The 72,089-nt window shown below is 39.0% G+C and overlaps 1 protein-coding gene and 1 pseudogene across 2 annotated transcripts in view; one reads left to right on the top strand and one right to left on the bottom strand.

Moving 5' to 3' along the window:
* The first annotated feature begins 18,350 nt into the window (after positions 1-18,350).
* Positions 18,351-60,237, top strand: LOC308610236 (ferritin light chain-like; annotated as a pseudogene). The gene is made up of 2 exons: positions 18,351-18,371; positions 59,554-60,237. The product of its transcript is annotated as a ferritin light chain-like (transcript).
* Positions 60,238-70,844: 10,607 nt separating this feature from the next.
* Positions 70,845-72,089, bottom strand: part of LOC308610226 (UDP-N-acetylglucosamine--peptide N-acetylglucosaminyltransferase 110 kDa subunit-like) — a gene marked incomplete at its 5' end in the record, with an annotated part of 3,865 nt that continues 2,620 nt past the window's right edge. The window contains one exon of the mRNA XM_081259443.1: positions 70,845-72,089. This exon is cut by the window's right edge and continues 2,620 nt beyond it. Coding sequence (XP_081115569.1) covers positions 71,569-72,089 — 521 coding nt within the window. The 3' untranslated portion in view covers positions 70,845-71,568.

Raw genomic sequence — 72,089 nt, 5'->3', positions numbered from 1 at the left:
CACTCCAAGAATTCTTCCATCAAAAGTAAAAGCTCCAGGACATAAAGACATGAACCTCTATGTCCATTACCACATTTCTTGAAATCATAAAACTGTCTGGAACTTAATAAATGTTTATCAATGGGTTTTGACTGAATGAAATTATGGCTCACTCATAGTACACATTACTGGGCATCTACTAAAGGTAATATGGTAGTGATATATGCTAGATATCATTAATATAATAGAAACACAATGTACTAAAAGTGTTTTGCAACTAAAAATCACTATACATTGTATGGCTTTAAAAAGGAATGAAATGCTGCTACATGCTATAACATGGATAAACTTTGAAAACATTATGTTAAGTGAAAGAAGCCAGACACAAAAGGACAACTATTATATGATTCCACTTATATGAGGTAGTTAGAATAGGCAAATTATAAACCCAGAAAATAGAATAGAGTTAACCAGAGGCTAAGGGGAGGGGAGAAATAAGGGGTTATTGTTTAGTGCGTACAGTTTCTGTTTGGGATAACAAGAAAGGTCTTAAAATGGATAATGGTAATGGTTGCTCAACATTGTGAATGTACTTAATACCAATAAATGATACACTTAAAAATGGTTAAAATGGTAAATTTTACATTATGGGACATTTTACCAAAATAAAAAATAAAAATATACTCTAAAATAAAGTAAAAATTTACCTCATACTAGGCATACTATGAAGTTTGCATAAAATTGCACTTATTTTAGGAGCTTATATGGTTATTATCATATTTGGGGACGTGTAAAGAAAGCAACAGCTTAAGTAGTCCTCTTGAGTTCTTTCTCTCCATCTTTCCAACCTGGTGTTTTCTAGATTAATGGTTTTGTCACGCCTCTCTTTGAATACTAGCATCAGTAGGAATGCTAGCTAGTACTGGTTTCCTTAAGTATCAGCTAAAAAGTTTAATGTATTTTTATGCTGGTAATTGTTTTAGAACCTGGGAGGGATGTCATTGTTTTCTTAACTTGCCAAAAGCAAATATAGTACTGTAGACAGCATTACTAGAAAGAAATAGTAACTTTGAAGTAGACATATGTCCATCCTAAGCAAACTGAATATATTTCAAAGCAGACCACACCACTCAACTGCTGGCAATGTTCTTCCACATACTTGGCAGTATACTACTCGAAGTCTGAGAACTGTTTCTTTTTTGTAAAAATGATTTTGATTGGAAAACCCTGAATAAATCCTTTGGAATGTGTAACGTTTAGAGCTCCTTCTGGGATTCCTTTTCCATGAATCAAGGTTCTTTGATTCACTATCCTCCTTGGCACTTGCTTCCTAGTCATCTCAGCAGCCTTTGTGCCAGTGCTAATGAAGAGCTCCCACTTTAGGTCCTAAAGCAGGGAGAACAATAAAAGGAGAACCTCATTTCAAGTACCAGAAATGTCTGGGCTATAAAGGACACACATATTGTCAAAGTAAGCCCAGAGTGGGGTGACATCACCAAGGTCATTCCTGGCTCCACGTCCCCCACAGGAGGAACAACTAACAATTATTTGGAAACAGGACACTATTTGAGAGAATCCTAGAACATGGAGGTGAGGCTGAAGCACCCCCGTGCACCACAGAGACCAAGACAGACTGCATTAGAAGGGTGAGAAAAGGAGCTTGACCACACTGCCCCTCCCCCAAGCCAGTGGAGCACCATGGGTGAGGTGTCCCCTGAACCTCTGGTTCCTCCAGTAGGGGAAGAGAACTGGGGGACAGCAAGCACCACCACTAGCATTGGGGTTGCTTTGTGGGAGCCACTGCTCTAATCTGCTCCACTGGGATTGCAGGGGAATCTGCAGGGTTTGACCACTAAAAGTTGGACTGTGATGAAGGGGGAAGGGGCATGCAACAGCCAGCACATGGATTGTGACCGATGGAATTCATACCTGCAGTGCCCAAGTAGTGATCACAACTGGCACCTTTGCTTATCTACAGAGCCAGGTTGGTGGGACACTACAACCGGGGAACTCAGCAGGGTACAGATCCACCTGATACGCATCTGGCCCTTGAACCTGGTTTGCCCATACCCAGGGAAAGAGCAGAGTCACAGCCCACCCACTGTGGAGAGTGTTTTCTGGCCATCTGACCAAAAGGGCTGGCAATAAATCCTGGAAGCTATTTGGCCTAGTCGTGCTCCAGCCAAGAGGCAGGCAGCCAGAGCTCATCACTGGCTCTGGTACAAAGCAGAGCCAGTATCAGGTGTGGAGGGATCCTGTACCATGCACAGGCAGGGAGATTAATTCATATCCAAGGCTGAGAGGAGCTCCCAGCTCCTCCCAACTGGGGAGTCTGTTTGAGAAATTAAGAGTCGCCTGGAGTGGTCCCTCCTCATCCCACCCAGGCAAAGGAACTGGGACTAGCCCCATCCCATCTGCTGGGAGAGTGTCTTCCTGGCCCATCTGACTAGAAGGATTGGTGACAACTCCTAGAAACTGTGCGGCCCAGCAGTGCTCAAGCCTAGAGAAGGGTAGACAGAGCTGATAGTCGGCAAAGCAAAGCCAGTGGCCTTGTTCAGCCACAGAACGTGGAGTGTGGATCAGCTTGAGTTAAGACAACGAAGAGCTTTACTGGCTTTAGAGCTGCTTCTCCTGCTGCACCCAGGCAGGAAATCTAATTCATAGCCCTACTCATCACTGAATACAGCCTTCAGCACGTCCAACTGGGGAACCTAACCAGAGAACATGGGAAGCTGTACAGCCCATTAAACAGCCCTAGATACAGTGGCACTTGAACAGACAGCACAGCCTGTGGCCTCCCCCTTCTGCAGGGCAAAACCAGTGCCCTCACCTGACCAGGGAATTAAGTGCACACTCTGGCCTGATTTGGGTTCCCAAACAATGAACTATACAGGCTCTGGGTCCTGTCCAGAGCCAGGTCCTATACAAGCTCTGATTCTCTGCCAGGAAACTAATTCATAGCCCCATGTACTACTACTACTGAATATAATACCCAGTTAAGTCTGGAGGAAGAGCCCAATTATTCAGATATGCAGATACCAATGTAAGGAATCAAGGATCACAAAAATTAGGCAAATAGGACACCACCAAAGGAAAGTAATAAAACTCCAATAACTGACCTTAAAAAAATGAAGATCTGGGCTTCCCTGGTGGCGCAGGGGTTGAGAGTCCGCCTGCCGATGCAGGGGATGCGGGTTCGTGCCCCGGTCCGGGAGGATCCCACATGCCGCAGAGCGGGCTGGGCCCATGAGCCATGGCTGCTGAGCCTGCACGTCCGGAGCCTGTGCTTCGCAACGGGAGAGGACACAACAGTGAGAGGCCCACGCACCGCAAAAAAAAAAAAAGAATATCTATGAACTGTCAAAGAATTCAGAATAATCCTCCTAAGGAAGTTTAGTGAACTACAAGAAAGCACAGACAGCTAAGTGAAATTAGGAAAACAATGCATGAACAAGACAAGGAGTTTGACAAGGAAATAGCAACATCAAAGAAACAGGAACACTAGATTTTAAAAATACAATAACTGAACTGAAGAATTCAATAGAAAGTTTCAAAGGTAGATTCGACCATGCAGAAGAAAGAATCAGCAAACTGGAGGACAGGACTTTAGAAATTACCCAGTGAAAGGAACAAAAAGGAAAAGAATAAAAAGAGTGAAGAAAGCCTATGGAAATTATGGGACACAATAAAGTAAACAATGTTCATGTATGGGAATTCCAGAAGAAGAAAAGAGAGAGAGAAAGGGAAAAAAAGTATATTTAAAGCAATAATGGATGAAACTTTCCCAAACCTAGGATGAGAAATGGACATCCATATCCATGAAGTCCAAACAAGCCCAAATAGGTTGAACTCAAATAGGGCTACTCTGAGACACATTGCAATTAAATCATCAAAAGTCAAAAACAAAGAAAGAATTTTAAGACCAGCAAGAGAAAAGAGAGAAGTTACATACAAGGGAACCCTGGGATAATTGGATATTCACATGTAAAAGAATGAAATTGGACCAATATCTTATACCACTCACAAAACTAACTTGAATTGGATTAAAGACTCAAATGTAAGACCTGAAACTATGCAACTGCCAGAAGAAAACATAGGAATAAAGCTCATTACATGGGTTTGGTAATGACTTTTTGGATATGACACTGAAAACACAAACGACAAAATAAAAAATAAACAAATGGAACTACATCAAACTAAAAAGCTTCTGCACAGCAAACAAAAACAAAAACAAATCAACAAAGTGATTGAAAAGACAACCTATAGAATGCGAAAAACATATTTGTAAACCATATATCTGATAAGGGTTAATATCCAAAATAAATTAAAAATTCATACAAATCAATAGCAAAAAAAAAATTACCCAATTAAAAAAATGAGCAAAGGACCCAAATAGACATTCTTCCAATGAAGACACACGAAAAGCCAACAGGTACATGAAAAGATGCTCAATACCACTAGTCATTAGGGAAATGCACATTAAAACCACATTGAGATATTACCTCACACCTGTTAGAACAGTCATCCTCAAAAATGTCAAGAGATAACAAATGCTCGTGAGGATGTGGAGAAAAGGGAAGCCTTGTGCTGTTGGTGGGATTGTAGATTGGTAAAGCCAGTATGGAAAACAGTATGGAGGATCCTCAAAAATTAAGACTAGAACTACATATATCTAGCAACTCCACTTCTGGGAATATATCCAAAGAAAATGAAAACACTAACTCAAAAAGATATCTGCACCCCCATGTTCATAGCAGCATTATTTATAATAGCCAAGACATGGAAACAATCTAAGTGCCCATTGATGGACAAATGGGTAAAGAGGTTGTTTTATATATTTATAGATATATACGTATTATATGTATACACACACACACACACACTGAAATATTATTCATCTGTAAGAAAACAAAGAAATGCTACCATTTGAGACAACAGAAATGGACCTTGAAGGCTTTATGCTAAGTTAAATAAGTCAGAGAAAGAAAGGCAAACACTATATGATCTCACTTATATGTGGAACCTAAAAAAAAAGAAAACAGTCATAGAAAAGGAGATCAGACCTGTGGTTACAGGAGACAGAGGGTCAGGGGAGGGGAAATTGGAGGAAGATGGTCAAAGGTACAAGCTTCCAATTGTAAGATAAATACATACTATGGACATAATGTACAACATGATGACTACAGCTAACACTGAGGTGTGATATATAGAAAAATCGTTAAGAATAAATTCTAAGCATTCTCTTCACAGAAAAGTATTATTTGATCTCATTTATATAAATTTGTGTGTTTGTGTGAGAGAGAAGGACAGAATACAAAAATGCAAAAAGAAAAGTTGTAAAGTATGAAGCTGCTTAGGTTTATATCTCAATCTATAACAGATAACAATTTGTTTAATTTTAATAGGTACAAAAATAAATATTAAGCATAGAACAAGCAAAAAGAAAAACTGAGCCCAGCGTAGATGTCCTTAAAGCATTTGCAAAGGAGGGCTTTATTAGGTCCGTGAACACCTGCAATTACAGGCAAAATTCTATGTGTGTGTGTTGTGTATGTACTTGGGGAGTGGACGCATAGCCTTTAGTGAATTATTAAAGGGGATGTTAAGACCCAAAAGTTTAAAAAGCACTGGAAAGCCTGACCACAAAACCATTTTAAACTACTCTGATTATGTTTTTATAGTTTTCCTTCACTCGTTAACACTTCAAAGAACAGCATGTGAATGTGGAAAGAATCTCTGCCATTTAGGTAAGATCTCTGAGTCTCAGTGTAAAATTAGCATATAGTAGAAGGATGAAATTATACACCATAGATGAAAGTACCTAGCAGAGCGCTTTAAGACTAGTACTTATTTATGCAAGACATCTTCCCCTGCTTACTTGTTTTCAGTAGAATGAAAGCATACTGAAAGCTGGTACAATGTCTTCTTTAAAGTTTTCTTTTGTAATGCTTACTATGCTTTTTGATACGGATGAGCCAATATCCACTTAAGGGCATGTAAGCTCACAATAACTTTTGTTGAATATAACTGTTTGAATGTACTTTCACTATATTATTATATAGGGATTTTAAACTAAAATGTACCTGCACACACTATTTAGAGCCTAACTTGGATATTTGAGTAGGTGGATATACACCCCTGGAAAATAATAGCTAATTTCTTCACTAAAATCAAATTGCTGAACATCTACTTTGCATATACATAGCTAGGCACTGTATTATGAGTTTCAGGTAATAAAAAGTTGTTAGTCAAAGACTCTGCTCCCTAGGGTTATTTTACAACAGCAAATCATGTTCAAACTAAAGGATAGACCAAAATAGAAAGTGCCACAGGCATTTAGACAAGGGAGAAACACATCTGAAATGAGAAGGAAGGTGGGTATGGGGAAGGGTTCATGGAAGAGGCAGTGTATGCTGTGAGCAAGGTTTCAACGTGTAGCAGGGTGAGTGAAAGGAACAAATGAAGACATATAGTCGTGATATCATGAGGCACAAACTAGAAATAAACAGCACTTGTTCTAGGCTGGTCATGAGGTAATTTAAGGGGATTAGTGAGAAACTAGATAAAGAGATATCTCTTTATGTATTACTTATTAATAATACTTTTGAACACAAGTATTTAATTTTTTAAAAAAAGAACAATATTGGGATAGGAGACTAGGAGGTACAAACTATTATTATAAAATGAGCTATAAGGATATACTGCATAGCACAGAAAATATAGCCAATATTTTATAACTATAAATGGAGTATAACCTTTAAGAATTGTGAGTCACTATATTTTACACCTGTAACTTATATAATATTACACATCAACTATACTTCAATTAAAAATGCTATTTTAGTGAATAAAACACTAAGCAGTAAAATTTTTAAAAAAGAACTTAGAAGAGAACTTAAAAATAAAGACATAAAGAGCAGGTTGAAACAGCACAGAAATCTGGCAATTAAGAGGCCATTGATAACTTTCAAAATAGCACTTTTTCTACCCATTCTCAGTGGAGGCAAAGCCTTATGAATCCTACTATTTCTTTTTCTGTTTTTCAAAATCTCAGGATAAGTCTACTTCAATTGTAGCTAATGGCAGTAAAGCAGCACCAGAAAATGCCTTTTGTAAAGAGAGGGCAACTTTGTGAATCCTAAGTGGGTACTCAAGTCTTAAATTACTGATAACACTGACCACCCACCAGACTAAATGTTTTTTTTTACGTGATTGGAAAGCAACAGATTGATTTCAATTCTATCTTGTCATATCTACAAAAAAGTTCCTACAGTTCATTTAGCAACTAATAGAATACATCCTTCTATTTGGTATTAATCCTCCTTAACACGGGGCAATTAATTTTTCCTTTCTCTGGGAAACGTTTTTAACAAAGGAAATAGAGTCATAAATTAATTTCGGTTAGGAAATCATACAACTATTTCTACCTAGGGCTTTGAATTTAGAAACTTTCCTCAGAAATTGTTTAAATATAACGAAGTCCAAATTCAGAAATACCTTAAATTTAATTATCTTAGTTGCACTAAAATAACAAATTCTATTTTCTATCTTGTTTTCTTTCTTCCCCAGAAGGCTTCTCCAACCCTAATCCATAACTTAATGCATTCATCTCACCTATAAAATCACTGGCAGGTATGATGCCGGCTTTGGCGGCTCCAGTCGCCTAATCCTGACCCATTTCTTGCCAAAGAACTCAGTTTCTTCAGAAACCAAGTAACAGACATTTCAATTTCTAACCATCATTAGCATATTTTCATGTACTAATACTCAACATAAAAACACCTTTCAAAATTACAGAAATTTTTACTGTACTTAAGATCAATTGCACTAACCTGTATTTCATAAACCTTGGGCTACTTTCAAAAAAATGAATTATTATTTTAATATGTTTTTCACCTATTATTCAGAATAATTATTCATATAATTAAATATTTTACAATTAGGTAAGAAAGGTGGAAAATCCGATTTCGGAGGAAGATGGCGGAAGAGTAAGACGCGGAGATCACCTTCCTCCCCACAGATACATCAGAAATTCATCTACACGTGGAACAACTCCTACAGAACACCTACTGAACGCTGACAGAAGACCTCAGACCCCCAAAAGGCAAGAAACTCCCCACATACCTGGGTAGGGCAAAAGAAAAAAAGAATAAACAGAGACAATAGGATAGGGACGGGACCTGCACCAGTGGGAGGGAGCCGTGAAGGAGGGAAGGTTTCTACACACTGCAAGCCCCTTCGCGGGCGGAGACTGCAGGTGGCGGAGGGGGAAAGCTTCGGAGTAGCGGAGGAGAGCACAGCAACAGGGTTGTGGAGGGCAAAGCGGAGAGATTCCGGCACAGAGGATCGGTGCCCTCAGGCACACACCAGCCCGAGAGGCTTGTCTGCTTGGCCGCCGTGGCGGGCGGGGCTGGGAGCTGAGGCTCGGGTATCGGCTTTCAGTCGGAGCGCAGGGAGAGGACTGGGGCTGGCGAAAGGACGAGAGCCTGAAGGGGTTAGTGCACCACGGCTAGCCCAGAGGGAGTCCGGGGAAAGGGTCTGGAGCTGCCGAAGAGGCAAGAGACTTTTTTCCCTTTTGTTTCCTGGTGCACGAGGAGAGGGCATTAAGAAGGCTGCTTGGGGAAGCGCCGGAGACAGGTGCGAGCCGCGGGTAAGGCGCGGACCTCGGAGACGGGCGTGAGATGCTGGGGCTACTGCCGCCGCCGCCGCCGCCGCCGCGGCCCGCCGCCGCCGCCGCCGCCGCCGCCACCGCCGCCGGGCCTGTGTGCGAGCGCGGGTCACTGTCCGCTCCGCCTTCCGGGGGGCCTGTGCACCCCGCCACTGCCGGGGTCCCAGGATCCGGGGACGGCTTTCCCGGGAAAGCGCACGGAGCGCCACGGGCTGCTGCAACGTCACGGCGGCCTCTGCCGCCGCAGGCCCGCCCCACACTGCGCGCCCCTCCCTCCCCTCTGCCGGAGTGAGCCAGAGCCCCCGAATCAGTGGCTCCTTTAAACCCGTCCTGTCTGAGTGAAGAACGGACGCCCTCCGGCGACCTACGCGCAGAGGCGGGGCCAGGTGCAAGGCTGAGACCCGGGAGCTGTGAGAACAGAGCAGAGACAGGGAAATCTCTCTGTGCAGCCTCGGAGGCAGCGGATTAAAGCTCCACGGTCCATTTGATGTGCCCTGCGTCTGTGGAGTGCATGAATGGACAGCGAATCATCCCAAATTTAGGAAGTGGACTTTGAGGACAAGATTTAAGACTTTCCCCCCTTTTCCTCTTTTTACAACGAATTATCCCAAATTAAGGAGGTGGACTTAGAGAGCAAGATTTCAGACTTCTCGCCCTTTTCCTTTTTTTACAACGAATTATCCCAAATTGAGGAGGTGGACTTGGAGAGCAAGATTTTTGATTTTTCCCCCTGCTCTCTTTTTGTGAATGTGTATGTGTAATCTTCTGTGTAAGATTCTCTCTGTATAGCTTAGCTTCCACCATATGTCCCAGGGTTCTATCGGGCCGTTTTTTTTTCAATAATTACTTTTTAATTTTAATAACGCTACTATATTTCATATTTTATTCTATTTTACTTTACCTGCTCTTTTTTTCCTACCTTCCCTTCCTCCCTCCCTCCCTCGGCTCCTCCTTTCCTTCTTTCTTTTTCTTTCCTCCCTCCCACCCTTCTTCTTTCCACTTTCTTTTTCTTTCCTTCCTCCCTCTCTCCCTCCTGTCTTTCTTTCTTTCGTTCCTTCCTTCCTCCCTCCCTCCCTTCTTCCATTCACTCTTCCTTTTGCTTTCATTCCTCACTCACTCCCTCCCTCCTTTCTTTCTTTCCATCCTTCCTGCCTCCCTCCTTTCTCTCTTTCTTCCTTCCTTCCTTCCTTTCTTCCCTTCTTCCTTTCTTTCCCTCTCTCTTTCTTTCTTCTACTAATTCTTTCTTTCTACTTTTTCTCCCTGTTATTCTGAGCCGGGTGGATGAAAGGCTCTTGGTGCTGCAGCCAGGAGTCAGTGCTGTGCCTCTGAAGTGGGAGAGCCAACTTCAGGACACGGGTCCACAAGAGACCTCCCAGCTCCACATAATATCAAGCAGCAAAAATCTCCCAGAGATCTCCATCTCAACACCAGCACCCAGCTTCAGTCAACGACGAGCAAGCTACAGTGCTGGTCACCCTATGCCAAGCAACTAGCAAGGCAGGAACACAACCCCACCCATTAAAGGAGAGACTGCCTAAAAACATAATAAGGCCACAGGCACCCCAAAACACACCACCAGACGTGGACCTGTCCACCAGAAAGACAAGATCGAGCCTCAACCACCAGAACACAGGCATTAGTCCCCCCCACCAGGAAGCCTACACAACCTACTGAAACAACCTTAGCCACTGGGGACAGACACCAAAAACAACGGGAACTACGAATCTGCAGCCTGCAAAAAGGAGACCCCAAACACAGTAAGATAAGCAAAATGAGAAGACAGAAAAACACACAGCAGGTGAAGGAGCAAGATAAAAACCTACCAGACCTAACAAATGAAGAGGTAATAGGCAGTCTACCTGAAAAAGAATTCAGAATAATGATGGTAAAGCTGATCCAAGATTCTATTTCCAAGATCCATAATCTTGGAAATAGAATAGACAAAATGCAAGAAACAGTTAACAGGGACCTAGAAGAACTAAAGATGAATCAAGCATCGATTAACAACACAATAAATGAAATGAAAAATACTCTAGATGGGATCAATAGCAGAATAACTGAGGCAGAAGAACGGATAAGTGAGGTGGAAGATAAAATAGTGGAAATAACTGATGCAGAGCAAAATAAAGAAAAAAGAATGAAAAGAACAGAGGACAGTCTCAGAGACCTCTGGGACAACACTAAACGCACCAACATTCGAATTATAGGGGTTCCAGAAGAAGAAGAGAAAAAGAAAGGGACTGAGAAAAGATTTGAAGAGATTATAGTTGAAAACTTCCCTAATATGGGAAAGGAAATAGTGAATCAAGTCCAGGAGGCACAGAGAGTCCCATACAGAATAAATCCAAGGAGAAATACACCAAGACACATATTAATCAAACTGTCAAAAATTAAACACAAAGAAATCATATTAAAAGCAGCAAGGGAAAAGCAACAAATAACACACAAGGGAATCCCCATCAGGTTAACAGCTGATCTCTCAGCAGAAACTCTACAAGCCAGAAGGGAGTGGCAGGACATAATTAAAGTGATGAAGGAGAGAAACCTGCAACCAAGATTACTCTACCCAGCAAGGATCTCATTCAGATTTGATGGAGAAATTAAAAACTTTACAGACAAGCAAAAGCTGAGAGAGCTCAGCACCACCAAACCAGCTTTACAACAAATGCTAAAGGAACTTCTCTAGGCAAGAAACACAACAGAAGGAATATACCTACAATAACGAACCCAAAGCAATTTAGGAAATGGGATTAGGAACATACATATCAATAAATACCTTAAATGTAAATGGACTAAATGCTCCCACCAAAAGACACAGAGTGGCTGAATGGATACAAAAACAAGACCCATATATATGCTGTCTACAAGAGACCCACTTCAGACCTAGAGACACTTACAGATTGAAAGTAAGGGGATGGAAAAAGATATTCCATGCAAATGGAAATCAAAAGAAAGCTGGAGTAGCAATTCTTATATCAGACAAAATAGACTTTAAAATAAAGACTATTAGAAGAGACAAAGAAGGACACTACATAACGATAAAGGGATCGATCCAAGAAGAAGATATAACAATTGTAAATATTTATGCACCCAACATAGGAGCACCTCAATACATAAGGCAAATACTAACAGCCATAAAAGGGGAAATCGACAGTAACACAATCATAGTAGGGGACTTTAACACCCCACTTTCACCAATGGACAGATCATCCAAAATGAAAATAAATAAGGAAACACAAGCTTGAAATGATACATTAAACAAGATGGACTTAGTTGATATTTATAGGACATTCCATCCAAAAACAACAGAATACACATTTTTCTCAAGTGCTCATGGAACATTCTCCAGGATAGATCATATCTTGGGTCACAAATCAAGCCTCGGTAAATTTAAGAAAATTGAAATTGTATCAAGTATCTTTTCAGACCACAATGCTATGAGACTAGACATCAATTACAGGAAAAGATGTGTAAAAAATACAAACACATGGAGGCTAAACAATACACTACTCAATAACGAAGTGATCACTGAAGAAATCAAAGAGGAAATAAAAAAATACCTAGAAACAAATGACAATGGAGACATGACGACCCAAAACCAGTGGGACGCAGCAAAAGCAGTTCTAAGGGGGAAGTTTATAGCAATACAATCCCACCTTAAGAAACAGGAAACATTTCGAGTAAACAACCTGACCCTGCACCTAAAGCAATTAGAGAAAGAAGAACAAAAAACCCCCAAAGTTAGCAGAAGGAAAGAAATCATAAAGATCAGATCAGAAATAAATGAAAAAGAAATGAAGGAAACGATAGCAAAGATCAATAAAACTAAAAGCTGGTTCTTTGAGAAGATAAACAAAATTGACAAACCATTAGCCAGACTCATCAAGAAAAGAAGGGAGAAGACTCAAATCAATAGAATTAGAAATGAAGAAGGAGAAGTAACAACTGACACTGCAGAAATACAAAAGATCATGAGAGATTACTACAAGCAACTCTATGCCAATAAAATGGACAACCTGGAAGAAATGGACAAATTCTTAGAAATGCACAACCTGCCAAGACTGACTCAGGAAGAAATAGAAAATATGAATAGACCAATCACAAGCACTGAAATTGAAACTGTGATTAAAAATCTTCCATCAAACAAAAGCCCAGGACCAGATGGCTTCACAGGCGAATTCTATCAAACATTTAGAGAAGAGCTAACACCCATCCTTCTCAAACTCTTCCAAACAATATCAGAGGAAGGAACACTCCCAAACTCATTCTACGAGGCCACCATCACCTTGATACCAAAACCAGGCAAGGATGTCACAAAGAAAGAAAACTACAGGCCAATATCACTGATGAACATAGATGCAAAAATCCTCAACAAAATACTAGCAAACAGAATCCAACAGCACATCAAAATGATCATACACCATGATCAAGTGGGGTTTATTCCAGGAATGCAAGGATTCTTCAATATATGCAAATCAATCAATGTGATACACCATATTAACAAGTTGAAGGAGAAAAACCATATGATCATCTCAATAGATGCAGAGAAAGCTTTCGACAAAATTCAACACCCATTTATGATAAAAACCCTGCAGAAAGTAGGCATAGAGGGAACTTTCCTCAACATAATAAAGGCCATATATGACAAACCCACAGCCAACATTGTCCTCAATGGTGAAAAACTGAAACCATTTCCACTAAGATCAGGAACAAGACCAGGCTGCCCACTCTCACCACTCTTATTCAACTTAGTTTTGGAAGTTTTAGCCACAGCAATCAGAGAAGAAAAGGAATTAAAAGGAATCCAAATTGGAAAAGAAGAAGTAAAGCTGTCACTGTTTGCAGATGACATGATACTATACATAGAGAATCCTAAAGATGCTACCGAAAAACTACTAGAGCTAATCAATGAATTTGGTAAAGTAGCAGGATACAAAATTAATGTACAGAAATCTCTGGCATTCCTGTACACTAATGATGAAAAATCTGAAAATGAAATCAAGAAAACACTCCCATTTACCACTGCAACAAAAAGAATAAAATATCTAGGAATAAACCTACCTAAGGAGACAAAAGACCTGTATGCAGAAAATTATAAGACACTGATGAAAGAAATTAAAGATGATACAAATAGATGGAGAGATATACCATGCTCCTGGATTGGAAGAATCAATATTGTGAAAATGACTCTACTACCCAAAGCAATCTACAGATTCAATGCAATCCCTATCAAACTCCCACTGGCATTTTTCACAGAACTAGAACAAAAAATTTCACAATTTGTTTGGAAAAACAAAAGACCCCGAATAGCCAAAGCAATCTTGAGAACGAAAAACGGAGCTGGAGGAATCAGGCTCCCTGACTTCAGACTATACTACAAAGCTACAGTAATCAAGACAGTGTGGTACTGGCATAAAAACAGAAAGATAGATCAGTGGATCAGGATAGAAAGCCCAGAGATAAACCCACGCACATATGGCCAACTTATCTTTGATAAAGGAGTCAGGAATGTACAGTGGAGAAAGGACAGCCTCTTCAATAAGTGGTGCTGGGAAAACTGGACAGGGACATGTAAAAGTTTGAGATTAGATCATTCCCTAACACCATACACAAAAATAAGCTCAAAATGGATTAAAGACTTAAATGTAAGGCCAGAAACTATCAAACTCTTAGAGGAAAACATAGGTAGAACACTCTATGACATCAATCACAGCAAGGTCCTTTTGGACCCACCTCCTAGAGAAATGGAAATAAAAACAAAGATAAACAAATGGGACCTAATGGAACTTCAAAGCTTTTGCACAGCAAAGGAAACCATAAACAAGACCAAAAGACAACCCTCAGAATGGGAGAAAATATTTGCAAATGAAGCAACTGACAAAGGATTAATCTCCGAAATTTATAAAGAGCTCATGCAGCTCAATAGCAAAAAAACAAACAACCCAATCCAAAAATGGGCAGAAGACTTAAATAGGCTTTTCTCCAAAGAAGATATACAGACTGCCAACAAACACATGAAAGAATGCTCAAGATCATTAATCATTAGAGAAATGCAAATCAAAACTACAGTGAGATATCATCTCACACCAGTCAGAATGGCCATCATCAAGAAATCTAGAAACAATAAATGCTGGAGAGGGTGTGGAGAAAAGGGAACACTCTTGCACTGCTGGTGGGAATGTGAATTGGTACAGCCACTATGGAGAACAGTACGGAGGTTCCTTAAAAAACTAAAAATAGAAGTACCATATGAGCCAGCAATCCCACTACTAGGCATATACCCTGAGAAAACCATAATTCAAAAAGAGACATGTACCAAAATGTTCATTGCAGCTCTATTCACAATAGCCCGGAGCTGGAAACAACCTAAGTGTCCATCATCGGATGAATGGATAAAGAAGATGTGGCACATATATACAATGGAATATTACTCAGCCATAAAAAGAAACGAAACTGAGCTATTTGTAATGAGGTGGATAGACCTAGAGTCTGTCATACAGAGTGAAGTAAGTCAGAAAGAGAAAGACAAATACCGTATGCTAACACATATATACAGAATTAAAAAACAAATGTCATGAAGAACCTAGGGGTAAAACGGGAATAAAGACACAGACCTACTTGAGAATGGACTTGAGGATATGGGGAGGGGGAAGGCTAAGCTGTGACAAAGCGAAAGAGAGGCATGGACATATGTACACTACCAAACGTAAGGTAGATAGATAGAGGGAAGCAGCCGCAGAGCACAGGGATATCAGCTCGGTGCTTTGTGACCGCCTGGAGGGGTGGGAAGGGGAGGGTGGGAGGGAGGGAGATGCATGAGGGAAGGGATGTGGGAACAGATGTATATGTATGACTGATTCACTTTGTTATAAAGCAGAAACTAATAAAAATAAATAAATAAATAAATACATTGGGGGAAGAAAAAAAGAAAGGTGGAAAATAGTTTTGCTATTCTTGTTCTTTGTTCTCTCTTCTAGTTGGTGTGCCTGAGTCAAAATTTTAGAATATTGAAAATTTAATATTTCAAACCCAAACCACATTTAAAGATAATAATAACAACCAGCCAAAACAATATCGGTCCAGAGGTTTGCATGGTCCGGGGAACAGTTCTCTGAGTGGGCCACTTGGAGTGGGATTTGCCCACCCCCCTCCACTCCTTCTGCCTCATATACTGAAGATAGAGACAAAGAAACCAACTCAAATCTTTCCAAAGTGTATTTATAAATAGAGAATTTGTAATCAGAAAAACAATAACAATATATAATAGAAGTAACATGATTTTTCAGAACCAGTATCTTGTTCTAAAGCAATATATAAAAAAGAAGGTTAGCTATAAACCCTGGACCTCTTTTTCATTGATCTCCTATTTTAATTTGTTAAAATAAAATCCATGGCCTTTTGAGTCAAACTGTCTCTTTAATTTCAGATTTAAAGATAACAAATCTCTTTTTAAATGGAATATTGGCACACAGACACCACACAGTCTGGCTTATTGCAACTGTTCTCTGTTGGTGAAGTGGCACATTTGTAATCCCCACCATAGCAATCTTCACTATTTCACAGAACATCATTCAATTGTACATCCCTAGGTGGCAACAAGAATGGGCACTTGAGCTCAGCAGCAAAGCGTTTGTGGGGAAATCCTAGGTCAGAACCCCTAAAAGGGGAGACTAACTTGAGGATGCCCAAATAACCTGAGGTTTACCTTGGCCACCTCCCCTGGCTTTCTGACTGCCTGTGGGAAAAGCCTCTCTGGAAACTCTTTTGAGGTTATTGGGGGAATCCTAGGACAAACACACTGCTTGCTTTTGCAGGAGGACTTGCCCCATACCCTACCCAGCTAGGTGTCTCACAACCTAGCTGGACTAAAAAAGCTTCAAGAAAAACGGGACAGACTGACATTTGCATTTCTACTTCCACCTATTCTTATGCACGTGGAGCAAAATATGTAGGTATAGCCCTCTTTCTCACACCCCAACAGATCCTGCTGTCCTCGAAACCCATCTGGTAGCTGCAGTGACTACAATGAAGGGAGTTATCTGAAACCATGTTGGTACTGAGTTTAAAGGATTTTTCATGCCATGCATTTTGGGGAAGGACACAGATAATAGTCCAAACATGGTATAAGGCAATGCCCTTTCTGGGTCCTTGAAAAATCAGTCACGGAACAGAGGTGGTGGACAGGAGCTGACAAGAGCTGGCTTGTTAATGAGCACAGCATCCCCGGGGTGGGGGGTGGGGGAATCCATGAAATGATTGACAAGAGAAGATGGTAAATGAAGGGAGAAGTGGGGACAAGTGCTGCTCAACCCAAGCTGAACTCCAGGAGGTAAGTTTCTCCTCTAATTGGAGATTCTTTCTAAAGGTTCAGTATTGAAGTGGGTGTTTGACGTTGAAATGTGCAGACCCATTCTAATAACTGGAAGGGGAGAAGACTGAGGAAGGCAAAAGAAGAGGGAAGATTTCCGATTACTTCTCCAGGCTGCTGACAAGAACCTGCTGCTCGCAAACCAAAAATAACCAAGCGAAGGTTGAAGGTAGCAACGTAAAAGTGCAACTCAAATTATTTTACATTCTGAATCCTCTTCAATATCGAAGCGAGTGTGGCACAGCAATGGTTGATTATCTTAAGATTACAGAGGCTGACCGCCTTCTTTGTTTGCCCACTAACACCGCTCCTCCAATAATCTCAAGCACTTGGCTGATTGATAATTCAATTCCAGTTGCTGCTCCTTTTCCCATTGCAGAAGGCGGCAGGGATATTCCCCTTCTTCCCTCTGTATTACAAACCCCATTAGTGTGGCCGAGGCTAATAATAGCCGGGCTGCTTACCTTCTCCGGAGGGATCGAATCAGCGCATGTCCCCGCGCCGGCTGCCCCGGGGCCGCAGTGCCGCCGCGCCGGGTCTGTGCTTGGTCAGTTCGGCCGGCCCCCACCCCACCTGCCAGCTGCAGCAGCTGCTCCCGCCGCTCCCGCCGCCGAGCTCCGGCCGCAGGAAGTCATCCCCCGCGCCGGGCCGGATCGCCACATTCCGCGCCAGCCGCGGGGGGAGAGGGGCCTCTTCCTGCTGCGGGGACCGGCTCCTGGAAACTGCGCTCAAAGATCGCTACCCTTCCCGGTTGTAGGGTTATTTTCTAGGAATGCTTTTACAGAAGAAGCGTCGCCGGCTGGTGGACCGAGAGAGAAGAGCCAGAGTGACTTTCTCTGCAGAGCGCCTTACCTCTGAGCGCTCCCCTGTCACTCCCGCGGCATGTACAGCTCCATTCCGCTGTGTGGGTTTTCCACCCTCTTCATCTTCCTTATCTGTATTGTTCATTTCGCTGAATTTGAGAGTGGGATTAGCTTTGAAGATATCATTCAAACACTCCGAAAATATTTTAAATTGGCGACTAGTTTTTCCAAGCCCCTGTAGCAAGCTCCACTTTCCCTCAACACACACACACACACACATACACACACACACACACAGTTACTCGCACGTACACACCCAGCCAAACCACTCACAATTAGGAAAGCTGGGACCTCTCGCCCTCTTGCCTACGTAATGGAACAGGAAACTCCCAAAGGAGTGGGGAAGTAGGACCGGCTAGCGAAAGCACTCGAGGAAAGAGAGAGGGGTCGCCCCAAGATTTTGTTGCTGTTCAGTAGTGTCCTTAGTGGACAGATGTTCCCCCTCTAACCCCCTGGCCCCGCCCCAAGTGGAATGGCTGGTCTGGTGACCGCTGTAACATTTGGAAACAAAGAAGCTGAAGCCACATTAACAGGTGGCTGCATCTCTTTCTTTCCCGAAGGATTTATCAGAATTGGCTTTAGGAATAATATTAGCATATACGTATATAATAAACCCTTTCCTTCTCTCTTTAAATTGGCACCAGCTATTAACAGGTTTCTCTCTCTCTCTCATTTTCCTCCCTCCCTCCTTCCCTTCCTCCCTCTCCTAAGCTGACCAGATCATCAGTTTCCGGACTTAAGGGGGAAAAAAAGGCCAAGGATGTGCTCTCTTTACAGCTGAACCAGGGCTTATTTTCCCGGTGTTCAGCCATTCCCAAGTAGAGAGGCTTTTTGACCCTAGGGTTCTCTGTGAGTGAACTTCTCACATTCAGCTTGCTTTTGGAATTGCCCATCACTAGGTCCAGGCCAGTTTTATCCTTGGATTTGTCCAGCAACCTAAACAGTATAATTGCACAAGGCCAAGGCAGTACTTTTAATCTAGGAAGAGTTCCCAACTCTCTGTTTAGCAGTTCCAAAATTAGGAGGTAGTGTAGCAAACAGTTTCAACAAGGCTCAGTAAGAATTCTTGACCCTAGAATGCGGGCTTTTAAAAAGCTGGAACAACCTAATTCATCTCTCTGAGTTTCACTTTCATAAAATTAGACCTCACCAAAGAGCAGGGGATTCTTAATATGTATCAAAGTGTATGTGGAATCTGGATGGGAATATTACATCTTTAATTTCACTAACCTCTAGCTGCAATTTAGTATTTAGCATGTCCTTTAAATCTAAATGCAGACAACAAACCACAATAATATTAGGAGTACCTGTGACTATATCCCCAGCAGATACCACAGACAATTTCCTAAGGCAGTTTTTATAGATATCTCAAAGTATCACTACTCTGATGTTACAATCAAATCATCATTACCTTTTTTTGTTTTATCTAATAGACTATATCTATTTTAGAATGGTTTTAGATATACAGAAAAATTAAGGGGATAATACAGAGTTCTTATATATCTCATTCCCAATTTCCTCGATTATTGACACCGTACACCAGTGTGGTACCTTTTTTACAATTAATGAGCCAATATTAATACAATAATATTAACCAGAGTCTGTACTTTATTCAGATTTCCTTGGCTTTTGCCTAGTGTCCTTAATTCCATTTCAGGCTTCCATCCAGGACACCACATTACATTTAGTTATCAAGCCCCCTTAGGCTCCTCTGGGCTGTGGTAGTTTCTCAGGCTTTTCTTGTTTTTGATAACCTTGACAGTTTCTTTTTTAAATGTATTTATTTAATTTATTTATTTTTGGCTGTGTTGGGTGTTTGTTGCTACGCGCGGGCTTTCTCTAGTTGCGGAGAGCGGGGGTTACTCTTCGTTGCAGCGCGCCGGCCTCTCATTGCAGTGGCCTCTCTCATTGTGGAGCACGGGCTGTAGGCGCGTGGGCCTCCGTAGTTGCAGCATATGGACTCAGTATTTGTGGTTCACGGGCTTAGTTGCTCCCTGGCATGTGGGATCTTCCCAGGCCAGGGCTCGAACCCGTGTCCCCTGCATTGGCAGGCGGACTCTCAACCACTGCGCCACCAGGGAAGCCCCAACCTTGACGGTTTTGAGGAGCAGTGATCAAGTGTTTTGTAGCATACCTCACTAATGTAAACTGTCCAATGCTTTTCTCACGGTAAGACTGGGATTATGGTTTATTGGGAGGACAACCAGATAAAGTGCCTTTTTAATAACATCTTATCAAGGGTACATGCTATCAATGTGATTTGCCTGTTGATGTTGACCTTGATAACCTGGCTGAGGTCGTGTCTCAGATTTCTCCACTGTAAAGTTACTCCTCCACCCCTTCCACACTACACTTGTTGGAAGGAAGTCACTATGTGAAGCACAAACCCAAAAAGTGGAGAGTTATGATCCACCTCCTTGAGGACAGAGTATGTACATAAAGTATTTGGAATTCTTCCACACAGATTTGTCTATTTTCCCCTAAACATTAATTTATTCAATTATTGATATTTATTTATATCAGTATAGACTCATGGATATCTATTTTATCCTTTGGGTTATAATCCAATACTACTTTATTTTGTTGTTTGAATTGTTCCAGCTTTGGCCATTGGGAGCTTTTGCTTTTGGCACCTGTGCTCCTTTGACATACTCCCTTTGGGGTGTGTGAGTTTGTGTGTGTGTGTGTATCTGTGTGTATCTGTGTTTAGCATGCATGTTTGTGTGTGTGTTTAATACTTCCTGACTTTCTGGTACCACAAGATGCTCCAGGCTCATTTTGTGTATTTCCTGCCCCAGTCCTAGAATCAGTCATTTCTCTGAGGAGCCCTGATTCCTTTTATTGGAGAGTAGTAATAGAAACCAAGATCTGGGCTCTAGATGTGCTGTTGCTAATGGGCTATTATTTGATTAGGCTCTCTTAACTGAGAGAACAAAGAAATATATATGTATACTAACCCATGTATATACACATATCAGTAAATACTTCTATATATAACTATCTATATCTATATTGAGCTGAGTGTATACTGATGTCTGCAACTATAATGCATTAACGCTGAGATTAGTTTAGCCTTCTCCTCTTGTTTATCTGTAAATTCATACTTCAATATTGAGAAATGTGGCTACCACCATCCACCATCTATTTATTTAATTGTTCCAATTTCAGTACACATGTATCAGAGTTGTGAACCCATCTCCCCAACATCACTATTTTTAAGTATAGTAGTTAATAGAGTCTCTGTTATATCTTGTTATTTGATGAGTTTAAATACCCATTCGTTTCTATATCACAAATTTGGTTTTTAAAATATTCTAATGACTACATTTAAAACATAGTAACTAGTTTCTTTTGAGATTCTATGTATTATATTTTATGAATTTAAAAGTGTTATTTTAAGACTATTTAAATGGGCTACTCCATATTGTCAAAGGGATTCACAGTAAAAAGAAGGTTAGGACCCCAACCTCACAAAGATTATTGTCAGTTTATAATGAGATGATGTGAAATTGTCTGGTGCAAATGTTGGGAGCTCATGCTTGATAAGTGTTAGCTTTGTCCACTTGGGCAGGCTTCTTTCTCCTTTAAAGTTCTAAACACCTTGGAAGAGAGAACATGCTAAACCTTATGGTTAATAATTTATAATGTAGTGGAAGGATTTGCTAGGCATCAGTGTTGGAGGTAAAGGTCCATATAAGGTTGACGGAGGATGAGTGATTCCACTGCAGAAGTTTGTACTTGATATAAATTAATATAAGTGCAAGCAATGTATTTTAAGTTCATTCTAGAGGAGTAGTTCAGAATAGCTTCATAGAGGAGAAGACCTGAGCTATCTTGGGAGATGTTTAAACAGATGAGGAGTGGAGCCGGAGTTGAGAAGGCAAAGGCAGTGTAGCCTTAGAATGCAAATGTTCACAGACATGATCTTGTGGTTTATTCACCATCCTTACCAACCTAATAAGGACACCTGCTGGTAGCTGCATCATCATCATCATCACCATCAACATCATCACCATCATGTTAATAAAGAATGGATATATTTGCCAGGTAGTCAAACAAGCTCTTTGCATGTAGCACCTAGATGTTTTCTACGATCCACCTTATGAGTTCAATCATTGTAATTATTCTCATTTTTCACATACAAAAATGAAGACTTAGAGAGATTAAGTAATTTGTTCAAATCTTGGTGTGTGCCCTCTCAACTCCATGCTCTTTACCTCTGTGCTTAACAGGCTAGGATGATTTGCCCATATTAAGGGCTCAAATATTGGTTGATAAGTATAATAATCTCATAAAAGGAAAAGTGAAGTAATCTACTTTGATGTTTATGGTGCAGTTTGGTGAATGCACTGAAGTGCCAATAGATGAATAATAAAAGTTAGAAACACACAAAAATAGAGAAGAAAAATTCATATGTGTATGTCTGCTGGGAACAAAAAATCCTCCTGAATATCTAACTTCTTAGTAAATATCAGGATATCACATACGCATCATTAGGCAGCATCAATGGAGGATCCTCTGTACCCTGCAAGAGGGCACTGTTATAGATGCACAGAAAGAAAATTCATATTTCCTGTACATTATAAATAAGGACATACTATGATCACTCTTTAAGAATGAAGTAATTTGAGTTTTTAAATTTTCCTTATCAATTGGTGTATATGAATCATGTTAGGTGAAGAATTATTGGTTGATTGGACATTTTATGTTTTAATTCTTTACAGAAAACAGTAAACAAATCCTTTTAGGCTTAAAATATCACATTCAGCAAATGAGTTATTATACTGAAGAAAGTGATGAATTCAGTAAAGTGTCTGGAATCTAAAATAAGAAGTAATTGAAGGAACTGGGAATAGATGACATGAAGCAAGACCAGGAGAGAAGTAGGTGGTCGCTCTAAACTATTTTAGGAGTTGTCCTATGAAAAAGGGTTTAGACTGTCCCACACTGAAGATTTTAGACCAAGTAGACAGGTTTAGGTTGATAAAAGGATGAACATTTTGACAAGTAGAACCTTTCAACTATAAAATGGACCGACTGCATTTTAAACTCAAGAACTCCCTGTTACTGAAGTGCTTTAACAGAGGTTGAAGTTAAGCAGTTGGAAAAGTAAGAGCCTTTACAGTGAGAAAATTCTATGATTCTATGGTTTTCAACTCATAAATTTGTGTAGTTCATCCATTTTACTCATTGTATACACTTAAGTATATTGTTCCTTGAAATGGCCATTCAAAGTTGTTTCCTGTGCCACACACTATGAATGTTAGGGTTAGTCCTGTGTAAATCTTACCCCCATTGAATTAGTATTAACCCTAAGCAAGCAGCTTTCTTACATAAGGAAACAAAAAAAGAGGTTCAGAAATGTCCAAACTAAGTTTTTATAAAACTGTGTTATCAAATCTAATTTATCAAAAAACTTCAAACAGGGGCTTCCCTGGTGGCGCAGTGGTTGAGAGTCCACCTGCCGATGCAGGGGACACGGGTTCGTGACCTGGTCTGGGAAGATCCCACATGCCGTGGAGCGGCTGGGCCCGTGAGCCACGGCCGCTGAGCCTGCACCTCCAGAGCCTGTGCTCCACAACGGGAGAGGCCACAATGGTGAGAGGCCCATGTACCGCAAAAAAATAAAAATAAAAGGAAGATGCAGACCTGTATGCTTCAGGATTTTCTCACCAAAACCCCACACAATTTCTTTACTATTCCAGCCAAGTATGGCCTAGCCCTACCCTCATCCCTGTTTTTCTTGGTTTAGTAATAAAGAAAGAGATGGAAATAAAGAAGAGATATCAGGTAGAAAGATATAAAATAGTGGGGAAAATAATATAAGTGAAGTCAAGTACCACCATCATTTACTAGAAGTGAACTTTCAGCACCAGCATTAATATTTTTTCCTGTTATATCTGTAAATGATAATAACTAATATGTACATAACAATTTTCAATTTAAACAAATCTCATTTTTATAACTAACTACTTCGCAACAAGCAACATGCTAAGGCAACACCAATAGATGAAAAACGGTAGTCCCTGGCCCCAAGGAACGTTGTCCAGGAGAACACAGATATATGTAAACAACACAATCACAATACAGTGTAGCGAGTGCAACAATCAGGCATGCAGAAGTGCAAGGGTAGCAAAAAGGAGCATGTGATCACAACACTAAAAAGAAGACTGCACAAAAGACATAATATGTAAACTGAGGTTTGAAAAATGAAGTGGGTTTCCCAGGTGCCCCATAGGGAGAAAGGAATTCTTGGAGGAGGGAAAAGCATAAATGAAGACAGTGAATTGTTCATATAATCCAGAAGTGAAGTAGGCAATGGCAAGAGAAATGATTGGACACAGGCGTCATGAATACTTGCATGTCTGCATTTTAGCAAGTCCATTCTAAAGGAAACTTTGAGGATCAACTCGGGGGTGGGGGGCCGCAGGGGGCACAGAACTAGTCATTGCTGCCAGAAACACGGGAACCACTTTCTACCAACCCACCAAAATAACGACTTCAAAGGCAACATGGTATCACAGAAAAGGTTTGTTTTTTTGTTTGTTTGTTTTTAGTTCATTAGGTCTCACTTAAAATTCTGATTCCACAATGCACTTGCTTTGGGATCTTGAACAACACTCATAACCTCTGCAAGTTTCAGTGTAGTAAGTTTATGTGATTACCTTCATCTGTAATATCCCTGCGTTGCAATCTTAATGGAAACTCAAGTTCAGGTCAAAGACAAGTTTCTCTGTGACCTCTCCTCTGAATTGATTCAAAAGCTGTCTCTCCCGTCCTCATTTGGCTTCTCTTATGGAATCTCATAAAAACTTCTATGACCTCTTTTGTGTTTTTTTTTTGTTGTTGTTGTCTGTTTGTTTGTTTTTTAATTTAAGTATAGTTGATTTACAATGTTGTGTTACTTTCAGGTGTACAGCACAGTGATTCCTTTTTCACATTCTTTTCCCTTATAAGTTATTACAAAATATTGAGTAGAGTTCCCTGTGCCAATAAGGAGATCCTTGTTGTATCTATTCTATGCCTTATTTGAATGACCGTAGCACTCGTTGTCTGTATCATTTTTATGTCTCTGGTTGCTTTGTGACTGAAAATGAAAAATTTCTATTTGTTCATTTCCTGGCCCTTCCTTAAAAATGTGTTCATTTATGTATTTCATATTTATTGACTACATCTTAGACACCGTGTTAACTGCTGGTTCTAGATGTTAGTAAAATATAGACCTTCCTGCTCAAAAGGTCACAGTATTTGTGGGAAAACAAAAAAATGAACTACCTATATCTCAAAGAGCTTTGTACTTCCCAAAGAGAACACACCTAGTAGGTACAATAAATACATGTATCATACATAAATGTATAAATAGTTAATGGGATTAAAAACTAGAGATAATTGCTTTTCGATTCTGAGGAAATGATGATTATATTTCACCAGGAGCTCAATACCACTCTGAGAATGAGGGCTTAACCCCCGTCCTGACTCACTGCATTGCTTTTCTGTATAAAAAATACACAAGTCTGTATATACGCTCTAGAAAAAGGCTTATCTGGCATGAATTTCAGAGAGCAAGAAGAAAACTTCAAGAAGTTCAGAGAAGCATCCAGCAGCTCAGATGATTGGCACTAATACAACTTGCTTGACAGGAAAATTGAGCTGTAAATCTCACAAAATTAGATGATCTTTGAAGAATTTCAAAACCTCCTGCTATTAATTGGAAATCCTAGAAGAACCGCTTCTTTTAAAGCATACTGATAATATGCTTTACAGCTTAATATTCAGAAGCCTATGTTTTGGCTAAGTGAGCTTCAGGAAAGAAGGAAACTTGTGGTTCCGTTCCATCTACTCTGCAAACTCTGGTCAAGACATCTACTTCTGTGCTCAGCCATCTTATCATCTGTAAAATGGAGGCAACTCTAAGAAAACATAGTTACAGAGATGTTGCACAGTTTCATGTGTCATTGTCTTCATTTGTTTCAGAAAACCAATAACATCTAAGCTACTACTGCAAAGAGTGCAATGTTACTTGGGGTCATCTGGTGCAGCTCTGTCAAAGTAAAGAAAAGGAAAGCGGCCTAGAATAACGATAATTTTCCCAAGAGGACACTATTATTTTATGGTAAATCTGGGACAAGAACCCTGATCTCTTTGATGCCATTCCATTGTTCTTTCGTTGGGTTCTGAACAACCCAGAGAAAGAAAGAGAAATAAAACTCCTATGTGCTGTGTCACTGGTACAGGTCGTGGCAAGATTGGAATTGGAGCACTACATATTAACAGGTATTTGGGGAATTCTTCAAACTAATTAAGATATATACCAGGTCCATAAAAAACAGTATGTTTTCTGAAGATGATTCTGTGGCATGAACAGAACTGGTAACTGAAGGTGTCTGTGTGCTGCAGTTCCAAACAGCATGGATGAATGGTTGTTTTCTGGCACCTTGAAGACTCCATCCCAACATACACATTAAAATAAAATTAACATTTCAACTGGGTCATAGTTAATTCTGCATGCTCTTGTAAGTCAGCAAAATATTCCATATATCATTTAAGTTGTCACTCCCTTTCTTTTTTTTTTTTTTTTTTGCCGTACGCGGGCCTCTCACTGTTGTGTCCTCTCCCGTTGCGGAGCAGAGGCTCTGGACGCGCAGGCTCAGCGGCCATGGCTCACGGGCCCAGCCACTCTGCGGCATGTGGGATCTTCCCGGTCCGCAGCACGAACCTGTGTCCCCTGCATCGGCAGGCGGACTCTCAACCACTGCGCCACCAGGGAAGCCCCGTATCTGATTTTCGTATTAGGACTCTTCTAATTTTTTATATACATTGGAAAATAACTGATGTCTTTCTAAGGTGTATATCTTTGATTATGTTTTCTATTTTCATAAAGCTTCTTGTATTCTCTACTCAAAACAGGAGTAAATAATGGCTGCATATAACTAATCATAATCAGCCATTTTGTCCAGATTTTTAGATGTGTTGGTATAAAGCTACCATAGTATTCTTTTGTAATTAAAAAAAATTCTCTCTGTTTTATAGCTAGTCCCATCTCTATCATATTTGCCAAATATTGCTTATTTTATTGGTGTTTGTAAAGAGCAAGCTTTTGGTTTTCTTTGTCACGTTTACTGCTTTTCTTCTCTATTTTTGACTTTTCTCTTGATTAATTTTGTCCTTCCACTCTTTGGGATTTACCTTGTTCTTTTTCTATGTCTACGGTCCATTTCCTGTAGCTTCAAGAGCCATTTTCCACAACTCAATGAGCTCTGCTGGCTGTGTCATGGCCACTTCATCATATGCCATTAAAACTTAATCTCATACACTGTGTGAAGACTCGGCGGTCTTATTTTGCTTTCAAAATTGTTCTATAGCCTTGGATCCTTCTTCTTCTCCTAAATTAGCACTATCATCAGGGAAAATTCTAGTGGGCCTAGAATTCTAGGCTTGCCTTTCCTGCAGTTTCATAATCAAAGAAAAAACATTTCCACCCTTTTTTTGATGTTGATCGAAAATTTAGCAACACTTCTTTGCACTGTATTCAAATCCCAAAATATGAGCAAGCCTTCATGCACACAGGCTCACTGAAATGTCATAACTTTAAACTATGTATGACCTTGAACAATGACCTTTCCAAATACTCCACACTCTTTCTAGGTGTTCAGACTTTTTCATTCCTACAACATCTTTTACATAGGGTCGATTTGTGTCCTAAGTTCTTCCTCACGCCCACTTCTGAGTATATATCCAGAGGAAATATCATCATAATTTGAAGAGATATCTGTACTCCCATGTTTATTGTAGCATTATGCACAAGAGCCAAGGTATGGAAACCACCTAAGTGTCCATAGTAGATTAATGGATAAAGGAAATATGGTATATATATAGAATAGAATATTATTCAACCTTAAAAAAGAAGAAAATCCTATCATTTAAGTCAACATGGATAAAACTGGAGGCCACGATGCTAAGTGAAATAAGACAAAAACAAATAGTGCATGATGTCACTTATATGTGGACTCTAGAAAAATAATGAAATAAATCAACTCTTCCCTCCCTGGACATTTTCCTCAGCAGAATCTAGCAGCCTCTACTATGAGTATTATCTTTTTTCTTTTTATTGTTTGTACCAGATCACAACCCCAGGGAACCTATGTATTTACCGATGTATATCTACATTATAGTTTACCATTGTTCTTTTCCTTTGTAATTCATTCCTTCCACTTCTGGCCTCAGAACCTCATTTTTACTTTGGAGAAGTCCTTGTGATTCAGGTAGGCTGTGTGTCTCCTTCCTAGGCTGTGTGACTTGGGGCTGGCTAGACACAGTGTTTCACATATACTCTATATGTCTTAAGTACTTATTTCTCTGTTTTCCATCATTTTCCCTCCAAATTTTTGTGTAGTTATTTTTTAATTGACATTTGTATTCCTTTCTTTTGTTTGACTAAGGTACTGTTCAACCAATCTTCTGAGTGCTTAATTTCAACTTTTTTAATTCTAGAAGTTTCTTTTGGTTGCATTTCACAGATAATTTTTGCTTAAATTGTACATGTTGCCCTTCTTTTAATACATTAATCATAATTTTAAATAATAGTTTCATTGAGATATATTTTACTTTCCATATTATTTAAAGTGTACAATTTAATGTGTTATGCATCTACCACCACAATCAATTTTAGAACTTTCATCCACCCCCCAAAAGAAAAAGAATCTATTATAGGTCACTCACTCCCCCATTTCTCCAAACCCTAGGCAGCCACTAATATACTTTGTCTTTACAGATTTGTCTAGTCTGGACATTGCATACAAATGGAATCATACAATTACTTAGCATGTTTTCAAGGTTCATCCATGTTGTAGCATGCATCAGTACTTGATGTCTTTTTATGGCTGAATAATAGTCCATGGTGTGGATATTACTATGTTTCATTTATCCATTCACAATAAATGGTCATTTGGTTATTTCCACTTTGGGGCTCTTATGAATAATGCTGCTGTGGTTGGATTTACGTGCAAGTTATGTATGCAGGTCTAGATTTGTTTTTTAAATTAACAGACTATTTCGGAGCAGTTTCTGGTTTACAGAAAAATTAAACAGAAAGGACAGAGTTCTCATAACTCCTTAGCTCTCTACCCAGTTTCCCCTATTATTAACATCTTACATTAGCGTAAGATGTTTGTTATAGTTAATGAACCCATATTGATACATTATTACTAACTAATATCCATGGTTTACATTAGACCTCACTCTTTGTTTTGTACATTATATGATTTTTGACAAATGTGCAATAACCTGTATCCACCATTACAGAACCATACACAGGAAGTCTCTTTGCCTTTAAAATTCCGCACTTCACCCATCCTTTTCTCCCTCCCCGCAACCTCTGGCAACCACTGATCTTTTGACTGTCTCCACACTTTTGCCTTTTCCTAAATTTCATATAGCTGCAATCATATAATATGCATGTAGCCTTTGCAGATTGGCTTTTTTTCACATAGCAATATACATTTAAGCTTCTTCCATGTCTTTTCATGGCTTCATAGCATTTTCTCTTTATTGCTCAATGTTGTTCCTTTGTACCAACATATACCATAGTTTGTTTATCCATTCACCTATTGAAAAACATCTTGGTTGATTTCAAGTTTTGGCAATTATGAAAGAAACTGTTATAAACATCCATGTGCAGGTTTTTATGTGGACATAACTTTTCAGTTCCTATGGGTAAATACCAAAGAGCATGATTACTAGATCACTGTATGGTAAAAGTATGTTTAGTTTTGTAAGAAACTGCCAAGTACCCTGCTAGCAGCAAATGAGAATTTCAGTTGTTCTGCATCATCAACAACTTTGGTATTTCATTATTTGGATTTTAGCTATTTGAATAGGTGTGTAGTGGTATCTCGTTACTCTAATTTAAAATTCCCTGATGACATGGAATGTGTAGCATCTTTTCATATGCTTATTTGCCATGTGTCTATTTTCTTTGTTTAATCATAGTTGTTTTGTTTTGTTTTTTAGCCAATGCCTACTAACTCTTGTCCTCCTGTGTCTATTTATATTGTCTTTTTTCTTTCTTTTTTTTTTTTGAGCTTTTGATCATTGAGTCTTTTTCCTGGTATGTCCAATTATTTTTTATATTAAAATTGGGCTTAACTTATTTTAGGAAACTATAAAGATACCTCCATATTCTGGATGTTGTTATCGTTCTCTTGAAAAGATTTCCTTTTGCCCATGGCAGACAGTTACCATAGGGACTGGAAACCTTAGTCCATTCTCAGTTTGAGCTCATTCAAAGCCTTTTTTTCCGTCTGTGTGAAGGGTGCTCTATTTCTGTCTTGTCCTTCCTCTACGGGTGTTGCCGTTTGGGATTACCATGTGAACGTTTGGATTCTCCCTATTCCCAACTACCCTTGTATTTGTTAGGCTTTAAATGTAATGGTTCCCCCAGCCCTGTGAGACTAAGGATACGTGTAACTTGTCATTCCATTAGTTGTTGCTTTTAGCCTCAGCTCTTGCCGTTTGGCTTCTGTGGTTACAGTCTTTTGAACTCCTTGGCTTTTCAGCTCCTAGGCTATAACATTTGAATCAGCAAATGCCCCAAGGAGAAAAGCTGCACCAAATGTCAAGCTTGCATCTGTGTTTCCCTTCTCTCCAGAACTTGGCCCACATGTCTTGGTGTCTCTCTAACATTCGGATGCTGGCGAACACATGTTTTCTTACTGTATCCAGGTTTTCTAAAATTTCTTTAGACTTCACCTGATCTTATGTTATTATTGAAGTATCATCTCAATTAGCCCTAGGAAGAAAATTTACAATTTTATGTTTTTTTTAATTTTCTATATTACCTCAGTTTCTGTAGAGACCTTTTACCTGATTGTTCAGTCTAGTTCCTGTGTTACCAGTAAGATGGAGATAGGTGGAGTCTAAGAATATTGGGGGGAAAATCACTGATGAATGATATGGCTCGTTCTTTTTGTTTTTCCTCTCCTTATTTACTCTGGCAGCCTACATTTGCCCTTCTTGATTTGACCCAGTTGCCCAGATAACCAACCCACTCTGGCAAAGACATGACTTTACTCTCATAAATGTCTGCATGTTAGGATAAGTTAGATGATGAACACCATGCCAAAGTTCTTTCTGTGACCAGTCAGAATGGCCATCATCAAAAAATCTACAAACAATAAATGCTGGAGAGGGTGTGGAGAAAAGGGAACCCTCTTGCACTGTTGGTGGGAATGTACATTGATACAGCCACTATTGAGTACAGTATGGAGGTTCCCTAAAAAACTAAAAATAGAACTACCGTACGACCCAGCAATCCCACTACTGGGCATATACCCTAATAAAACCATAATTCGAAAAGAGACATGTACCACCATGTTCATTGTGGCAGTATTTACAATCGCCAGGACATGGAAACAACCTAAGTGTCCATCGACAGATGAATGATAAAGAAGATGTGGCACATATATACAGTAGAATATTACTCAGCCATAAAAATAAATGAAATTGAGTTATTTGCAGTGAGGTGGATGGACCTAGAGACTGTCATACAGAATGAAGTAAGTCAGAAAGAGCAAAACAAATACCATATGCTAACACAGATATATGGAATCTGAAAAAAAATTCTTCTGAAGAACCTAGGGGCAGGACAGGAATAAAGACGCAGACGTAGAGAATGGACTTGAGGACACGGGGAGGGGGAAGGGTAAGGTGGGATGAAGTGACAGAGTGGCTTGGACATATATACACTCCCAAATGTAAAACACAAACTAGTGGGAGGCAGCCACATAGCACAGGGAGATCAGCTTGGTGCTTTGTGACCACCTAGAGGGGTGGGGTAGGGTGGGAGGGAGACACAAGAGGGAGGAGATATGGGGATATATGTACATGTATAGCTGATTCACTTTGTTATAAAGCAGAAACTAACACAGCATTGTAAAGCAATTCTACTCCAATAAAGATGTTAAAAAAACAAAAAGTTAGAGAGTAAAAAAATTCAAAAGAATTGGCCACACTCCTCCAATAGATTCTCTAACATTTAGCAGAACAGAATTCACACTGAATCTGGTTTATGAGTAAAAGACAAGTCAACTTTAAAGTGGATCAGAGATGACAACATTTCTTTTTCATGTGGCTGCTTTGGAGCCATATTTCTGCTGACCACTCAAAACCTTCCTCTTGAGTATTCTGTGATATATTAGAACCAGGAATAAGGGGTGTTAGTGCTGGTAGGGTCAGACAGTGGTCTGCGATTTAATTCACATATCCTTTCTGCACCAGACTCTTTAAGATCATTGAGTTATCCTAAGAATTTTGAAGCTGTAGAATTCACGACAGTACATTACAATATGCCAATATTACTATTCTCCTGCTCTGACATTCTCCACTGATGGACAGATGAAGGAGAAGGAAGGGCAGTCAGCAGTAACTGAGAGTAAATGAAACTGGAATATTATAATTCAGTATCATTTGAGTGACTGAATTGGCTGGCCCAGTGTTCTCCAGTTAAGGGTGAGGGAAGATTAATCCTGCACATGACACCACTACTGTATTTATACAAGTCTACTGGGACAGTTGTTTGCCTTGATTTGTTTTCTTCATTCATTTCAGTCAGACAGTTGTGTTGACTGATTTTCCTTTTTGATGTATGAAATGACTGTTTGACTGAATTTACCATTTACTTTACACTAGTGCACTGGAAAAATGATACATTCGTCAAATTGGATTGGCAGGTATGAAAATGTTTACCCCAGAACTAGACAGAAATATAATATTGCCTTCTACAGAAATGTAAGTCATATGCCCTGGATTTTGGGGAAATGTTCCAACTTTAACTATTTTGCCAAATTTCAAAAATGTAGGGTAACTGATCCCATAGTAAAAATAAGAAGATCTGTGAAGTCCAGATAAAAATAGTTTTGTGTGACTCTGACAATCACATAACACAAAAGAAAAAAGTATTATGAGATAAATTTTAGTGATTTTCATACTTATTAAGAGGTGTTTCTATGTTAAACTTTTGAGTCTTATTCTAGAAGTTCTTTAGGAACAAACACTTCAAATATATTCATAGAAAACCCTCTTTATTTATAATTCCATTCTTCCAATATTTATAGTTACTATGACAGGCCATTTCTCCACATCCCATCCCATGATTCTCTGCTCCTATTGAACATTTGGAAATTGGTGGCATGAGCAGGAAAGTGAAGCAGTTTTTGAGATTACTGAATAATGCTGATTTTATAAAGACTGCTTTCTTCCATTGTTGACAAACTTATTATGGTACCGATGGTTGGATACTACTCTTAGAGATGAAAAAGGTCTTAAGGAATCTTCCATATTCCATTCACCAATCTGTGTTCTTGTTCAAAGCAAAATTAATTCCTTTCAAAATTAACATATTAGCTTAATAATAATTTTTAGTCTAAAATAATCTATCTGGGAGAATGGGAATTTTTGGTGGGAAAAAGCGACAGAAGATGGGACGAAAAGAGAATTCATAGAAAGACAAAACAGCATTTTTTAAATGGTGGGTATGAACTTCTGTTTCCAACTATATCAGTTTACCTTAGGAAAACACACTAGAAAGGCCAGATAAATCATAAGCAACATTGGACTGTGAGCGTTAGAAAGCTACTGAGGTAGCCATGACCTAGAAAAGTAAAATAGAGAAAGAAACTCACTGAACTGAGAACAATATTCTGCACATGCTTTTCTAGCCCAGTCATTTAGAAACTACTGATGAAGAGCAAAAGGCTGAGAAACCAAATGCGGCTCCTAAGAGGTAGAAAAGCCAGTAGATCTTAGGACAATGTCATAGGACTAAGGAAACCAGAATTGGAATTGAGAAATAACAAGGCAGCTAGAATTTTAAGGACCAAAATCACAGAGAGAGTAAAGATTCAGAGAACAGAGCTGGATTCAGCAACAGTGTTCCCTTGCAGTATTTTCCATGTATAATAGGTAGACAAGGCAAGATGCTAAGAAGTCAAACAAAAGCTAACTGAAGTCAAAACAAAGACTTAGTTGGTTCATAATGCTGAAGAGACAAAATTGGGGTTCAGAACCTATGAAAGATTTGTGGCCCAATGGTAAACTAATGATATGAATTAGGACATTGAAATCTCTACATATGTGTGTGTGTGTGTCTGTGTTTGTGTGTGTGTGTGTGTGTGTGTGTTAGGAAGGTTGAGGCAACATCTACATTGAACCTTATAAAGAAGGAAAATGAGTATGAAGTTGGTCCAGTGACTGAGGTGATCTTCCCCTCTGCTCCCTACCTAAGAATAGGAAATTCTCTCCTCAAGAAAATACAGTTGACCCTTGAACAATGTAGGGGTTAGAGACACTGACTCCCTGTGCAGTCAAAAATCCACATATAACTTTATGGTCGGCCCTTCTTATCTGTGGTTCTGAATCTGAGGATTCAACCAACCACACATCATGTAGTACTGTATTACTTATTGAAAAAAAATCCATGTATAAGTGCATCTGTGCAGTTCAAACCCAGGTTGTTCAAAGGGCAACTGTAATGTCATTCAGATTCTATACAACTTGTCATATCCCAAGTCTGGTATTCACTGAAGAGCCACCAAGACAACCAAGAAAAGGAGAATTAGAATAAAAAACAAAACAGAATCAGAATCATAGATGACCTAAACATTAAAGTTCATACATATTTCGGTAAATATTATCAAGTTCAAGAAAATAGATGACAAGGTGGAGAACTTAACTTGACGAGTAGAAACTACAAACTGATTGAAGTTGAACTGATAGAATTAAAAACTATACGAAATTTAAAACTCGGTACTGGATTGGACACAGGTAAAGAGAGGTAAGTGAACTGGAAGATAGAGTAGTAACAATATTAAGACTAAAGCATGGGAAACGAAAAGAATAAAAAGTAGACAAAAGCGCATTTGGGACATATGGGCCACAGTAAATATTTTTTATCATATGTGTAAACCAGAGTCCAAAGAAAAAAGGAGAGAGAGATTGGGATGAAAACAATATTTCAGAAATATTAACAGCTGAGAGTTCTCTAAAACTAAAAAGAATATATGGAGCCATAAATTCAATAAGCACTAAAAAATGCAACAAGAACAAATCCAAAGAAAACCACACATGAGATCACCACAGTACAATTCATGAATAGCAATGAAAAGCATAACATCTTAAAAGCTGCCCGACGAAAAAGAGAGAGATTACTTTCAAAGGAACAATAGGATTAAGATTACAGCTTTCTTCTCAACGAAACTGACTGGATACTAGAAAATAATGGAATAATATTTTTAAGTGCTAAAGAAAAGAACTGCCCATTGGGAATTCTAGAGGCAGAGAAAATGTTGTTTGGAAGGAAAGATGAAATAAGGAAATTTGCAGACAAACAAAATTTAGAAAATATGTTCTTATCAGAACTGCCTGAATTAAATTATAAAGGGAGACCCGCAGGCTGAAGGAAGATTATCATAGACGAAAATAAGGACTTTATAAAGAATTATGTATAACAGAAGGAATAAATAAGTGGATAAACCTAAATAAAATCTAACAGCACAAAAAAGTAATAATAAAATATATCAAAAATTAAAATGCATTAAAAAAATGGAAGAGAAAAAGTAGTAAAAGATATTTAAGATCTCAGCATTGCTTGAGAAGCAGTAAAAGAGCTAATAAGTCATGGTACATGTGTAACTGCTACTTATGTACAAATAACAAGCTAATACAAGGGAAAATGGAATTTGAAGAAATCTAAAAGGAAGAAAGAAGAGCAAAAGGAACATAACAAGGTGGGACAGATAGTAAACGAGGAGTAAACGGTCTACAAGAAAATACCTTAACTGTAAATACTCAAATTAAAGGACAAGGATTATTCAAACAAAAAACGTAATTCTATGCCACCTACAAGAGACAAGAGTCAGATTGAAAATTAAAGGATTCAAAAATTATGTCCTAACAACAATAAGTAAAATTGAAGAAGATTTTTTAATATTAACATAAATTTGAAAGCAAAAAGTATCACTGGCGATAAGGCAGGATAATAAAACCCACTGTTACTTTACAAGGAATATATTATAAATCTAAACTTCAATGCAATAGATGAAGGGAAATTCCAAAAAACTAAGTAGAAATAGAAAAATCTAAATTACCTAGATCAGTAACATAGAACCACAACAACAAATCAGCAGGTTAGAGAAGATCTGAATACCGTCATTAAAAACTTTGGCCTACATTTACATAAAACACTGCAACAACAATGATGGAATATATATATTATGCAGAAAATTTTAGGTGCACATGGCACATTTATAAAATTGACTATATTCCGGTTATAAAACAAGACTCCGAATAAGCAAGAATTTAAAAAATATATAACCAATATTTTGCCAAATAGTTGGATATTAAAAACATACTTCTGATCATTATGTAAGTCAAAGATAAAGTCGCAATGGGAATTAGAATTTTGTTAATTGAATGATAATGAAAATATGCCATAACAAAACCTGTGGGTTGCAAATAAAGCTGTGGCCACAGAGAAGTTTATGTATTCAAATTATATTTTCTAAATGTAAAAGGGAAAGGAATAAAGCAACTAGAAGATAACCTATCACCCTGAGGTAGGCAGCTCCTGAAGTGTACCTGGTGGGGAAGGCAGGGCAGAACTTCAGGAGGCCAGCTGAGAGCACGGTGAACGCCACGTCAGGAGCAGTCTCCAAGAAAGAGCATTTAATGTACAAAGGGATGACTAAAATATATTTAAGAGCTAGCACCCTGACTCCTCTTAAGGATGACTTAACTTTGCTGGGGAAAAAATAAGAAGTGCTCGATGTAGAAGGTGAATAGCTTTATAATTCCCAGGAGAATCTTGGTACCAGGACCACACAATGAAGAACTTGGAGTCCCCGTGGCTAATCCAGCAGAGAGAAAAGGAGAAACAGAGATGCGAGAGAAAATAAAGGGAACTCTTGGTGGAATTTGGTGCTGCTGCAGGCCCAAGTCCAGGTATGTGCTCTCTAGCTCCCCATCTTAAATAAAAGCCACCATGTTCCTCAGTCTTTCAGGTACTTAGAATTTCTCTTTAGAACCTGAAAATGGGGTCAGGTTTCCTGTCTGCATTGCTACAGTCCAAAATAGAGGCAGGATGGTTGAAATAGTTCTCTATCTGGCAGAGGAGGCCTTGAAGCTGTGAGCCACTCACTGCAAACCAGCAGGACATGAAGGATTCTTGAGCAGACCTGAAGCTACTGGGAGGCCTTTCAGGTGTTAAATCCCATAGTAAATACTGTACCTTCATTGGCCCCTTCTCCCTCTCTGTCCAGTCTTCCTCCACACCCATGGGGGCCCAAAGGGGTTAAATGAGCACTCTTTGACTTGTACTTGGTGGTCCCAGAACTTGACTTGGGCTTGGAGACTTCCATGAAAAGTCTGCCTTCCACCTACTGGCTTGGGTTTCTTGGTCTCTCTGCTCCAGGCTAATCCCTTCAACCTGCTTTTTCCATTTCTGCCAATAAGCCCCCTCTCCAGACCTTCCTAATGCTCTTCTGGGGTGGGAGGAGACTTACTGAGGGCAATGTTTATTTCTAGAGGGAGAGGTGACCACATGACCTCACAGTGGTCATCCCCTTGATTACTCAGTTTCTGTCTAGATTAGTCGTGGGTGTCTGTGCACCCCAGCCTCACCCCCAGGAGTCTTTAGATCACTGTCCTTATCTCAGCCCTGAGCCTCTCTCTATCCTCCTTCCCTCTCTCTCCTTACCCATCTTTACCCACAGACTCGCAGACTTTCTGGACCTCTGAGGACGACAAGCACTTCACAGAACCTCTGCTACAGAACCAAACATACTGAAATGACTCTTTACAAAGCTATTGAAACAACAGAAAAAGAATACATGAGGATTGTTTCTCCTGAGGGTTCAATTACCTAGGGGGCCTTTAGCAAACTTTGATTGATAAATCTAACCTTTCCTTCCTTGGCAATAGTTGATCACACTGTGAGGAAAACAAGTTAGAGAAAGGAAAAATAATATTTGGATTTCAATGAAATAATAAAGATGCAGGGACTATCTTTGACTTTTGCAAGCTGAGAAGAGGTTTACATTTTGATTATTTGATGGCAGGAATCCCTTTTAAAACAGGGCCAGTATGCATGATGCATTTAAAAATCAACGTTTTCAAATAGAGCCATAACCCCCACAAGATTTCCTGATTTCTCTGGGGTCAGATAAACCATCACATTTCACAGTGGTGCCCTGTATAAGAAAGTGATAAACATAATCTGGAAGCACGGCAGTGGCTAAAAATATGGAGCTGGAAGGCATTCGTTGAAATGATTTTTTGCTTTTAATTCATTGCATAAAATGCTAATGTCCAAATTCAGGCAGGTAGATCTTACCAACCATCAAGAGCTTCAACCCTGCTAACAGCTAAGTGTGCACTTTTAAACCCTACTTTGACTGCTCCAGAAACTTACTAGGTTTCTTTAATGCCTCTGTTACTATTTCCTTTGTGTCATTTTGCTTTTCTTTAAAAACATAGCTGTGTGACCTTGGGGAAGTTATATTATTTCCTTGAGACTTGGTTGCCTTCTCTGTGAATATCTGGGTATAATTTTAGTATTGCTCAATAGAATTTTTGGTGATAATGAAAATATTCTATATCTGTACTATGCAAAGCAGTATTCAATAGCTACATGGAGCTAATAAACATCTATGAAATATGGCAAATGCAACTGAGGAACTGAATTTTTAACCTTATTTTAAAATTTGTTTCCACATAAATAATGCCACGTGGCTAGCATCTGTTGACAGATGCTAGACAGATCTACATAATATTTTAAGAACACTCTCCACTCAAAAACTCTACTATTCATTAAGTCAACCTAAATAATTTTGCCCTCTGACAAACAGAAAATAATTTATGCTTCCCTTGAAATTATCTGTCAAGACCTTTAGCAGTTAGGGGACATTATATTCTTAAAATTGACTTTGCTTTATGAAACTTTAATAATGTTGGAGTTCTCTGCCCTTGGTACCACTTTTGTGATGATGGGAAATACTGTGGATGATCAAGGACTATTTCAAGAGAACATGGAGAGAAACCGTCTGGATTTAATTTCATTATGAGGATGTCAAAATGTTAAATTACTTAAAATAAAACCCATATTGTTTTTATGCTAAGTTATAGTCTACATGTAGCTGGAAAAATGTTAAAAATATTTTTAAAGAACTACACATCTGGGCTTCCCTGGTGATGCAGTGGTTGAGAGTCTGCCTGCCGATGCAGGGGACACTGGTTCGTGCCCCGGTCCGGGAAGATCCCACATGCCGTGGAGTGGCTGGGCCCATGAGCCATGGATGCTGGGCCTGCGTGTCCGAGCCTGTGCTCCGCAACGGGAGAGACCACAACGGTGAGAGGCCTGCGTACCGCAAACAAACAAACAAAAAAATTAGAAGTATCTGAAATAAGCCTAAATTCAGAGTTAATCAGATTGGCCTGCTTTCTCAGGGGGACTGGAATTCACTGCTCTTTCCCCTCAACTCCCTGATGTCAGTGGCACTTTCCACAGATGAGGTGGCCTTCTCTGCCTACTGCAGAAGCTCAGTTCCCCCAGGCCCACTCCCTGTTTGAATCCCACCCTTGAGGCCAGGTGCCACCCTTCCCAGAACATTCGTGGTCTCATTTCAGTTTTTGACCTGCTCAGATTGAGTCCCTGTAGACTCTTTCTCAGCTTGAAACCTGATCTTCAACCCCTTTCCCTGACCTCGATGGTTACCTTCCTACTTTAGGTCTCAGGTGCTTTAGCTATAAAATGATATAGTTGCTCTTAATTCTAAAGTCTTCTTTCTAAAGCTCTACAATGTGGTGGCTCCTTGAAAATGTTTCTCTTTGCTGGTTTTAATTTTGTAGAGAATTAAAACCACAGCTACTCTAAAAGACAGTATGTTACATTGGATAAGGAAAGTGTGTTTTTGTAGTTAGATTAACAGGGATGGAAGACGACTTAGTATGTTTTAAGATACTCATGATCCATTCTAGTGAGAGTCAGGGGAAGAAGGGGAAGAGAGTTAATAAAATACCAAACCATTGTGACAAATTAAGTTAACCAAGATGTAGCTGATTAGTTACTACTTGAATAAGCCACACATATCCAATTCAAGTTTTCCTTTATTTTTCTAAGAAGGGATCCCAGTGAACTGAGTCCCACGTTCAGGAACTCCACGTTCAATGGCTTAGTCTTTAAAAACTGTTATGTTGCTGGAAGAAGAAATATTTCCCATCAAGTCCTACCCCCTTGATGTTTAGCTATCACGCACATTTGAAATAAATTTATTACTTTGCCTGATCTCAGTGTAATACATTCCAAAGGGGCAAAGAGCACACGAAAATTTATGGAGTCTCCATCTTCTACACTAAAGTGTGCAATAAATTACATAATATTGGGCCGTGAAATTCACAAGCCATAGAAACCACACCATTAGCAATGTATACAGTGGTAAACAGCAGGTAATGATAATCATATAAAACAAAATAGACTGTGTGTGTTGGCACTGCTGCCAATAAAGCAATCATTAAATGCATTCATAGGCATCTACGCTAGGTAAGCTCTTTGAGGGTAATTGCTATGAATTCTACATACCTGTCAGGATATTATATATAGTCCAGTTTCTACGGCCTTTATTCAGAGACGCTGAGAAACGGTTACTGTGGGTAAATTCAGACCTTTTCTCAATATAGAATTTGGTCAACATGCATTCTGAACAGCAAAATTTCACACTGCTTTCAATTTCCTACAGTAATTGCCACCTCAACAAATGCAGGATTAAGTAGAATGGATTATAAGAAGTTAGAAAGGAAAGATGGAAGAAAAGAAGGAAGGTAGAAAAAAGTTGCGTATGGAGTACATCAACATTTACATAAAGAGTGGACCTAAAACTAACCTGAGGTTACCCTAAACTATTAGCGTATGATATAGAAGCATAAATGAAAAAAAAAAAACCAGCAAGGAAAACTCAAAGATTCTTTTTTTGTTTACTTTACTGCATATACACGTCCGTCTTAAACAATCTATATGCTTATATCCAATAAGAGCATTGTTTTGCAAGGCTATTTGGGTTCTATCAGCAGGTAAAGGTCGGACAACTCAACTTTAGCAGAGTTAGCCTTCAGGTGAATAATTGCTTCTTTCAGGTTGTGAGCATTTCAATTTTCCAGAAATGTTTCCCCAAAAATGAAAACTAAAAGAGTCCTAGGACAGCGTCCTTTAGAAGTTTTATAGTATCAAGGTTTTTGGAGGAAGAGTATCCTTGTCGATTATCAACACAATGATTCCAAGCAGGTCAATTTATGCTGAGAATATTATATAACAGACCCCACTTCACCTCCATTATACTGACAATGATCTTCCTTACTTCAACCTTGTGCTTCTTAGTAAAGTTGAAAATACTGAGCCAAGAACAGACAGTGACAATGCCAGAGACTCAGATGTACCTATAGGTGCCTTCAGACAACATCAGTCACCCAGGCTAAAGTCCTGGTTTAAAACAGCCCAACATGAATGAATCTCAAAAACCATATGCTGAGCAAGTGAAGCCAGATCAAAAGGGCACCTACCATATTATTCAACTTACATGAAATTCTAAACTGGGCAAAATTCATCTCTAAAGATAAAAATCAGATCCGTGGTTGCCTTGGGGTGGGAGATGGGGATACTTTTGCAAAAGCCTAGGAGGAAATTTTCTAGGGTTTTAGAATTGTTATCGATCTTATGGGGGTGGTAGTTATACAAATGTGTACATTAATTAAAAGTCATTGAACCGTTGACTAAACATGTCTGCATTTTATTGTGTGTAAATGATACCTTAATAAAGTTGATTACAAAATGAACCAAAAACAAAACAAAGAAGAAGAAAAACCTCTCAAGACCTCAAAGGAAATACACTGTTTTCTTCCAGGGTACCAGATTGGAAATGAGGCACTGGTCTGTTCTACCCTCAGATTATCCCGAGGATTATCTAGTCTATTTGAAAGCACTAGAGTCCCCTATCAGAAAAACTCACCCCATGTTTAATTACTTTGATTTCTTCTCTGCCTCTTCTCCCACACGGTGAAGTCATTTACGGAAGAAAAACCAGCTTTTTCCAACTTTGCATCATCACATATTCTTTCCAAAGCTACTATTTATGGAACAAAATTTGGCTACACTTTGTAAAAATCTAGTTTTTTGAGCCTTACAAATCTTAAAAGTTAACCTATTGCCTCCTTTGGAATTTGGAAAAAAAATTATTTTGAAAATGAATAGCTGAGATTTGACATTTTTGTGTTTTGTGATTTTCTCTTCCCCTAAGAGAGAAGTGAGTAGGAATGAGAAACACATACATAAAGAAAAAACAAATTATCTTGCTGCCTTTGCATGGTTATAATTTATAGGAGGCCCTTTTCAACAATAATCTATTATCAGAATCAATAAAAATAATCTCCATGAAGGCCAGGCCAGGATATTTGTCTCTTTTTCAGCAGATTGCAATACAAACCACATTCATGGATATGCTTCTTCATGATCTTTGTAATACTGTAACAGCTGACCATTTCCTCATGCCTCTTCACCTTAACTTAAACCTGGTTTTTCATTAATGACCTCACATTTCCTTCTCTATCACTTGGTTGTCGGCCTCTTTTCCAACTCCAACTCCAACTCGCATTTCACTCTGGAACCAAAGGAAGACACACACCTTCCTGCTTTTTAGTGGTACCTCAAGGTCATTAACATATTGTGATCAACCTGAAGAACAGCCAGTCAATTGTTATTGCAGAGCCATCTGAGAGTTTGTAGCTCTAAAAATTAACTAAGGACCACATTTGTCAAAAATACCCTAGTTTAAGATTTTGGTAATATAGCAACAATAATTCCAAAGTCATCAGTGTGGGAAGCACCCTCCTTCGGGAAGATCCTTTGCCATACAATACACTTTCCCTGTCAGGTAATAAGGAAGCACGGCCGTGGAAATTAAACTTTTGCGGAAAGAAATACTTGGCTTCGAGAAGGCTTGAAGTTCATACATTTTTCTTGAATTAGATTCCCCATTAATTACATTATCCACAGAGAGGTAATTATCAGAATTATGTAAGCAATTAAGGAGATGCTACTCCACATTCTTTCAGCTTGTTGACCTTTCTCACTTTATTTCATGTGGCTATCTGAAACATCAGTGATTTACATGTCTTTCTTTTTTTTTTAACAGATTTCTGTGTGTGTGTGTGTGTGTGTGTGTCCCCATGATGAAAACATCATTAAAATAAAATATCATGAATAGACTCTTAAGAAGCAGAGTCTACTTAAAGTCCTGGAAAATGTGAAAGCACTAATATTCATGGACAACTCTACACTCTGAACGCTACTCCAAATTTTATTGATCTCTATTTTGTCTAGGAGTTTTTCAAATTTTCTACCATGATCATTTGTTAGTTTTATAATTACATAATAAAGGCATTACATCATACAATCTTTTGTTATCCATTGCAGTTTTAAAACTATTCCTTTCCTTGTCCTCAGCAGATATGTCATAGATTATTAGTACACAAGCAAAGACTTTCAACGTAACAGTACTTTATAGTGAGAAGAACTATACTGAGCTATCTCTATCCTAAGACAATGCACTAGGAAAGCACTAGGAATTCTTAAGCACTAGGAATACAGAGACAATCAAGGGGCAAGTCCCTTGCCTTCGAGTATACATAATCATTATAGCAAATGCTTAAATAGCACTTAGTATATAATTCACCACAGCAGTCTTATTATACTCCTTTTAAATAGATGAGCAGAGGAAGCCACAGGGAAGTCATAGGGTCAAGCCAGAATTTGAACCTAGGTAGACTAGTACACTGTCCACGGCTTTAACTACTATGATAATATATATATAAATATAAATATATATATATATATATATATGTCATATATATATCTATATAACTCCAAGTATTCCGAAGTTACAAAGCACTTATCTACCAAAACTCAAAAAGGAGCACACAAAATTGCATAGAAAATAAACATGTAAAAGGTCATAAATAAACCACAATATAACCTGCTCCACATAATATACTGACTGCAGTGTCCTGGGCCTCTCCCATCCTTAGGTAGCTGGAAATTACAATAAAATAATACTTTTCACTTTTGGAAGCCACACTATCTCTCATATCAACCAACCAATTACTTCCTTATAGAGAATAGGAAATTAACCTGAATATCAGAAAAAATATATATATATAGCATTACTGATGTAGAATCTTTATTTAAAGACAATAACTTCAATAGCAGAGGGAACTTTACCATTGCAGGCTTCAGATAACCTCTATATTTCTCAGATTTTATGCTAAATCATAAAATGCCATATTGTGTCTGAAGCTATTTTTTCAATAGTCCATTTTCTTAAATGGACTAGCAAAGCAGTAAATACTGAGGAACATTTTGGCTCCCAAATCCTAAAGCCATTCTGATTATGCCTGGGTCATCATGGGGACATCATCGGAACTACCAGAGGACTGGCAGAAATACCAGTGGTCTAGCCAGCTTATAAATTAGAAATTATACAGAATCCAATTTTATTTTTTTGTTAAGTAATTCCTATGAGGTTTTTGGGATGTGAATGTAAAGTCCTTTGATGTGTAATCTTTATCCATTAGATAGGGAACAATGCCAATCCCCATCATAAATACGTTCACAATCTGACACTGAAAATCCACTGTAGGGCATAGGACCTGCAAATAGGATATGAATCACACACATTCATCCACTCATTCAGACAATCCACAAATATTCATTTTTAAGTCTACTATATGCCAATAATGTACCGGGCTCTAAGATGCTACACCATGCTAAATGCTGAAACAGACATACTCAGTTCTGGCCCTCCTGGAACTTATGACCTACAGAAGTGCCTTCATTGTAAATGGTCAGGACTCAGCCAATGCTATTATCATCAGCAGGTGACCAAATGATAGAGCTTGCTTTCTAAACAAGCTCCACACTCTTTGCTTTCAACATTTTTGCTTTCCTTCAAGCCACATAATCCAGTGGTCAGTTTCTCCCAGTTAGTGAGGTTTGGGGAAAATGTACCCAGTGAACAATTCCTTGTGGCCTCACTCTTTCCTCACACTCTCCTCTGTGCTCTTGAGCTAAAGAGACCTGGATTCAAGTCACTTGCTCTAACCTTATTATTTTAAAATAGGGCTGCTCCTGCTTTGAGGATTTCCACGGGATCAACACAGTAGCAAAGCAGCACTGAATCAGAAGCAGGTAAATTTCAAAATGACAGCTCTAAAAATATCCACTCTCCTTTTGTTCTCCTCCTATCCCTTTGCTCTGAACACCTCTGCTCTGAGGCTTTGCCTTTACCCTTCTCTGATTACTGCTCCAAAAGGGTTTCCAAGAACCGGGAGTATTTATGGTTTCACTTGCTCCCAAGTCCTTGGTGGGAAAGGATGCTTGCTTTCTGATTCTTACTAATTCCACACTCACATTGTTAACACAAAAATCATCATTTAAAAAAAAATTTCCTCAGCTTCATATTTCATCTGGGCCAACACTGAAAGAATATTTTCAAAGAAACAATATCCTCTCTCCTTTGCTCTTCTGAGTTTCACGTTTTTACCTCCAGTCTCATTTTCAACCCTTATTACGGGATGCATCACCAAAATAGAAGAAAGTTCTTTCTGCTTTCCCTGTACCAGCCAATTATTCTACTTTGTTCTGTCTCTAACGAACAGAATGCGAAATCAACACAAAGCCTGATTATGCGACCTCTTCCAAGGGAAAGGTCTGAGAGTTGTCTATTTACTAATGAAGCTCAGTGTGTATTAAGGGTTGACTGAAGCAATCATCAGGAATTTTCATCCCTTAAATTAGTGTTTTCCACCAGATGCACATCGTTCATTTCAGATAATATAACTTTTAAGTTCAGGATACAACTGGACAAAAGAAAAGAAAAAGAAGTAACCAACACAACACTTGCAGTAATAACACAGTAACAGCTATCATCCTTCCCTGAGGAATTCAGCCTACTTTATGGACACAATTTAGTACAAACTCATAAGAAAGCTAACAAAGCCCAAAACCACTTCACAATAGCGTAGATAGGTAAAGGTCAAAACTTATAACTGCCAGGCCTAGCAGACAATGGCACCTACCGAAAAGAGCACAGGACAGGAAAACCTGGAAGCCTGTGTTCCAGCTTCGGTTATTCCTGTAAGCATTGGTATGATCTGAGTGAACTCAGCCTGCCCTGCTTTTTCCGTTTATAAAAACCTACATCATCCTCTCATTAGAATGAAATGCCGCATCTGAAAAGTTGCAGATCTCTTTAGGAAAGAAACAAAACTCATGTTTCTAACCAAAATGGAATAATTCAGTCAATGGAGACATAATAAAAAGCTGCCATAAAGCAACTGTTTACTTGAAATCTATCTTTTGTGGTGTATTTATATGGGTAAGGAGTGTAAGGATATCATAAGTAGAGTTACCAATTCTTCCAGAAATCAAGGTCATTGAGTTCAGATTCCAACTTTGACCTTGACCCAGGCTTACAGAGATGTAACATGTGCCAATACCTCATATCCACCATACATGGGAGAAACAAGGTATGCAGACAGATCTTCTTCTAAGTATCCCATATGTAGTGGTTTTAATACAGGGTCTCAGATTCGTTGCCATTCTTCACATCCAGATGTGGGCATTTTCCCTTGAATTTGGGCAGGCTTTCCATGGCTTCAAACAATAGAGCAGGGGTCAGTAAATTATGGCTGGTGGGCCAAATCTAGGCCTCTACCGGCTTTTATAAATGAAGCTTTATTGGAACACAGCCATGTTCCTTAGTATATGTATTGTTTGTGTCTGTTTTCACATCACAGCAGCGGAGCTAAGTAGTTGCAAAAGAGACTGTATGGCGTGTAAAGCCTAAAATATTGACCGTCTGACACTTTATGGAAAAAGGTCTCCAACGCCTGTATAAAGTGATACTATGTAACATCTAAGACTAGGTCATAAAAGGTCATGCAGCTTTTGCATGATTCTCCTGGAATGCTTCAACCCTGAACGCTCATTCTTGGGATACACTATCTTGAATCCTAACTACCACGTTATGAGAAGTCCAAGCCACATGGGCAGCCATCTATAGGCACTCCAGGCAACAGTCTTTGTTGGGCACAGTGTTCAAGTCATCCCATCTCAAGGGCCAGACATGTGAATTAAAATTATCTAGATGATTGCAGCCCCAGCCATTTGAATCCTCATGAGCTGAGGTTTCAGACATCAGTCACAGAGTAGAGACAAGCCATCTCCTCTGCGTACTGTTTGAATCGCTGACCCACAGAATCTGGGCACATATTACAATTTTTGTTTATTTCACCACTAAGTTTGGACTTCTTTATTATGTAGCAATAGATAACTACAGCACTGTGTCTGTACACAGGAGATCTACATTTCACAGAGCACATACTTTTAGATGTGAATGTTGACTGCTCAATTTCTAAGAAGAACGTATACACACATATAGGTACAAAATAGTTATGTATATGTAAATATTAGACCTATATAAACTAATCTATATTATCCATAAAATGAGGGGCCCTTGATAATGGCTAACATTTCTTTTCAGTATTTATTGTGTTCCAAGAACTGATAAATTCTTGCATTGTATGAATTTTTTTAACCCTCATAGCAACTCGCTGAGAGAAGTAATGTTATCTCTATATTATAGATGAGAAAACTGAGGCAAAAACAGATAACATGCTCAAGAGTACTCAACAAGTAAATTTTAGAGTCAAGATTGGAACCCAAGTTCTCAAGGTTTAGATCCCTTACTCTTAGTCACCAAGCTATATACTGAGTAAGGAGATGAAAGCTGAAGCCATTACCTCATGCTCAAGAAGGTAGACAGAAACTTAGCAGGCATGGTTGAAAGAAAACAGGACTTGGAGTCGTAAGTCCAGAGCCTGAGTTATGAAATGAATTCTCCTCTCATCTAGATATAGGTTTGTTTTTAGAAAATGAAAAAGATCACTGCATATTTTGATGGTTAATTTCTGTACTTAATGATTACAAAAGAATGGAATTTTACCAGGGAGCTATTTTGCAATGACATAACTTATTGATTCAAATTCAAACCTTTATTATAAATTCTTGATTCAAAAGCAAATCTTTATTAAGTCTCCGTTGCATCAGAAGTCTTTCCCATTCTTCATTTCTTTTAAAACCCTTTCCTGTCTACTCTTGGCCAAAGCTTGAAGCCTAATTTAACATTGGAAATAAAATAATGAAATAGTCATAACACAGCAATTCCAATGCCTACTGAAATGGAAGCTCTAAATAATTTTCCAGATAATTTAGGAAATCAAAAATATTTACATCATAGATGCAAAGAGAGAAGTTACTTGTGTAATAAAATAAATGGTGAGACAAAAAGTTTCTGGTCAAGTAGATTTGTTTAAATATGAACACTAATTTCAGCTCTATCCCGGTGCTAAAACCCAGTGACAGGTTGCATACAGTTTCTAAAGGGATAGTTCAGTGCATTGGGTCAAATTCATGCCATAAAATGTGGTATTATTAGTAGTACTAGAAGACAGAGTGTGACTGTCTTCTTTGGGACATAGATAAAGACCCCAAGTTAGACAATATCAAGCACAAGTTATGTAGAATAAGATATTATCTCAGTCTTTGGAACATGTCATCCAGGATTGAACAAGAGGCAGATTTATTATGAAGTACATGAAGCCAGAGACAGTAAGCAATGAGTGGTAGGTGGTTAAAATAGACAGGTTTTAGAAGTAGAGGCAGGGATGTAGAAAACAAACTTAGGGTTACCAGGGGATTGTGGTGGGGAGGCTAAATTGGGAGATTGGGGCTGAAATATACACACTGCTATACATAAAATAGATAACTAATAAGAACCTGCTCTTCTTATTAGCACAGGGAACTCCACTCAATACTCTGTAATGGGCTATTTGGAAATGACTCTAAAAAAACCTAAAAGTGGATATATGTATATGTATAACGGATTCACTTTGCTGTACACGTGAAATTAACACAACACTGTAAATCAACTATATTCCAATAAAAATTTTTTTAAAAATAGGTTTTAAGAACCATAGTCAGGGAGCAGTGTGGATTGGAAAGACCTGGCAAGAAATGTTTCTGCATCCTCAGACAATGCTCCCCAAGCTGGCTATTGCAAGGGTGAGCATTTAAGAGATCTTTGACCTAAGGAGGACAGGAGATTAACAATCAACCCCAATGTGCATGAATTATTCTCCTCTGTGTTATCAGAAATCAGATGGCATCCTAGAGCAAGGGTCAGCAGATCTTTTCTGTAAAGGGTCAGATACTAAATATTTTGGATTTTGTGTACCATACCTCTCCGTTGCAACTGCCTATCTGCTGCTGTAGCACAGAAACAGCCATGCACCATACATTAATGAATGGGTGTGGCTGTGTTCAAGCAAAATGTTATGTACAAAACCAGGAGTCAAGCGAGATCTGATCAGTGGGCCAGAGTTTGAGGACCCCAGTTCTGGGTCAGTGTTCACAGCTGAATGAGTCATGAGGCCTTAAGTTCCAGTTCTCATTGTACTAATTTCTACCTGGGTGAACTTGGGTTCATCCTTTTATTTATATGGGCCACTATATTAGTCAAGCTTCTCCAGAAAAACAGAACCAACAGCATGTGTATACAATGTGCCCATATATATTGATAGATATAGATCTAGATATCAATAATGATACCTAGATCTATATCCATATCTATATAAAGATAGAGAAAGAGAGAGAGAGATTTTAAACAATTGGTTCACACAATAATAGAGGCTTGGTCAATTCAAAATCTGCAGGTTAGGCTGTCTAGAGACTCTAGGAAGAGTTGCAGTTCAATTTCTGTAAGTCTTCTGGCAGAATTCCTTTTTGCGACAGGGAGGTCAGTCTTTGTTTTATTAAGAGCTTCAACTGATTGGATGAGGCGCACCCATACTATGGAGGATAATCTGCTTTACTCAAAGTCCAACACCAATTTAAATATGAATTTCATCCAAAACACCATCACGGAGACTACCCTGGTGGCGCAGTGGTTAAGAATCCGCTTGCAAATGCAGGGGACACAGGTTTGAGCCCTGGTCTGGGAAGATCCCATGTGCCGTGGAGCAAATAAGCCCGTGCACCACAGCTACTGAGCCCGTGTACCTAGAGCCCATGCTCTGCAACAAGAGAAGCCACCACAATGAGAAGCCTGCACACCACAACAAAGAGTAGCCCTTGCTTGCTGCAAATAGAGAAAGCCCACGTGTGACAACGAAGACCCAACGCAGCCAAAAATATAAATAAATAAATAAATAAAAATTGTAAAAAACACGAAAACACCATCACAGAAATATCCAGAATAATATCTGACCAAATAACTGGGCATGGTGGCCCAGACAAATTGACATAGAAAATTAACCACCTAAGCCATAGTTTTGTCATCTTTTACTGAGAAATTTGAATTATCTGAACTATTTTGATAACTAGAAGATACCGTCTAGAGGTAACACCCTCAGGTTTTTACATGGTAGGCAGCAGAGGGAAAGAGCCCATTTGTCCAGTCAGATGACACCTAAAGATAAAATTCTGTCTTCTCTTTCCAACCCACAAGGATGAATGCCAAAAATACATCACTTATATCTGCTTTAGCTAACATAGGATAGGTCTGAAACAGACCTATGCTCCCAGTAAGCCTCATGAAATGCTATTTCATTAAGGGGAGACTTTACTTGCTAAGATTAGAAGCAAAAGAGGGTGGTGGATGAAACACTGCCCAAGGATATAAGTTCATGCAAGGAAGCAGGAGAGAGAATGGGTATCCGAAGATGTGCGCTCTAAGCCAACACTAATTCCACAGCATCAGGTTATAATTCAGGGAGCACAACTGCTGGGGGGTTTTTCCCCCTCTTTTTTTCCCCCAAAGAGGGACAAATCAAGCATACTGACAAAGGAAGAGCATTAGTCACCACAGATAAATTCCTTTTTAGAGGTGATCTCACAAATAATTTGGCTCAGTGTAGACTATGATTTGGTTCCAAAAACCATAAGCTAGAGCATTTCATTCCAGGTCCCTCCTCAAATATCCATGATAGGTAGAAATTTGGCATCGGTAGTTCTTGAAATCTCCCCAGGTGATTATAATATGCAACCAGGGCTGAGAATCTGGAGATGTAGAGAGAATTTAAATTGAACTTTAGTTAAACAGTAAAACAAGCTCTGACTCTACTGGCTGGAGCTAGAAAAGGGATATGCATTTACTGGGATGAGAAGATAAAGAAAACCAGGGAGTAAATCAAATGCTTTACACCTGTGCTTAGCTAATTGTTACTCAGATAATTCAGACAATCTTACAGCACCTGAACCCTGAAATTCCTTAGTTCTGTTTAAAAAAAAAGTAACTCTTCAAGTAACCGAACTCTGAGAATCATGTAAATCATAAAGAAAAAGAAGAAATCTTATTTTTTGAATTAGTTGATTTCATATATACTGTTTCACTTTCATGATATTAACTAGTTAGCTTTCTTTCCATTTTATGTTTGAGGAAAGTAAGGCTTTAAAAATCTTAGTAATTTTCTCAAGGTCACTTGTTAAGGGTGTGGTAGGCAGCATAATGGCTCCTAAAAATGCCCTCACCCTAATCCCTAGAACCTATTAATATGTTACCTTACATGGTGAAGAGGACTTTGCAGATATGACTGAAGTTACAGACCTTGAGATAGAAAGATTATCCTGGATTACCTCATGGAACAAATCTAATTGCATGAGTCCTTAAAAGTAGAAAACCATTCCCAACTGTAGAAAGAGAAAGAGAGAGATGTCCTAATAGAAGCAGAATCAGAGAGATTCAACATTTTGGGTTTTGTAGGTGGAGAAAGGGGACTCTGAGTCAAGGACTACAAGTGACCGCTGGAAGCGGATAAAGTCCAGGGAACAGAAACACCCCTAAGAGCCTCCAGAAAAGAATGTAGCTCTGCCAACACTTTTTTTTCTTTTTTAACCATCTATATTGGAGTATAACTGATTTACAATGGTGTGTTAGTTTCTGCTTCATAACAAAGTGAATCAGCTATACGTATACATATATCCCCATATCTCCTCCCTCTTGCATCTCCCTACCACCCTCCATTCCCGATCGCACCCTTGTAGGTGGACACAAAGCACAGAGCTGATCTCCCTGTGCTTTGCGGCTGCTTCCCACTAGCTATCTATTTTACATTTGGTAGTGTATATAAGTCCATGCCACTCTCTCACTTCATCCCAGATTACCCTTCCCCCTTCCTGTATCCACAAGTCCACTCTCTACGGCTGCGTCTTTATTCCTGCCCTGCCCCCTAGGTTCTTCATAACCATTTTTTCTTTTTTTTAGATTCCATATATATGTGTTAGCATACGGTATTTGTTTTTCTCTTTCTGACTTACTTCACTCTGTAGGACAGTCTCTAGGTCAATCCACCTCACTACAAATAACTCAATTTCATTTCTTTTTATGGCTAAGTAATATTCCATTGTATATATGTGCCACATCTTTATCCATTCATCTGTCGATCCTGCCAACACTTTTACTTTACTCAATTGAGACCAATGTCAGACTTGTAAGGTAATAAATTTAAATTGTTTTGAGTCACTATATTTGTGGTAATTTGTATGAAAGCAATAAAAAACTATTACAGGGGTCCTACAGGAGCCAGGCTATATATTTATACTTAAGTATTTCTGAAATGAATTTAACCTTGTGATTGACAGCAGCAGCAGCTTCCAAGGGATCCCACCACACACCTGAGGCAAAAGCAGCCTAATACAAAGCAGTGACAGCAGCAGGTCACTGCCCCACACTTGGGGTAGAGGGGGACTTGATCTACTGTAGCAGCAGCATAGCCTGAATGGGAACCCATCCTCCTGTGGCACTAGTCCCATCAACATTAGTCTAATCTGCTAGCACCTGCTGCGCCAACAGGCCCAACATATACAAACCCTCCAACTCAGCAGCATTAAGTGAGCCAGACTCAGTGTTTCCTGAAACTCATATCCAATGGCACTGGAAAGCCCAGATATCACCTAATGTTATGAAAACATAAAAAAAAACAATAACAGAAGACTGGGAACTTCAGAAAGAAAAGGGGAACAATGGAATGGGTGAAAACAAATGGGGTAAATATAAGAGACTATCATTAGCCTCATGAGTTTCTTAAATACTATCTGATGGTCAAAGCAAATATTATGACACAATCTGATGTGGTTCTCAATGTAGAGAAAGGAAATACTACAGAAAATCATACTTTAAAACTGGGGAATATTAAGAGACTAAATGGAAGTAAAATTTTGGAACTTCACTTGAAGTAATAAAACACTGATTCCAGTAGGCTATGGTAAGTTACATATGTATACTGTGATGCCAAAAGTAACCACTAAGAAAACTATACAAACAGTATACACAAATGATTATAAATAAATTAAATTAAAATGGACTTATTAAAAAATGTTTAAGTAACCCACCAGGCAAAATAAGAGAAACACAGGATTGAGAAACTAAGGTAAAAGACAAAACAAAAAATAAAATGGTAGACCTAATCTTTAACATAGCAATAATTACATTAACTGTAAATGATCTAAATAACCAAGTCAAAGACAGAGATTGGAAGAGTAGATTAAAAATTCACAAGCATGATCCAACTATATACTGTCTATAAGAAGTTTACTTTAAACATCATGATATAGGGAGTTCAAAGTAAAAGGAAGATAATGATATATCATGTGAACGTTAATCAGAAAAAGTAGGAATGGCTATATTAATATCAGATAAAGTAGACTTCAGAGCAAAGGAAATTATTAGGGGCAAACAGGGTCATTACATAAAGATAACAGGAATAATCCACCTAGATGACCTAATGATACTAAATGTGTGTGCACCAAACAACAGAACTTCAAAATACATGAAGCAAACACTGAAAAAAGTAGTAAAAGGAGAAAATTTTAAATCCACAATTATTATTTGAGACTTCAGCACAGCAATTTATAGAACTACCAGAGAGAAAAATCAGCAAGAATATGGAAGAAATGAAAACATCATCAATCAATAGGATATAACTGACATTTAAAGAACACACTCAGTAACAGCAGAATACATATTCAAGTGTCCATGGAATATTCACTCATATACTATATACTGGGCAATAAAGAGAACCTTAGCAGATTTAAATTGTAATGTGACTAAGTGTTGGATGCTAAGACTCAGAGGTTTTCTTATTTCTTTCATTTATATATTCATAAAAAAGTTAGCAGATTTAAAAGAATTAAAATCATAGAGTATGTTCTCTAGCCATAATGGAATCAGACTAGAAATCAATAACAGAAAGACAACAGGAAAATCTTCAATCACGTGAAAACTAAACATCACAATTCCAAATAACTCATGGGTAAAAAAGACAGCATCAAGGAAATATTTTTTAATGCATAGAATAAAAGGAAATGGAGATATAACAGATCAAAGTTTGCAGAATGAAGTGAAAGCAATGCTGAAAGAGAAGTCTATAGCACTAAATTGGGAAAGAAAGTGTTTCAAAGCAATAATCTAATTTTCTATATTACAACAGTAAAAAAGGAAGAGGAAAAAACACTAAACAAGCAGAAAGAAGGAAATAGTAAAGATGAAATAGAAATCCATGAAACTGAAAACAGGAAAATAGGGGGGAAAATCAATGAAACAAAAGGCTGGTCCTTGGAAATAAACAATCTAATCAATAAAGATCTAGCAAGACTGATAAAGATAAAAAGATGGATGGCACAAATCACAGATATCAGAAATGCAACCAGGGATACCATGGCATATCCTGCAGGTTAATGAGGAACAAGTTGTTATGAGCAAGTCTACACTATAAATTCAAAAATGTAGATGAAATGGGCCAATGCTTCTACACTCAAAACTACCAAAACTCAGCCAAGATGAAATAGATAATCTCAGTTTTCCTGTAACCATTAGAAACACTGTTTTTTCATTTAAAAACTCCCAAAAGGAATATTCAGGCTTAGATGTTTCACTTTTACCCAAGACATAAAGAATTAACACCAATTTTACATGATTTGATAAGAAATAGAAGTAGAAGGAACAGTTCCTAATTAAATTTATGAAGCCAGTATTACCTTGATACCAAAACCGGACAGGGATATGATAGAAAGAAGAAAACTACAGACCAATATTTTTTATGAAATTGGCTGTAAAAATCCTCTGCCAAATATTAGCAAATTAAATCCAGAAATATATAAAAAGAATAATATACCATGACCAAGTGGCATTTATTCTAGTTATGCAAAGTTGGTTAAATATTTTAAAATCAAACAATGTTATCCACCATATCCAATAGATTAAAGGGAAAAGTCATGTGATCCTATCCAATAAGGCAGAGAAAGCACTTGACAAAATCCAATCCCATTCATGATTTTAAAAAAAGAAGAAAAAAGAACTCCAAGCAAACTAGGAATAGAAAAGGAACATACTGAAACTCATAAAGATGATCTACAAACAACCTATACCGAGATTATATTTAACCGTGAAAGACTGAATGCTTTCTCTGTAAGATCAGAAACAAGGCACAGATATCTGCTCTCACCACTTTTATTAAATGTATTACTGGAGGTTCTAGTAAGAAAATAAAGCAAAAATAAATAAATACATACATTTAAAAGTTAAATTTTTAAAAAGTTCATTTAAAAGATAAAAGGACTATTCCTACTATGTTGAATAGGAAGGAATATATCCTACTGAATGTTGAAGAGTAATATATCCTATTATATTGCCTAAGGAAAAGTAAAACTGTCTGTGTCTGAAGAGGACATGATAATCTAAATGGAGAAAATACCAAGGAATCCACAAAAAGCTTGAGAAATAATATTAGTTTGTAAATGTTTTAGAGTACAAGATCAACACAATTTTATCACATTATATATTAATAACAAATGTGTAGAAGCTTAAATTAAAATATGTGATGCCATTTACAACTGACCTAAGTAAATACTTAAATACAAGCCCAATAGGACATTTATAGGACCTCTATACTGAAAATTACAAAATGCTGATGAAGAAAAATTTTAAAGTCCCAAACAAATAGGGAGACATACCTTGTTCATGGATTAGAAAACACAACATAATAAAGATGTCAATTCTCCCCAAGTTAAGAGGCTTAACACAATTACTCTTAAAATGCCCTCAAGGTTTTTGCGGATATAGACAAGCTTTTTCTAAGATTTGTATGGTAAGAAGAGGCTGAAGAATAGCTAAAACAATTTGTAAAGGAAGATTAAAATGGGAGGAATTAATCCACCCAATTTCAAGACTTTGCAGTAATTTTGGAGGGTAGATACATAGATCAATGGAATGGAATAGAGAACCCAGAAATAGACTGACATAAATACATTTAACCTGTTTTTGACAGCAGTGCAAAAGCTATCAAGGAAGAATAGACATTTCAAAAAATGGTACTGAAACAGTTGGACATCCCTTGACAAAAACAAACAAAAAATGAACCTTAACCTAAACCTCCACACCTTACACAAAAATTAAATCAAAGTGGATCATAATCTTAAATGTAAAAGCAGGACATTTTTAGGAAAAAAAATAGAAAATCTTTGGCATCTAGAACTAGGTGAATAATTCTTAGACTTGACACCGAAAGTATGATCAATAAAAGCAAAAACTGATAAATTGTATCTCATCAAAATGAGTTAAAAATGCTTCATAGAAGATCCTTTTAAGTGGATGAAAACTCAGATTACACAGTGGGAAAACATATTTGAAAATCCCATATGAGACAGATGACTTGTATCTATAATATACAAAGAACTCTCCAAACAACTTAAAAAAATCCAACTAGAAAATAGGCAGAGGACAGGAACAGACATTTCATGGAAGAGAATATACACATGGCAAAGAAGCACATGAAAAGATGCTCAACATCATTAGCATTAGGGAAATGCAAATTAAGACCATAATGAGATATCAGAGAATAACTAAAATTATAGTGACAACATCAAATGCTGGCAAGTACGTAGAAAAGTTATATCACGTCACTGGTGGGAAAATAAAATGGTTTAGCCACTCTGAGAAACAGCTTGACAGTCTCTTTTAATCCTAAAAGTAGATTCACCCTACAACGCAGTACTTGTACTCTTGAGCATTTATCCAAAAGAAACAAAAACTTAATTAAGTTCCCACAGAAACTTACACATAAATGTTCATAGCAGTTTTATTTATCATAGCCAATAACTGGCAACTACCCAAATGTCTTTCAATGGATGAATGTTGAAACAAATTGTGATAAAATCTTATGATAGAATACTACGGAGCAACGAAAAGGAACAAATTATTAATATATGCAAAAATTAAAATGAACTTCAAGGGAATGATGCTGAAGAAAAAATTTTTAAAAGCCAATCTCCGAAGATTAAGTAATTCATGATTATGTTTACATATTATTCTTAAAATAACAAAACTGTGGAGATAGAGAACAGATTAGAAGTTGCCAAGGGTTAGAGATGGGGGTAGAAGGTACAGTGGGGAAACTTCGTGAGGTTTTTGTGGTCCCAGTACAAATAATACAGCACTCTTGGTTTTAATCCCTAAAGATTTTTAAAAACAATTCCTAATAAGAGTTGTCCAGATATTTAGCAATGGCAGCAGATTACAGGTATAGCTCCCCAACATGACAACTTCAAAAGAGATTGTACTAATTCAATGCATATGTTAATTTTAAAAAGGCCAGTCACAGTACTTAAATGGTATATATCTTAACGATATTATTCTAAGTATCTAGCTGTACCAGATGGACTAGCAGGATTTTCTGTACATTCAATCTTATTTAAGACAGTAAATCTTATAATAAGAGAGTTAAAAAAAGAAAAAGAAAAACAAACAAACCTCAACTACAGTTGGATATTCTCATAGGAAGATGAGGTGAAAATATGTAGCAGTGGTTCAAAAGCTTAAGCAGTGGCACCTAAATTTGGCTGCATATTAGAATCATCTGAAGCACTTTTTAAAAACCCTCACACTGACTGTTGGTCATCCTAGACCAATAAAATAACTTTAAATCTCCTCAGACGATGCCAGTGTCTAGCCAGAACTGAGAACCAGCAGACTAAGCAGAAGGGGATGTTTCTACAAAGATTTCTTAACAATAAGTCCTTTCACCCAATCAGATTTACCTTCCCACAAAGGGGTAAAGAAGGCTAGATGCTGACCATACTTGCTTAGCTGTAATTAGCACTTGTGACTCGCCCAAATCCTAGATCATGTTTCCCCTAAATTTCATGTTATTCCCTAAGTTTTTCAAATCCAGGGCTAAGGGGTTTGCCAGGATGAGGTTTTAAGTGTTCACACAGGGGAAGTCCCTGGCAAACCAGGACAGCGGTCACTACATTGAATTGTAAAGCATCCTAAATAACCCTGCCACTGCTCCCAGATACTAGTCTGTGCCAACCAGTGGAGAAAAGGCATTCTCCATTACTACCACGGCAAATGCTGCTGTACTTGCCTTGGCTACTCCCTATCTTTTCCAGGCATCACTCCCCTTCACCTGCTGGTGGACACTTTGGCCAGCTGACAATGCAGATCTTTTCAAACTTTAAGGTGAATAAAAATCATATGGAGGGCCTGTTATAACAGAGATCACTGAGCCCCACTAGAGTTGCTGATTCCATAGGGCTGGGATAGGGCCCTAAAACTTGAATATCTGACACATTATCAGGGGACGCTGGTAAAGCTGGTCAAGTTGTTACCGAATGCAGGTTCATGTGTCTGAAGCACAGTGAGGCCAAACAAACCTAAAGGTTGGAGTCTGGAGAAGAGAAAGGTTTATTGCAGGATCGAGCAAGGAGAGGGGTGGTCCGTGTTCCAAAACCCCTGAAATCTCCAAAGGATTTCAGCAAAGCATTTTTAAAGGCCAGGTGAGGGAGGGACATCCCAGGGCATGTGATCAGCTCGTGCACAATCCTCTGATTGGCTGATGTTGAGGCCACAAGGCAGGTAACATTATCCATCCTTAGGTGCCAGGAGGTCTGAGGGCTACGTGCTCATGATCATCAAGGAGTTCATTTCTTCCATTGGGTGGTGGTTTTTAGCATCTGAAAACTCAAGAAATATGCCTGAGATACTATTATCTGAGTACTTCAGAGAGAAACTACAATAGAGGATATGGTGGATGGGTCTGTCCTAGGAAGGCCCCATAGGGTACTGCTTGGTTACAAGGTGACCATACTTTGAGAACCACTGCTCCAGTGGCTTGGAATGTTAAGAAAGTAATGGAAGAATCCCTTCCCAGATCTAGATTCTAGTATCACCAGCTATTTTGGTGGGAGGAAGGGTAAGTTTTGTCCTTGCTTGGACTTCTTGTTCATTTATATCAAAGCCTATTTGAGGCAGTGCGTTCGGCAGTCCTGCAGATCTGTCTTTTGCTTCAACAGTGTTTGGAATGAACAGACCCAGGGACGCTCCTTGCTCCAGCCCCCGACCACCTTCCAACCTTTCTTCCTTTCGCAACCTTTGGAATCAGACACTCAGCTATCCTCAGCCTCCAGGACAGGCCAACACCAGTTTTTGAGCTTAGCTCCTTATCACTGATCAACCACGAGTTCACAGGTTCGTCAGAATTATTCCACCGAGGTGGAGGCCGCCGTCCACCGCCTGTTCAACATGCATCTGTGGACACTTACCTCTCTCTGAGCATCTATTTCGACAGCAACAATGGGACTCTGGACAGTATGGGCCACATTTTTCGCCAACTGGCTGAGGAGAAGTGTGAGGGCGCCCAGCGCCTCTTGAAAATGCAAAACCAGTGCTGCGGCCGCGCCCTCTTCCAGGATGCGCAGAAGCCTTCTCAGGATGAGTGGGGTAAAACCCAGGATGCTGTGGAAGCCGCCATTCTTAGGGAGAAGAATCTGAACCAGGCACTAACGGATCTGCGCGCCCTGGGTCCTGCCCGTGCAGACTCCCAGTTCTGTGATTTCCTGGAGAGCCGCTTCCTGGAGGAGCAGGTAAAACTCATCCAGAAGATGGGAGACCACCTGACCAACCTCCGCAGGCTGGCTGGTCCGCAGGCTGTGCTGGGCGAGTATCTCTTTGAAAGGCTCACCCTCGAGCCAAACAGGAGTCTCTGAAGTCCAGCCGCGTCTGAGGAGACCCTCTGGCGTCAGAGCTTCTGCCTGAAGCCCCGCTCTGCAGCCACTAGGCAGCTTTGTAACCGCCCTGGAGCCCTCTCCCAAGCCTTGGACCAAATGGAAACAATAATGCTTTTTGCAGAAGGAAAAAAAAAAGCCTATTTGAAATACAAACAGAATAAAGTGAAAAAAAGAAATATATACATATATTCACGTTCTTTTAACATATGAATTGCCCCACTTTATCTGTGTGAAATAAGTTTGTTCCCATTATTGGGCTGGTTCTCAAGCTTTGCTGCTCGTTTGAATTACCTAAAGAGCTTTGAAGAAAAACATTGGTGTCTGGGTCCCAGCCCCAGAGATTTTGATTCAGTAGGTCTAGGGAGGAGCCTGGGCACGGGAAGGTCTCAGAGTTCCCCAGGTGATTCTAATGTGCAGCAACTTTGTGAACCACCTCTTGGCTTCAATGCAGCTAGTCATCAGATATTAAATCTAAGACACATGGACTACTAGTGCGTGAGCTCTGTCGCTAGGTGTATTCCATTTTCTTTCTCCTGGAAGATTCGTGCCAGGGAAAATGATTGATAGTTGTGTTACTTCTCTGAAATGGATGGAAATTTCCAATTAGCGTGAACAGGGGAGGGTGAATGGGTGAATGCAATAAGGTGTATCATTTACGTATTGCCCTATGTGTATGGCTAGAAGCTTTTGCAACTGAGGTCTGCCCTACTTTTCATGCTAATGGTAATGCTTGTCCTCCTAATGCAGCCGTAAACTTTATAAGCCCATAGGTAGACAGCATCACAAAATATTTACCCCTCCCCACTGGCCCACTCTCAAGCTTCACTCCCCTTCCCCAATACACAAATGTACATCAGTGCGCTTGAGACCAATATCAACATACTGACCTTCAATTCTTCTACTCTGCAGCTTCCCTCTTATCAGGAGATGTCAGCATTTAGTGCAAGGACAAATGCTTGCCTCTTGAGGAGTAATGTAGACAAAGCCTCCAAGAGACAAATAGCCCTTAGGGAGGGGGAAAAAGTCTTTCAAAAAGGTTGATGCCCAGAGGAGGCATTTTCAGTCATCTCAGCTTAGAGGTCAAATATCCAAAATTAAAAAGGTTAAAAAAAAGAAGAAGAAAGCAAGGAAGAAAAGAAGGAAACAATTTTCTTATCTCATAGTAATAAGGCAGTTTTCCTTAAAAAAAAGACTTAAATTCTCTTTCCTAATCAAAATGTGCTTTTCCATCTTTAGACTATTCCTCTTATATCCTGTATTATTCATGATGTTTAATTCTTGAAATAGCACATGGCTGAAAACAGAAGCTAACCTCTTGTTCACTATGAATTAAATCTTCTTTTCCTAGGACCCGTCTACAATGTACAATTTGGGGTTGGCCAACATAATTATTTTCTCTGAAATACGTTACAGCATTTTGCCTTTTCAATATATAGTTATACAATACATTGATAACACAACATATTTAATATAGTCAATATAGTAAATACAGCTATAACACACATGATATGATGCCACTTTGGTGATTTTCTTCATCCATGTAATTCTGAAATTTGACAGTATAGTTTTCATATTCTAATGAGCTGAGTATTACCTTTGCAAGGATAGAAAAATAAAATAAATTCATAATATTCTTGTGTGGTTTGCCCCTGGGGTGGATTACCATAATGGGGGGATATTTGAGCCTTTCCCCAAGTCATTAAAAATCCTCCAGCGAGCAGCCCCTTGTCCTCTGCAGGGAGTGGGGGGAAAGGATCTTTAATCATAATAATCCTGGGGGGAGAAATCTCGGAAATAAGACATCTGCTTCTGTGCCTTGTTGTTTTGCAGAATAGCAATCATTGCCTTAGCAGCTTCTATTGCCATATGTATACAATAAGTAAATGAACAGAAAATTGAATGAACGCATAAAAGAAGGATAAACCCACCCAGCTTAACAAACCCACTCTCTCACCTGCTGTGCCCCGAAACATGAAAGAAAGAATCATGGGATCATAAGGATTAATAAAATAACAGTCTCTGTTAACAATATTGACAGGAGGTATAAGGATAATTTGTCTGATGTGGGACCAACAGCTTAACTAACTGCTTAATTCTTTTTTTTTAAGGGCAATTCATTCATTTATTGTTTAAAGATTGTAAGACATCTGAATTTTTGTAGCACAATTTAAATGTTTTACTTTTTTGATAAAGCAGAGTATAATAGCAAAAACAATTAGTTTCCAGTAATATCTATATCTCTATTCAGAATTAAGTCTTCCACAGACATGTAACCTGGAAACAAAAGCCTGTTACAATAAGCAAAGCTTCAACGGAGTGGCTACTTTTCGGGCCAGGGAAAGGTTCATCCCTATAGGAGGATGATGTGCTATGTAAAATGGCTGCAAGGTCACAGCCTTGAGGGCGTTGGAAGTCTACTATCCTATTCCACATTACGTAGTTCAGGGAACTTCAAATGTCTGTTCATCTGCAACCAAGCTGGCAACCTTTAACTGCTATTTCAAGCAGGTAAGAAATAAATGAAAAGAAATCCCTACATTGATGTTCCTTGATTTACACTGTTAAATGGTTCATTAACATGTAATTCTGGCTAAGAATTACATTTGAGACTCCTTGCCCAGATTTTGGTTAACAGTACAAATCTTTCAGAAATTCATGTTTTTATTAATCAATAATTTGTCAGCTAGGATACGTTCAGGCATCAGCTGCAACATCAAAATAGGTGCACTGCCTCAGCGCTTTGGAAAGACATAATCTAAAACACTAATAGCAGACAAAATATCTGTTACTAGACAGCATATGTGCAGTACAGCAAGACAAAAACATATTCATATGTGCCACGGACCAGCCTCAGAAAGAGGATTTCACCGCCCAGGGTCAGAAGGGACGGGGTAAGGAACTGAAGTAGCACCGACGAATGGGGTCAGAAGGACCAAGACAACTGACGGTTGCAAGGCAAGTTTTATTATGCTACAGTTGCAGATTATATAGACTAGAAAAGGGAAGGTTGCCAGACGGTGGTTTACATTATCTAATGACTGTCTCGGCTCAAGGTTAACTTCCCTGGCAGAAAACCCATAAACCCAGAATCATCCAAAATAACCTGCACGTGCAGGGTGGAGACAGATTGGCTTGTCTCATTTTACATACTTTCTGATTTCTGGGCCCTGGTGATTTATCTCCCGTGGAATGGAACAAGGAGGGGAACAAGTAGGGACAGTCCCTTCGAGCAGCGGCGGCATGCCTGGCATGTCTGTAGCCTGCTCTCAAGGCTGATTGCTTCCCACAGGTCCCCCTTCTTTATTTTTTAATTTTTGCTGCAAAATAATTCCATGAAGCTTAGTGCCGAGAGTAGTATACTGTAGCATGAGGATACGAAACAGACATGAGAAGATTATTATCAATAATAGGCAAATTATGGCCAGGGTAATAACTCCTGACAACCCTCTAGTAATCCACGACTAAGGGTTTAACCACTTTAAATGATCCAGTAAAGTTTGAATTACATCTTCTGGTGAAATATCATCAAGATGTGCATGTTGTATATCCTGAATTTCAGCATTTAATTTCTTAAGATCAAGACTAATATTATTATCTGACCAAACACTCAGCAGATGCATTTTTACTTTTTCCCATTCCCAAATACAGTCATTGTACTTGTAAGGAATAACACAAATCCACGTATACTTTGCATGACAAGCTAAACGCATCCTCAATTTTAATTTTAATCTGATCTCCAATCCTCAAAATTGCGTTTTTAAATTCATCTAACTTGTTATTAATCTGTAAATCTATGTGACTTTGTAAAGATTAAGCAAGACTGGTATTTTGAGATAATTGATTAGCAAAGTGAGCATGATTAATACTCTGTGAAAGAGCAAGACGGGCAGTAGCCGCGGTAGCAGACAGAGCAGCCAAGGCAAGTAAACTTACTATTAGCCACCCAATAAAGCGTCTCCTTCTCTGCAAGGCTTTAGAGAGTTCCACCCATGCCTGTACTCCAGTATCTTCATACCAAGGTTCTCTCAGATGTACAGGCACCATAACATATATGGGTTGCCTTAGTATAAGCACAGATTGTGTTCCTGCACAAGGGAACATACAACTGCTAAAAATACAATGAACACAGCTAATATTATATCCTCCTTTGGAAGAATTACCAATGTTAATAGAACCAATCAAAAGTGTATATGGAGGAGCAACACAAGTTATAACAGGTGTATTGGAATAAGTTAGAGCTAGTTTCCATATATCCCAGTTCTTTTGAAATGTGATAAACCTATCTATGATGGGAATAGAAGAGAGAAGAATTGACCCCTTGGTATGATCTGTAGTACACCATATTTGGTTATTATTCCAAGATGCATTGCAACATTCAAAATTGGATCCAGCAAAGTTAATGGTCATAAAAGGAGGAAATTGAGGTTTTGATTTTCTGTTAAGAATAGTAACCTTATGTCCAACTATAAGTATCCCTTGTCCTCCAAGTAAATGCTTCATACAGAAATAATTTCCTGAATCTTCACCTGGAACCTTGGCCATAGTAATAGCGGAATCCCAAAGTGGCGAGGCATATGAGATTCGACCTCTAATATTAATAGCTTGCCCATTTTTATACCAAATGATGGTATCCTTAAGATCCTCTCGTCGGCTGGTAGCCGGGCCTGTAAGAGTAATGTTGGTTCCTGTAAAATGAAGGTTCACAAAAGCAAAACAGTGTAATAAATGAGTGATAACATGTTTAGTAGCTTCTCGGGTCTGTGCTGTAGCACAGAGGAAACCAGAATAAGTATCAATAGTGACATGAACAAATTGTAATTTCCCAAAAGACGGGATATGAGTAACATCCATTTGCCATAAATAACTAGGTAATAATCCACGAGGATTAACACCATAATGTGGAACAGGAAGGTGAGGTAAGCACTGTGGGCATTGCTTAACAATTTGTCGGGTGGCTTCACGAGTAAGGGAAAATTCTTTGCGTAACGTAGCCGCCGACTGATGGTGTAAAGCATGCGACTGCTCTGCTGCTTGTGAAGCAGTTTGATCATAACTTACCATAATATGAGGGTGTCCAGGACATGGACCATGAGTATCAACAGTATGAAGATAATGAATGCAATACCTTAGCCATTCTTGACAGCATGACGAACGGAAAGGAGGAGGACGGTAATTTGGGATATGTCCTGCTTTAGGGAAAAGAGATTGAGGAGGAAGAGTAACTTTAACTTTATTTTTGGGAGGAAAACGCACAGGATAAAGATCACGTTTAGATCGAGTTAAAACATCTGCAGTCACATTAAGTTTAGACAATGGACCAGGCAAGTTAGAATGAGCACGGATATGCAGAGCTGCAACACGGCCATCGTGGGAACGAATAAGCTGTTGAAGCAAACGAAAAGAGGATGATAATTCAGGGTCATTAGTATGTCCTCTGGTCGCAGTCTCCAGAAGAAATAATAAGCTGATAAGATATTTACTATCAGAAAACAAATTAAAAGATACAGAAGGCAAATGTTTAAAAGCCATCATGACAGCATACAGTTCAACATGTTGAGCTGAAGTCAAGGAAGTTTGTTTAATGAGTTTTGTTCCGTCGTCAGTGATTACAGTAGCCCCTCCTGAAGAAGAACCGTCTGTAAAAACCAAAGGTACATGAGGAATAGGCTGTTGCCTAATTATAGAAGGAAAGATATAACAGTTAACTTTGTCGAATTGGATCAATTTATCAGCAGGGTAATGGCATTCCAAGGCACCTGAAAATCCTGCAAGAGCAAGACCCCATTCATTACTATGTTGAAAAAGCCAATTTTGTTGATTAACTGAATAAGGGATAATAATTTGAGAAGGTTCTATACCCAGAAGTTGTAAGCATCTAGTTCTACCTTGCATTATTAGCTTACTACTAAGTTCAAAATAAGGGTTAATAACCTTAGAGGATGTAGTTTTCATATGAATCCATTCAATAATGCCAACAGTTTGCCATAAGATGGCAGTAGGCACATGAGGTGTTGGACAAGCAATTAAAGAAATTGGCAGGTGAGTATGCATTCGAGTTAACTGTGCAGAGCTGATAGCTCTATTAACTACTTGTAAAGCTTGAAGTGCTTCTGGAGTCATAGAGCGTGAAGTAGAAGGAGCTGAGTCACCTTTAAGAATATCAAACAAAGGCTCTAATTGAGCAGTAGTAAGTTTTAAGGAAGGCCTTGGCCAATTAATGTCTCCAAGTAATTTTTGAAAATCCTTTAATGTTTTTAAATTATCAACTCGAATTTGCAGTTTCTGAGGCCTAATGGTAGTGTTATCAATATATTTTCCCAAATAGAAAAATGGAGATTGTCTTTGAATTTTTTCTGAGGCAATGACCAAGCCAAATGATTGTAAGGATTGTTGTAAAAATTGAAAAGCAGTCTCTAATAAAGAAATATTATCAGTGGCTAAAAGTATATCATCCATATAATGTATGAGATATAACGTTGGAAACCTTTTTCTCACAGGAGTTAAGGCCTGAGCCACATAGTTTTGGCATAATGTAGGACTATTTGCCATGCCCTGAGGCAATACTTTCCATTGAAAGCTCCTCGTGGGCTCCTTAAAATTTAAGGAAGGCAAGCTAAAAGCAAAATGTTTTCTATCTTCAGGAAACAAAGGAATAGTGAAAAAAACAATCTTTTAAATCTATAACTAAAAGATGATAATCGTGTGGTATGGCTGTTGGAGAGGGTAGGCCTGCTTGAAGAGCTCCCATTATTAGCATAGTTTTATTAACAGCTCTTAGATCCGGTAATAACCTATATTTTCCAGATTTTTTCTTGGTAATAAAAATAGGAGTATTCCAAGGACTACTGGAAATTTCTAAATGCCCTAATTGTTCCAGTACTAATTGTTCTGCAGCTTCTAATTTCTCCTTTGTGAGGGGCCATTGGCCCACCCATACAGGGTCATCACTCAGCCAAGTAATTGGATCAGCAGTGAGTGGAGGAGAATCCAAGGCCCCTAAGAAAAACACAAAACTTGCCTATCATTTTTTATTTTCACATCAATAGGATAGACAGTTCCTTGTTGATTTGTTCCCAGCCCTTTTGTGGGAAGAAATCCTTGATCCAACATCATATTAGAGACTTGAGAATTTGGACTATAAAGTAATACTCCCATTTCTTTTAATATATCTCGGCCCTAGAGGTTTAAAGGCAGCCTAGGCAAAACATAAGGCTGGAAGTATCCTGAATGGCCCTCACTATCTTGCCATAATAATAACTGACTACTTTGCATAGGAGAAGAACTCTGTCCTATTCCTTGAAGTTCTGTAATAGTAGGACTAACGGGCCACTGTTTATGCCAGTGAATCTGTGTCATAACAGAGACATCAGCTCCAGTGTCTAACAAACCTGAAAAAACCTTTCCATTAATGGTTCATTTCCTTTCTGGACGTTCTTTCCCTGTCTTCTGAATCCAGTAGGCAGCATTAGATGATCCAAAAGCCTTTGTGTCTCTCTTTTGATGTTGTAAAATTTGTCCATGAGGTACAAAGGGCAAAAGTAGCAATTGTGCAATTTTATCCCCAGGAGAAATCATTATTATATTTTTAATAGTTTGTGCCATGATTTTTATTTCTCCTTCGTAGTCACAATCTATAACTCCTGGCATAATAGTTAAACCCTTCATGGTGACACTACTTCTTCCCAATAATAGTCCCATCAAACCCTTGGGTAAAGGTCCACAGATGCCCTTAGAGAAGGCCTGAGGACCCATTTCAGGAGTTAATACATATCGGGCGGAGGTACTGTGGTCCAGTCCTGCGCTTCCTGCTGTTTCTCTGGAGAGCAAAGATATTGTATGTTTTTGTTTTTGGTTAATGTCTGATTGATAGTTTGAGGAGGATACACAGACATTGCCCCTATTATCTGTTGGGGCCGGGGAAGGCCCCGGGAGGAGTTTCCCGACAGTGGTGTTCCATCCTTGTGGGCCACTGAGCGACAACCTCGTGCCCAACGTTTTCCCCTATTGCATTTAGGGCATAAACCAGGGATTTTCTGACCATCTGGAGGGTTTTGAGTCGGGAAGGAAGGACCAGGGTTACAGTGAAAAGATCTACATTCTCCAGCAAAATGACCTGCCTTTCCGCATTTAAAACTAGTCTTTGTTCTCTTTGGATTGTTTTTAAACCCCACTTTAGTTGATGCTGCAGCCATAGCAGCACCCTGTATATAAGCAGGCCCAATGTCTGCACAAAGGCGAATATAATCCTTCAATGTTCCCCGTTTTCTCCAAGGTCGAATCGCAGCCTGACATGCATTATTAGCATTTTCAAAAGCAAGTTGCTTAACTACACTTGTACCAGTGAGTCCATCCACAATGAGTCTCCCCACCGGCTGTAACAATCTATCTACAAAATCAGCATATGGTTCATCAGGTCCCTGTCTAATTTTTGAAAGATCCTCAGTTTTGTGTGTAGAAGATAATTTCCTCCAGGCTTGTAATGCCAAATGATTTATTTGAGGATAAGCAACAAAGGGATAAGTTAATCGATCTTGTAAAGAAATATATGGTCCTTCCCCAATCAGCATATGATAATCAACTGGAATATCATGGGTAGCATTCTTTTCTGCTTGTTCAGCAGCCCGTTCATAAAAATCAAACTTCCATATTAAATAATCTCCACCATTTAAACAAGCTCGTGCAATAGACTGCCAATCAGCAGGGGGAAGAGCTTCTCCTGTAATAGTGTCAACCATAGCAGTAGTAAAAGGAGCAGTGGGCCCATATTGAGCACAAGCAGATTTTAAATCTTTCAAAACTTTAAAAGGAAGAGCCTGATGCTCCCTAATAGCCTGTTGAGGATTATTAGGATCAGGTCTTTCCGTGACAGGACAACAGAAAATAGGATCTTCTCCTCGTTTTATTGCTGCTTGTACAGCACGTTGCAAGGGACTGAGCAGTTTTACAGATGGAGAATTTTGAGGAAGACAGTCCTTACTAATTTGCAGCTTTTTCACTGACTTATCTATTATAGCCATTAGAAAATCATCTTCAGGATACTTCTCTCTTTTATGTTTAAAAGCCTCATCTGTTAAGTCAAAATGTTCCTCTTCATCTGAAATATTTAAATTTATTAGCTCTTTTGGTTTAGGAAGTGGCGACACAGTAGCTGATAATACAGTCGTTTCTTCTGTCAGAGGCTTATGTTTTTCTGACTTTACATTCAAATCAACACTATCATGAGAAGAACCTAAACATATTTTTATCAGATTCCACAAACTAAATGTAACAACGGCAGTATGAGTAGGCCCTCGAGACTCATAATAATTTTTAAAATCTTCTCCAACTTTCTGCCAGATTTCTATGTCACAGAGCCGCCATCAGGAAACCAGGGAGATACATCATGGATATGCTGAAAAAATTCAGTCAACTGTGAGGTAGAAACTTTATTACCCCGAGCTTTAAGCATCGAAAGTAAAACCGGAGCAAATAATTCACGCTCCTTTGAGCCCTTTGAGCCCATCTTATTTTACTTCTGACTGTTGCCTTATGCCTCTATTAGTTTCACTTATACTCGTGTCCACACATATTTTGCATAAGGGTTCTCTTACCTGCACTTTCTTTTTCTTTTCATTGGCTTCACGCTTCAGGTCCCTGTTCGGGCGCCACTTGCCACGGACCAGTCTCAGAAAGTGGATTTCACCGCCCAGGGTCAGAAGGGACGGGGTAAGGAACTGAAGTAGCACCGACGAATGGGGTCAGAAGGACCAAGACAACTGATGGTTGCAAGGCAAGTTTTATTATGCTACAGTTGCAGATTATATAGACTAGAAAAGGGAAGGTTGCCAGACGGTGGTTTACATTATCTAATGACTGTCTCGGCTCAAGGTTAACTTCCCTGGCAGAAAACCCATAAACCCAGAATCATCCAAAATAACCTGCACGTGCAGGGTGGAGACAGATTGGCTTGTCTCATTTTACATTCTTTATGATTTCTGGGCCCTGGTGATTTATCTCCCGTGGAATGGAACAAGGAGAGGAACAAGTAGGGACAGTCCCTTCGATCAGCGGCGGCATGCCTGGCATGTCCGTAGCCTGCTCTCAAGGCTGACTGCTTCCCACACATATGTTGGCTTGTTTAAGCCTCAAGCCCTCGATCCTTTGTTGAAATACAATAATTTCATTCCTATGGTTTTCAATACCAAAAACTCAACCTCCAGGAGGGCTAAAGTCTAAATTGTACTCCAAACCAAGTAGCAGTGCAGTTCGCTACTACTGAGGCTGAATCCATAAAGACTTCAAGACCACGACCAGAAGACAAGTTATTATATATAATACCCTAGAAGGCCTGAAACATAATTATCATATACATAGCTGGTCCTTCAGAGCTTTTTACCTATAACATGTTTTTTGATGAAAGTTATTTAATGTACTGGAGATAACTGTGACTTACTGATCAAATATTTGAATACTTATACTTACCTGGGATTTCATTTCTGCTGAAAGAAAAAGGAAGAACAGGACTCACCTAAAAAACAAACTTTAGAAATGAAAGTAAAAACCTTATCACACACTATCACTTTTGGAAGCAGCATAGAGGGGCAGTCAACGGTAAAACACTGGTGAAATAGGTCAAAACTCTAGGCCAAAAATCCATTATTATTATCGTCAGTGACAGTACCACAACTGTGCCCTTCATAATTAATAAGCACTCCTAAGAATCTTCATTTGGCACCACATGATGTGTTGAAGAGAAACACTCTGGGAGGTTTTGAATCACACTTGGTATTTTGTTAGCCAAGTTACAGGAGAATTTTTAAAGTGGGGGGAAGGGAAGAAGGAAACGGACCAGAAAAAGAATTGAAGCCATCATCTACAGACCAACAAAGCACTGAGAGTTCCAAACGTTATGTCAGACACTAAAGTGACTGATAGAGGCTCAAGTGGTTTATAAAACCTATAAAAAGACTACACCAGCAAAGTCCCCATTTATCGGTAGAGATCAGAAACTAAAACAAGGAATATTTTAGCTTAAAACCTTATCTCAAGAGAATCATATACACTTCACATGAATAAAAATACCTGAAACCAAACATTTTTAAAAGCTCCAATACCCAAAATAGAAAGAAAAAAATTAATTCAGAAGACTCAATCAATCCGTGATAATCACAAAACGGCTGGGCAATCTCTATCTCCCTTCCACATTAACCATCCATCCCCTGGAAGACCAAGGGAGATCAGACCTTCCAGACTTACCTTCCAGACCTTCCAGACACCTGGCTGCTGCAAAATTCGATGGAGACTCCTTGTGGAACAGCAGTTTCGCATCTCTTGGGTCTCTCCCTATCGTGATCATGCAGGAAGCAAGTCTGGCTGTGCTATTTCTTATCATTGTCTGTCACCCATCTGCACCATGCTATTGAAAAAGTAGTTCCCTTTCCCCCAGAAGGTTGAGGCTCAGCTACAGGGGTAATTCTCCTGGGCACACAGTCATTATTTAGGCCGACTCAGTGACTTCAACAGGCTTAATCATGTGATCAGGTTTGTTGCCAGCTGCATAATGCTCCCACATCTGTAGGTAGAGCCGCTCTAGTTCCATTGTGTATTGTTTGGTGTTGAACAGAGGGCTAGATGTTCTCTGCTTCCAGACTTTGCCACGAATTTTCTTCAGGTATTCGAGATCAGTTCCCAGTTTCACAGCTATCTCTTCATATTCTTGCCGATTTTTAGCAATCAGCTCAAGACAGCCTAAACAAGTGAGCTGGGAACCTGCAACTCGGGAAGCAAGAGTCTCTCCTGGCATAGTCACCATGGGGGTCCCTGCCCAAAGGACATCCATCCCTGTGGTGTGGCCATTACAGAGTGGAGTGTCCAAGCAGACATCAGCCAGCTGGCCTCTCCGAACATGTTCCTCTTTAGGAGCAACAGGTGAAAAAATGATACGGTTTGGGGGAAGGCCCATATTTTGTGCGTACTGTTGAATATTAGCTTCTCCTGCTGCTGGAAAACGCAACAGCC

Source organism: Mesoplodon bidens, assembly GCF_964165515.1.
Source record: "Mesoplodon bidens genome assembly, contig: HAP1_SCAFFOLD_301, whole genome shotgun sequence".
Classification (NCBI taxonomy): Eukaryota; Metazoa; Chordata; class Mammalia; order Artiodactyla; family Ziphiidae; genus Mesoplodon; species Mesoplodon bidens.
The sequence above is the reverse complement of the archived record's forward strand: the minus strand, read 5'-3'. Positions and strand labels throughout refer to the sequence as shown.